This window comes from Agelaius phoeniceus, chromosome 2 (assembly GCF_051311805.1).
Source record: "Agelaius phoeniceus isolate bAgePho1 chromosome 2, bAgePho1.hap1, whole genome shotgun sequence".
NCBI classification, from domain to species: domain Eukaryota; kingdom Metazoa; phylum Chordata; class Aves; order Passeriformes; family Icteridae; genus Agelaius; species Agelaius phoeniceus.
In genome coordinates, this window is record NC_135266.1 from 4762133 (window position 1) to 4833746 (window position 71614).

The window sequence follows — 71614 nt, forward strand, 5'->3', positions numbered from 1 at the left end:
GGAGAAGGAGTTGTGTGGCCAGGTTCCTCCAACATGGGAGAGACAGCTCATCTCAGAAATAGGAGGCAGCTAATAATAGACTGGATATTTCAGTATCCTTCCTGGTTAACAGGAATGGATTGAACAATCCCAAGGGTGGGAGTGAGCTAAGTGATCATAAAAAAAGCTGGGTCACCACGATAAGAATCGTGGATTTCAGGAAAGGTACGGAGCTGTTTGGATGTTATCTGGGACAAAAGTCTAAAGGGTAAAGGATGGCTGGCATTAGGAGACTGTACCAAAACATGCTGGTAGACTCTCCTGATGCAGCAGCCAGCTGGAAAGCTTTGTCTGGAATGCCCTGGAGATGAGTTTGGTACAGACAGGCACAACCCCACTTCAGAGGTGGCACAAAGTCAAGTGTGGGGAGCAGTTCCTTGGCAGACCAGAAGGACCCAGCTCTGCACAGGGTACAGAGGATGTCCAGTGGCAAATTTGGCCTTCAGCAAGAATGGCCAAACTCTCAGGAGACTTGTGCTATGTTATGGGCTCTCTGGATTTGTTTGTATTTTGGGATTCCAGCACGTTGCACCTCGAGTGTTTTGTGTCCACAGGAATGCGAGCAGCATTGAAATCAAGATGAGAGTGATTGATACCGTGCTGTTTGTTTGCTAACTTGGTTCCAAAAGTTTATTCTGCTTTGTAGTGTGCTCTGGCTTATAAAGGGATGTATTCTGATGTCTGGGTCTGCTCTGAAATGTGCACAGTGGAGCCAAAGGTTCACAATACTGATGTGTTGGCCTTTATGCAGTCTGGGAAGACAAGGGATGTAGCTCTTGCTATAATAATATTAACAATAATACTGAAGAAGAACAAGAGATTTGCAAGAAATGTCATGTAATTACCAAAGCCCTGTGAATCAGCCAGCCCTGTTGTCTTGCAGCCCTCTTGCACATTAAATATGTTCTGTTAGCTGCTGCTAGAGGTTCCTTTTACTGTTACAAAGCTGGAGCATGAAGAGAAATATGTGCCATGTCCAGCTTTTCCTGTTCAGGGAGTAATTTTTTCCATGACGTCTAATCTTTTTCTTTTGCTGAACTGTCAGCAAAGCCAGACCACTTTGGCTTGGCATTTCGCCCACATCCACCTACATATTTTTCTTAACAGCAAACAAACTAATTAAATGCCTTTATCTTATGAGGCATTCCTTTCTCTGGTAGTTACTGATTAAAAAAAATAAATAAAACTTCTCACTATTTTGAGAAAACAACAGATGAGTCAATGTGTTCACAGCCTGGTTTATTATTAAATAAGAAGGCAGGATCAAAAAAAGAGAATGAGCAGGGTGGAAAAAAATGTTAGTGCTTGTCATATTGTGTTTGTGGCCAGTGAAAAAAGACTGTTCCCACTCCAGTGAGCATTTCCAATATCTATTAAAATTCATGAGCAATACATTTGCACATGAAGGTGGACAGGGGTACATAAAAGAGGAAGAGGTACCTCTCATGTGAAAGATTATTGTAATAAAATGTAAATTTTATAAACCCAAGTTCATATTACTTCGTGTTCAATAGCCCTTTCAGTAATGCCAGCTGAAAGTAGAAAGGCAATTACATTCAGAATCAACACAGGTTCTCCAACTCTAAAAGATAACAATGACCTTGAAAAGAAGATAAAACTTCAATTAGAAACTCTAAAAAAATTGTAAATTTTAAAGTGAATTAATTTGGAATGGAAAAATTCAGATGGGTTGTCTAAGCCAACATCTGCTATTGGGGGAGTGGGGCGTGGGGGGATAGCAGGATGTGTTCTCTGGAATTTTTAGCTCCCAAACAATTCCCCTGATGATTTGGATAAATTCCCTGGATACATCTTGTCTGGTGGGTGTCAGGACACACCTGTGCTGCAGAACAGCCCAGGATAACAAGGGAGCAGAAGCAAGGGCCACAAATCCTGGCTTTGGGTGGTGCCACGAGAGCAGTGGGGCTGGTTCTGAGATGGTTTCTCGTGCCAGGACTGAGGAGCAAAGGTGGTGCTGGTGAGGGCAGGTGGCTCTGGTGTTAACCTGAGCTGATCCCTGTGGACATCCTGGGCCTGGGCAAAAAGCTGCCACTGTGTGAGTGCTGACTGCAGCACCCTGACCAAGCCAAGGCACCAGGCAGGCAGCGAGTGCTGAGCGTGTTGATAATCTCCTGCCAGGACAGCAGCCACTGCAATGCTCTAAGCTAAAGTGAAAACAACAATAAAGAGGTCTTCAGTTGTCTCCTTCCCTAATATTAAGCCCGGTTCTAGGCTTGCCTGTGTTTGTCTGGAGAACATTTTGTGCCCCAAGACAAACCAGGAGACGCTTGCTGCTATTACCAGCAGCCCTCATTCTACTTTGGGAGGTGTTGCAAAATGTGTAAATCAGCTTAGCTTTTCATCCCTTGGTTTTCTTAATCAGGTCTTCAACTCCAGCCTTTGATGCAGGCTTTACTCACAACAGACCTATTAAGTTATTTGCTCCTGCTATTGTATACCCAGGAGATCCACACATGCCCCACAGTTACACAGAAGCCATCCAGACTGACACCAGTGTTTATGCAAATCTCCAGGATTTATCACTTGGCCTAGACTTTTGGGATAAAGTGCCAAACCTGTATTTAAAAACTACCATGCCATGGAGTAGCATCCCAGCCCCAGAAAAAAAAAAAAAAGAAAAAAAGAAAAAAAAGAAAAAAAAAGCAGGAGCTATTGGCTTCCAGTGGCACCATCTCTAATCCAGCCTCCCAGCCCTGAATGATTCAGAAGCAGGCTGAGATCTCCCATGCATTGTTCTGAGCCCTAATCCTGCCGGGTCGTCCTCCTTTGATATGCAACAGAGGGCTGCAGCTTGCCAGGGGGTGATGAGGAGGGACCAGATGCTGGAGGTTTGGCAGCACTGGGCAAAGTGAAGTCAGCGTGGCCTGAAAAGGGAGCTGGGAAGGCCCCCTGGGTGGAGTTGATGGTGAGTTTGGACAGACAGTGATGGTGAGGAGGGCTAAATAACCCTGACACCAGCACCCACTGGGCCAATCACAGCAGGAAAACAGGCTCTGCCAACCCAAGCACTGTGTGTGTGCCCGTAGACACAAATGTGGGAGTCCCTGCCTCATCCCAAAACACCCCAAAAGTCATTGGCTTGTTTTAATGCCTGCCCTCCTCCTGCTTGGGAGCTCTGTGGATCACTTGGGCTCCACCAACCCTGCTGTTCCTAATCTTGGCCCTCATCTTAGCACAGGACCTCTGGCAGCTCATCCCTATGGAAAGCACTAATCCCTCCAGGACGCTGAGCAGGCTCTCATCCCAGGCTCCTGGATTTACCTCGTGGTAAAACAGGAAACTCCTCAGATCCTGCTGAAGGAGGCCTTGGCCCTGCCCTGAGCTTTCTGGGGTGTTTCCACTGCCTTTGGGCTTGGATTAGCACTGGTGCCACGTGGGTGGGGGGTTGAGGCTCCTGTGTCTGAGGGAAGATGTGGAAAACTCAGGGGCTGAGAGTTGCATGGATCAATATGTATGTGTGCCTGCAAGGCCAAACAGGCAGAAGTGAGGGTGTCATCCTGAGTTTCTGTGATTTCTTCAGGTGTGAAAAAATTCTGAAGGGTTTTTTGTTGTTGTTGTTGTTGTTGTTGGTTTGGTTTGGTTTTTTTGGTGGTTTTTTGTTTGTTTGTTTTTTGGTTTTTTGGGGTTTTTTTTAATGGCAGAAAGCAGGACGGTCATGGGGTTGGTTTATCACAGGCTCAAGATCTCTTGGGTTTTATGTCCTATTCTGCTGTGTCCTGATGGACCTTTAAGAATAGGATGACTACCCTGTGGATGAAGAATCCTTATTCATTTTGTGCCAGCTCAGGGCCTGTAAGCAAGGATATCACCCCATCATTAGGGCTCAGGCTGCTCACAAAGCTGTAATTTCTGTTCGGTTCTTGTAGTCCCATAAAACTGAAGAGTCAGCATTACCTGGGGCAAAAGGGCCATAATTCACTTAGGTTCAGCTCAACATCACTGGATTAGAGTGCTGAGAGCAGAAGCTGAAGAGTTTGATATGACATGAGCATCTACAGGGCCTGTCTGGCTAAGATAAGGGCTGATTTATGTGGAGGCAAATAGTCTTTGATTGGCTCAGAAGGCAGATGAGATTTTATTGTATGGCAAAAACCAGCCAGTGCCTCCTGGTGTAATCCAGTGCTGATTATTCTGGGCCAGATCCAGCTAATTGTGTAGATATATGTATAGTCTATATACTGAACAGGTATTTTGATTTGCACCCATGAAAAGCAAACTACAGGGTAAATGTGACCGTGTTCACTGGGGTCCGGGGATGAGGGAAGAGATGAGGATCTGACTCTGTTTCAGAAGGCTTGATTTATTATTTTATGATATATATTATATTAAAACTATACTAAAAGAATAGAAGAAAGGATTTCATCAGAAAGCTAGCTAAGAATAGAAAAAGAAGGAATGATAACAAAGGCTTGTGTCTTGGACAGAGGGTCTGAGACAGCTGGACTGTGATTGGCCATTAATTAGAAACAACCATATGAGACCAATCACAGATCCTCCTGTTGCATTCCACAGCAGCAGATAATCATTGGTTACATTTTGTTTCTGAGGCCTCTCAGCTTCTCAGGAGAAAAAATCCTAAGGAAAGGATTTTTCATAAAAGGTGCCTGTGACAGGTAAAAGCAGATGGGGTTGTGGTCTAGGCTTAAGACAAGGGCAAGATGGGTGTTAGGTCTCAGAAAAGCAGTTTTCCTGATTGTGAAGAGAAGTGAGAACTGGCTCATCACAGGAATGCTGACTCAGGTAGCCTTGTTTAGGATAAATGGATGTTAAGTGTTACTGGAATAAATTACTTGTTCCTGTGATGATCATTGGCGAGCATTCATCTTCTAGGTAATATTGTTCATGTTATTTCTTTTGATCATAAAAAAAGCTTCTAGCAGCTTCTCACAGAAGCCACCCCAACCCCCAAAATGTTGCCATGCAAACCCAATGCACCCAAAAGATCACCTGACATGCCTCCAGCTCTGAGCCTTCCCTACACCCAGGAATCCTCAGCCAGTATCTCCAACCTTCCAGAAACTTCCACAATGACTCATTTTCACAGTCAGGGCAGAACCCTAACACAGGAGCCTAAAGAAGCTTTTTTAGCTCAGGGCGGATCACACAATTATCCCCAGAGACAGCAGCACTCACTGGAGGTCTTTAGTCCCTGCTAAAAGCAGAATGTTGGACTCAGCTCTTTGGTTCCTTCTGGACTCATGTCCACAAGCATAACCCAACCCCAGGGTTAGCCCAGGAGCCTGGGCAGCTCAACCCACCCTGTTGGACAATCAGCTTTGCCAGCAATCTCTCACAAGCTGCACTCTCCCCAGGAGGACCCATCAGAGGAGACACCTGGCTCTGCTTCTCCTGCACTCCTCTGCCTCCCTCTAAACTCAGGCATGAGCCCAGTGCTCCATCTCCATCTCCACCAAAACCCTCCGGTAGCTCCAGTGTTGCCCTGAGGTGTGTCCCAGGAGCTTCTCACTGCTGGGCTTTTCTGGGGCTGTTTAACAACACAGTGGAGGCAAATCCCTAGGTGGGATTTCCTCTCCTCTCCTTGAAATTTCCTTTCCTTTCCTTGAAATTACCTTTCCTTTCCTTGAAATTACCTTTCCTTGAAATTTCCTTCCTTGAAATTATCTTTCCTTGAAATTTCCTTTCCTTTCCTTGAAAATTCCTTGAAATTAACCTTTCCTTTCCCTGAAATTTCCTTTCCTTTCCTTTCCACACCTTTCCTTCCTCCCTGGCACTGAGCTCACCCAGAGGTACAACCCAGACTGAAAGGTGGGATGGATGAATAAATTCAGTTTTCCTCATTTTCTCTCCACTGGTTGCTGGGGGAGCTTTGGCACACTTGCAGGGATACCTGAAGCTGGCTGTGCTGCATTTGATCTGGCTAAGAAAATTTATATTTAATGAACAACCTAAACAACTGTGCTTGTGCTGCTGAGTAGCCCTATTCACCCTGGTTTAATAGTCTCTGGCTTGGTCAGGTATTTCTAGCCCCTGTAAATCTGCTTTTTAGGTCCTCAGTTGGTGCTCCCAATAATTAATGGGTAAGAACATTACCTGCTGTGAGCACAGCCCCTGACCTGGATGTGTAGGAGGAGACCCTGCACTGCTGCCTGGTGCTGCTGTGGGAGCACTCTGAGTCCTGGGGGATGCTTAGACCCTCGGTGGTGAGGATTTCAGCTCTGAGAAGCTGGCATGCTGTGCTGGGGCAGTGGGCTGAGCCCTTCCTTGGGATCCCTGACACTGGAACAGCCTCTGAGACCACACATCCATGTTCATCCAGCATGTTCCCAGCAGGAATGGATGGCAAGAGGAGGCCAGGGAGAGATGCAGCAGTCAGAGGAAAGCAAAACAAACCCACAGCCTCCTTTTTGTTAGGAGCTGTCAGAAAAACACCTGGTGGAGAGCTGATTTCAGCTGTTACCTGACACCAGGTGATGTCATGGTGCTGCCCTGGGTGGGGTCTGCAGAGAACAACTTTGGTACAGGAACATTAAAGATGTAATGGCTGGTTCAAACAATGGGAGTCAAGGGAAATAAAGGAGGAGGATAAGAAAGTAATTGTCATAATTAGGTAGGAGGAGAAAACTGAATAGGCTGTGTTGGAGGCAGAAAAGCACTGCTGGGTTACCTGCTGCAGGTGTTGAGCTGCAATGGTAAAGTCTCAAAAGGAAAAATTAAGAGCTGTGTAATTAATACCTTATGAATAATGCAAATAGGTGCCCTCACAAGTAGTTGTATAACTGATTTTGTTACAGGGATGCTGCATAATTCCACAATATGCTTTTCATTTCCAGCTCTCTTCTTGATGTTCTTCCTCCACAGTTCTGTTACAGAAGTTGGCTTTCTTTTCTGAATTCTTAAGTTTGTTATGTGTGTCCCCATTTTGCTGCTGGTAGAGAGAGAGATCCCTAATAACTCAGCTCAGCTAAGAGAGGATGAAGTGCAAGGTGGATCCCTGGGGACCTCCACTGTAGGTGGCAGAGAGAGAGAGAAAAACCCTGTAGTGACTGTGCGGGGTCACAGGCTGAGTTACAGAGGATGTTACAGGCAGCTGTAAAACACTGAAACAGCTTCTCCAGGGAAGCAGACACCTCCAGCCTCTGGAGATCACAGTGCAGCCCTGCAGGATACAGAGGGGAGAGAAAATCTCCGCTGAACAGGGCAGAAATAACACAGGCTGTCCTTTGTGTTCATCTCCCTCCCTCCCCCTGCCCTGTGAGTCACTGAGGATTCACCTCTCAGCTCTGGGTGCATGAATTCAGCATGACTCAAAGGGCAGGGCCCAGAAGAGGAGCAGGGGATGAAGAGAGGCTGAAGCAGCCTTGCAGGGGCAGCTGGCACACCTGAGGAAAGGAAGGGCAGGCTGGACCCCTGGCATGTGTGGTGACTGCAGGCACAGCCTCGTGTCACCCTACAGTGACAACACCCCTGCAAGTGCTGCTTCAAGGGACACCAAATGTGGGCATTTAGGAGCTGGCCTAAAGTCTGGTGGGTGAAGTTTGCAGCTAAGACTGAGCTGAAAGAAAGACAGGACAGATTTGCAGCTTAATTATCTTTTTCAGACAAGAGATCAGCATTTAATGCAGCCTAGGCACAAAGCAGGCACAAGATTGGAGCAGCCATTCCTCAGAGAGCCTTATAACTTCTTATTTGCATGGATGCTAGAAAATATCTCACCCAGATGTGATTTTTTCTGGTGAGGAAATCTTCTTGTCCCAGGTTCTCTTAATGGCTTGATTGAAGGATGTGATGTCAAATAGCACTACATTTAATGGTTAAAGGATTATTTCTTGGCTCCTCAACAACAACATATTCTGTGGAAACCTGGTGATCTTGCATGTGTCACAATATAATATTTATATCCTCATTTGGTATTAATTGTGTCACAACTCGGATCTGCAGCCAAACTCTGCTGGCATCAGATGTGTTTGTACTGACATCTTAACTTCCCTGCTGTCGGCCAAATGCCTTTTGGGCACAACTGGAGGGCTGGATTGGTTGTTCAGGAAGAGCTTTAAGGAGTTAAAAGCACTGGAGGGGGAGACAAACCCAAAAACTGAGGCTGGCTCTGGCCTTCTGGCAGGTTTCTCCAGCAGCAGCACCAATGACTTCCCTCTTCCATTTCACTTAAGTCTCCTGGTCTCTTGGGGAGCAGCAGAGCTGCCCCCAGAGCCCCAGTATTGTATTTGCAGGGATACCCCTGAAGGCAGGAATGATGAATCTGACTCCATGTTTTCAGAAGGCTTATTTATTACTTTATGATACTATTTTTTATTAAAAAATACTATACTATACAATACTATACTATAAAGAATACAGAAAAGGCTAATTTATTACTTTATAATACTATATTATATTATAACATTATTTAGAAGGCTAATTTATTACTTTATAATACTATATTATATATTATATTATATTATAACATTATTCAGAAGGCTAATTTATTACTTTATAATACTATATTATATTAAAGAATACTATACTGTACTAAAGAATACAGAAAAGATACTTACTGAATGCTAAAAAGATAATAATGAAAACTTGTGACTCTCACCAGCTTGGCCCTGATTGACCAAAGAGTGAAAACAACTCACAGCAGAATGCAATGAAACAATCAGCTGTGGGTAAACAATCTCCAAACACATTCCACATGAGCACAACACAGGAGAAGCAAATGAGATAAGAATTGTTTTCCTGTTCTCTGAAGCTTCTCAGGGAAAAACCCTGGGCAAAGGGATTTTTCCAGAGAATGTGAATGCCACACCTCAACATCTCTCAAGAGCTGGGCTGTGCCTCTCCCAGAACAGACATCTCAAGAAATGGAACTTTCTGTGGAGCTGAGCTGCTGGGGCTGGCTGTCCCTGCAGGACACCTGTGCCTTGCTCAGGAGCCAATATTCCTGTGGCTGGGTCTGCTCCTGGCACTCACTGCTGGCACAGGAGCTCTGATATCTGATCAAGGAAGATAATTGAAGCCTCTCAGGAGGCCTTCGAGGAAGCCATAATCCTCTGGCATGACAAGTGGCTGGTGAGGAGTGGCCAGGCTTGGCACAGAGTCCCTGGCACTCACCAGGGGCAAGGGGACAATTTTAGCTGAGATATATAAACCTAACTTTGCTGGAAGCCTTCATCCACTAGGCTGGAAGGTTTTGCCCCTTTTGCATCTTGGTCTCTGGTGAATTTTGTTAATCTGGCATACATTCAGGGCCTTTAGAGTAAAGGAAAACAGCAGAAGGGCAGGAAGAGGTTTGATAAAAAGCAATGTAGCTCTGCAACTGCCCACTCTGTGTGTGCACACATATGTCTGCAATGCAAGTTAGAAATACTTGGTAAATCCCTTCTTTTTGGGCCAAAGAATGTCCCTTAGAGGAAGAGCAGCTATTAAAATATGGTGAAGAAGGCAGCTGGGGGACAAGGGGAGGAGTCATAGAATGGTTTGGGTTGGAAGGAGCCTTAAAAATCATCCAGCTCCAACCCCACTGCCATGGGCAGGGACCCTTCCACTGGACCAGATGCTCAGAGCCCCATCCAGCCTGGCACAAACAAACCACAATAAACCCCTGCAAAGAGCTGAGGCCAGAAGTGAGTAAATTACTTGCAGCTCCTTTAGTTTTTGGTGATGCAGGAGCAGCAGCCTCACGTACCATTTTGGACCCAAATCCCTGCACCTGGGTTTGGATTTGGGTTGTTGGGATGCGATAGGGCTGGAGCTGTTGTCAACAAGTAGCATTGTAGGGGAATCAGTAGGAGTTTGTATCCTGTCTCATGTGACTGCTGAAAATAAGGTAAATATGACTTATTGAATATATTTAATAATATGACAAGAGGATATCTTGTCATATAATTAAATATCTTGAGATATTAAATATTATTAAATAAGACAAGAGGAGGTAGAATCAGAATCCAAAGTTAGGATGCCTTTAGACTTGTTAAATTAATGCTTTCAAGGGTTTTTTTAAATGTATGTGAATATATATGCACACACATATCTATTTATGTGTCTGAATATGTGTAACAATACATATGTACCTATTAATATTTTTTAAAATGGTAACTGAAGAGCAGTCTAGGATTCTGGAAATATTTCAATATTTGCTATAGATAAAATGGACACTATGATAAGTGACGGGATGCAGAAGGCATTTTCCCTATGAGCACTGTATTTCCTAACTTTTTAGAGAGGAATTATAAATTATGATTTGATTTTTCCTTGGGGGAAACTCTTGAGGCAAAACCAAATTTGAGGAATGCTGGTCTCACCCAGGTTGTGCTTTCTGAGCTGGGAACAACCAAACCAAGGTTCATGGCTGAGGAACTGGGTGTTTTTTCCTCTTTCTTTGCAGATGGGATTTGATTCCTCTCTGGCAGCAGCAGTGTCCTACAGGAGTGGATTATGAGGTTGTGATGTGTCACAACAAACTCCAACGTTTGTCAGCCTGCAGGGACACACCCTGAGGCAGCTTTTAGCCCCATGGATGCTCTGCTAGACCTCGGGGAGCTGGGAGGCAGTAGCCAAAGGGGAGAGATGCTGACTGCTGTGGGAGCAAGCAGCTGGGGGATCAGGTCAGCAAAGCATTGCACAAGCAGAGATGAGTTCCTGCCATCTCCATCCTTGTTGGGATCTTCAGCTTGTCAGAGTGACCCCAAGATGTCTCTCTAGAAAGTCTCTTTTCCCAGCCCAGCGCTTGAAGAAAGAGTCAGGTTTCTTCATTTCTTGGTCTTAAGGTTGTTTATTGTTTCTTAAATATAAAATATTTTCTCCTGTCCTGCCGAGGTCCACTCAGCAGCACAGTCAGAGGCACTCTGCCTGCCCCCAGGGTGGTGTTAGCTTTTTATACTAAAAACTACGTGTACAATATTTACAATTACTTTCCAATACCTATCACCTATGTTAGACAGTGAGCTTCTACTTTAAACAAATCTAAAAGTGCCAACATCACAGCAGAAGATGGAGGCCAAGAAGGAGGAGAAAGGCTGGACACACCCAGATCCCTCCATCTTGCCTCCTGAACTTCCATTCTAGAAATCCCAAAATCTACTTTTTCACCCCATGATAACGTCACTATTATTCTGTTTAAACTGCCATGGCTTGCTGATCTTCATCTAAGGTTGGTAACTTGCTCCAAGGGTCATAATCAAACCCACAGGTGTTTTGGGCTCTGTGCCAGGGTCTCTGAGCCCCCTGGCAGGGGTCTTGGCTGCTCAGGACAGCCAGAGGGATGTTCTGGGTCCTGACACATCCTTGTGATTTAGTACCCCTGAAAGCAGAGAGCCATGGCCCTGCTTGTGCTGGGGGCAGTTTGGTGGATGTAGTGCTCTGATGTGGGGGGATAGAATGTAAGAAAATAAAGAGGGTGCAGAAGGTAATCTCCCCCCTGAGGAGTTGCAGCTGTACCAATCACCAAAAATTAGGAACAGGCCTGCCCTTAACAGGCCACAGCTGTGTCCAGTGAGGATGAGTGCTATAAAAGACTGGGTTATCTAGGTGAGGAGAGAGTTGGAGTTTGTTGGCTGTGCTGTGAGGAAGAAGGAATCAGTGCTGCAAGGAGATGCCCATGAGAAATCACCGAGAAGGTATGGGAGCTTTGCATTAAGATGACAACACTGTGAGAGCTCCCTGCCGTGAGAAGTGGAGAATTTTCAGCGTAAAAACAAGAAGTGAGTGTTGTGTGAGTGAGCACAGGTGTGTGCCTGTGCAGGGAGGGGCACAGGCACCCAGCTGTCCCTGTGAGGGCAGTGAGGAAAGAGCAACTCTAAAAAGCTGGAATGGCTGGAGATCCCATCCCTATGGCTTCCCGCCTCACCCTGTCCCATTGATTCCCCACAAAGAGCCCAGATGGGCTTGATCAGTGGGTTGGGTCCTTCCCTGGGATGTCCCACTGCCTTGCTGTGAGCCTTGTGACACTGGGAGAGCCCTGCCTGCCAGCTAAAGAGGGGACAAAGTGGTGGCACGCACTGGGGGCCTTTGTGGCACACCTCAGAGCAGTTCTGGGAATTTTACATGGAAACAACCTGACTTTACATGTTTTTCTGGATGCTGTAGAGCCTTGGCTAGAGCAGTGTGGGCTAGGAGGGAGCAGAGGAGGTGGCATTTGAAGGAGCAGTTGCAGATGTCTGCAGGCATCAAGCACAATGCTGGCCAAGTCCCATAGGTGAGCGTCCCTGCGGTTTTAATGGGACTCAGATGCATAAAATCTTTCCAGCCTTGGGAACAGGCTGCTGTTGTTAAAGGAATGACAGCCTCCCCTAGAGCACTTTTTCTTGTCTTGCTTCGGGCCAGAGAGTCTGTCAGCACAGTGCTGAAATGCCATGGAGCAGAACAGTCCCTTTCCAAGGGTGGGCTTGGCCAGCTGTGCCAGGGCACTGCACCCTCTGCCCTTCAGCTGCTAGCACCCACCCACTGGGGGGAAAAAGGGAACCCCTCTAGGCACAAGCCTCTGCCAGCAGGGCGAGGCTCATGTATTCCTCCACATTTGTTGGCCTTTTAGTTTATTTTTTCTTTTAACTCCTCCAGGGAGGAGGAGCTGAGTTACCTCTCAGCTAATTGAGAGGGAAGGCAAGCTCAGAGGGAGGAGGGAGAGGATCAGGTATGGCTCAGCTTCCCCAGTGGCACAGGCTGGTCCTGAGCCTCGGTGACTCCTCCCCAGCCCTTTCTCTTTGCTGGGTGTGCTTGCCAGCACAGCTCATTAACAGCAGCCTCCACCATCAGGCTTCACCCTGGCTGGAGTGGTTGTTTTGGTTACTAATGAGGCGAAATGAATGGATAAAGTCCAGTGGCATCTTCAACACCACCTGCCTGCCAAAAACTGGCTGGCAAAGCCCAGCCAGCCCTGTGAGCCAGAGCCAGCTGTAGCATGGAGCTTGCTGGCACACGCTGAGCTGGCTGCCACCCGGGCCATGGGCTGCTGCAGGGCTGCCTCATCCTGGCAGGCCTCTGGGAAGGAAACACAGGGTGCTGTGCTGACAGCACGTCTGGGGCTGTGTCCTTGGCACAGCCACGGGGATGTGTCCTGGTTCAGGGCAAAACTGGGAGAGAATCCCCAAAGGGGCTCCTCTAGGAAAGCAGATTCAATCAGTCCCTCCCCCCCAACTGGTCCAGGAGAAACTACCTCCTTGGAGAAAAGTGGAAAAAAACTGTTTATTAAACAATAAAACCTAAACAATATTAAACAATAAAACCCCTTGCTGCTCCAAAAGAGATGACAAACAAAGAAAACTCCCTCCCTGGGCTGTAGCTCAGCTCACTCAGTCTCTTGGTGCTGGAAATGTTGCAGGCCAGGCCCAGCCCAGTGGCCACAGGTGGAGCTGCCGGTGCTTCCCCTGGGTGTTCAGGCCAGAGCAGGTTTAAACAGCTCCAAGGAAAAGGGAAAAAAACACAGTCCAGGGAACTTCTTTGCCTCAGCTAGCTAAACTAACTAAAAGCAAAAGAGAGCTCTGTCCTGCTGTCTGTCCATCCGCAGACAGCACAGTCAGGAGCAGGACTGAGGAGGAGTGAGTGCAGTGTCTGAAAACAAACTGCAGCTTCTTCTCTCCCCCCTTCACTCTCTGGAACAAGTCTTAAAGGTACAAAACTTATTATTCAGCATAAACAGAACAAGACAATTGGGGAGAAAAGCATCATATAGTCAACCCAGGACAGGATGCCAGGAGCAGTTCTGCAAGCTCTGTCTTTCCCCAAAGCTGGCAGAGACAAGGATGGGAAATGAGCCCCTCAGTTTCCAATTCTGCAAAGATTTTTGCTTTGGAAATTACCTACAGCTGGGAGCTTTTTGGCATAGAAAACACTGGTGAAAGGGAGGGAGGTGCAGACTGTGGGTTGTACCTGTGGCCCAAGAGCTTGTCTGCATCTGCACTGGCTGTCCTGGTTTGCTGCACTAAAGCAAACTTCTTCCCTGGGAATTGGTGCAGTGAGAAATGTGTCAAGAGAACAGAGATGATCCTGAGAGCAGCTTGGCTTGGTAAACAATGGAGCAGTATCACCTTTCTTTAATAAATCACCATCAGAATCTGGATTTATGTTGAGACCTGGGGAATAAAGGCTTTTCTGCTTTGGAAAGTGAGTGGTGGGGCTGAGTTAATCTCAGGGCATCCAGCATTTTCTTCAAGATCTGCTGAATAGATTTTAAATCTTACCTTTTTTTAAAGGAAGATGTAGTCTTTTGTGAGCTGTGGAGACTGGCAGGGGTTAGGCTGAAGTCAGCTTTTATATTCACCACAAATGTCTAGACTTTGATTTTGCAAATGCCTAAACCTCACTGCACGTGTGCTTTTGGATGTGATAGAAGTTTCCAATGTCAGTTATAATTGTGCCCTGCTAAACCTCCTACAATGCCCCTAGCTAAGCATCTTTGCAAAAGCAAGGCAATGCTGGGGCAAAGCCAGCTTCACTGGGGGTTTTAAAACACAGCAGACATCAGTAATTCAGCACAGGACTTGGCATGTTCTGCCTCTTAGTGGACTAAGACAAGCAATCCTATTTAAATAGATAAAAAGGGAAAAAAATTGGACCCGCTCCCTGTTGAGGCAGGGTCAGGGCATGAACTCCTGTGAAAACTGGCTCTGCCAGGGTTTATTTCCTCTGATCTGATCATGCAGTGGAGACTGGGGTGGGGGAGACTCGTCAGGCAGATTTCTCTCCTTGTGCATGCTCTGAGTTGGCCCATGGCCCTTATTCCTGTCAAGGGTTACTCTGTGCCTCTGGGGCAGAGCAAACGGGCTCCTGCCTGCTCTTCCAGGGGAGAGGGCAGAACATCCTTCCCCTTCTCCCTGCCACAGCTGGAGTGTTTGCCTTACACTCCTGCATGGTTCTACTCAAGGCTCTCAGGTAAGGTGTTTCTGTGTGGATCACAAGTTGCTCTTTATTAGCTTTTAAATGGTCTTAGCTCCACATTACTGCAGAGCAAAGCCTGAAAGCCTCTCCCACAGTATTTCAAAAACACCAGGTAAATAAGGTAGTGGCAGCACTGATTTTAAATCCCATTCTTCCTCAAGTGCCTGCTGAGTGTTTCTCTATAAGCTCAGGACTTCTCTGGTGCAGCAGTGAGAGTTTTCCAGCCCAGCTGGGTGCTGTGCCAGCCTCTGCAGGGTGTCCCCAGGGCACAGCCTCCCCACCCTGCTCTCTCCATCCCAGCTCATGCCCTCCCAGCCCTGTGTCTCACTGTGACAGCCCCTGACGCCCAGTTGGACGTGTTGGGATCTGCCTGTGCCACCTCCCCTGGAAAGGGCTTCCTGTGCTCTCACCCTGCCCTGCTTCAGCACCGCTCCCTTTGGGCTCTGAGCCTCTCCCTGGCTTGGCTGGCAGTAGTGGTGGTCATGGCAGTGCTGGGTAAATGGTTGGACTTGATGATTTTGGAGGTTTTTTTCTGACCTGAACGATTCTGTGGTTCCTGGGTTTGGCATTTCATCACAGCCCTGGATGAAGGAGCGTCCCAGAAGGGAGAGAGGAGGCAGTGGAGCAGTGCTGTGAATGATCCATCCCTCTCCAATACCAAAGTGGTGTGGCCAAAGCTGTTACAGGTTTCATGCAGAGACCTGGGTGTGCTTTCAGGTTGTTTTGGCCAAAGAACAGGACAGGCAAAGTGCAGCTGGGCATCTTCCCTCAACCTCCTCACCCCAGGACTGGTGTCTGGAGAACCTTGCTTTGTGGGTCTCCTCCAAAGAAACACATCAGAAGTCAAGGAAAGGGAAAGGCTGGATGCTCCCTCCCCAAAAACACAGGGACAACGGGATCTGATCCAACAGCTGAGCCCAGAGACAGCCAGGGAGGTAACACAGCTTTGCACCCCATGAGCACTTCAGCACCTGAAGGCTTTGCCTGGGATTTTTGGAGACACCCATGAGCTGGTCTGCACCCCGTGCCACCCAGCTGGGGTTAAAGGAGCATGGGGGAGAAGAGATATCCCCTCCTCCAGAGCCCTCTGCCAAGGGAGGCCTGGCAGAGCAGCTCCCACGTGCCTTGTTTTTCTTGCAAGCCTGATGTTGAGTGGAGCCGAGGTGGTGCAAGAGAGGAGAGGAGGCAGGAATGAAAGGGCTGAGGTTTGCCTCGGGGCCTCTTTGCAATCACCCAGCAATTCTCTCCCCTCTGCACCACCTCCAGCAGCAGCAGCAGCAGCGTGTTTGAACCGCAGGCTTGTCGAGTCCTCTCGAGGCCTGTACAAACACAGCAGGCAGGTAAATAAAGCTGCCTGGTGCTAGGAACAAACTGCTGCAAAGACAGGTAATGCAGCAGGGGCTGTGCCTCCCCCGGGGGCAGAGGCTGGGATGGAGGAGTCAGGAATAGGGATGGTGTGAGGCACCTTCCCCGCTGCTGGGGCTCCTGTCTGGGGAGACGGCACCAGCGGGTGCTGGCAGGAGCCCAGACTGTGCCACCAGAGCTGTAGAGGCAGAAAAACCACATCCAGAGATGGAAAGGTGAAGGTTACGGTCATGAACAGCATTTCACTGTATCAGGTTTTTTTCTTATATTTCTCCCTGGGCTGAAATAGCCACCTGGGGCCATGGTCAGAAGAAGCCCATGGATGAGACGGAAGGAGGGAAGGAAGGAAGTGAATGAGATGTCTGCAGAAACCCTGCAAGCAACCTCTGCCTGATCTTGGAGGTGAGCAGGAAGAGTTGATGTTCATCTTTCAGCCCTCTCATCTGCAAGGGAGCAGCTGGGGGACCTGGAGCAGGCTCAGCTCCATGGAGCCCTCTGCGTCACACACCACCTCAAACCCACCTCCCAAGCCTACAGGGTTTTGTTGTTTTTTTTTTTAAGAATACACCTGAGAGTGGAAGGAGACAAAGAAATGCCTGTAAGCTTTAGGTCAACAGCCAGAGACTTCAGCTAAGTCAGAGGAGTGCACACAGGACTAGAAAAGTCACCCGTAGGAGACCTTTACAAAACAGTAATTCCTAATTGCTGCATTAGTGCCAATTTAGCACCCCCCCCTCACCCCTCCTGTCCCCAAGGAAGGCTGGTTCACAGGGAAAAATACCCACTCCAATACTGCAATACTGGCAGCATGTCATTGCAATCCTTTGTTTTTTTTTGTCTAGTGCCAGCCAGCTGTGTTGCCTTCCCTGTAATGCATAGCTGGTGCCTGTTATTGTGAAAGACAGCATGGAAATAAAGACTCATGAGTGTGGCCTCATGTTTAATTAGAAGCTAATGTACTATTATTATTAGGCACTGAAGGAATGCACTGGCGAAGCAGTGTTTGAGCTGTTTTAAAAGCATTTTATAAGTGTACTTTCCCTTTGCCTTGCTGGTGTTAACCACCTTTATTAGGAGGTGCAAGACTGCTGTTACCTGATCTCACAGCTCTTTTGCACTTCAGGCAAGCACTGGGATTTAAGTATCTTTAATCTCACTGTTCAGGAGACTGTGAAATAGAAGGGAATGGTGTGTGCTAGGCTAAGCCAAGCGTTTAAGCTTGAGAGACCAGGTGGTCTGTGGTTGAATTTGCTATATTGAGGCAGTGATTAAGCACAGCTTAATGAAACATGGCCACCTTACTGGTCTCCAAAGAAGTGGAAGGAAGCAGGAAGATGACAGTTTTGTTTGTTGAGTGAGAAGTTCCACTGTCAGCACCTTTAGGAGCTTGCTGGGACTGCCATGCTCTGCTAAGAGTGGCATTGCTTTGTAACCTCCATGTAGTGGCATGAGCATGGCTTCACCATCTACTTTTTAATACCATTTCATTCTCCACTAACTGCTACAGCATGAGAGGAAACCATCCCATTTGTACATCAATGTATAAAGATTAGGTTATATGAGGCTTTATTCTACTACTTTGTTCTGTAAATAACAAACACTTCCCATTCCTTCAAGCTCCTGACTTTCTGTAAAGCTGTGGGGAATGTAAAACTGAGGGCAGCCTTACAATGTCAACAGTTTGGGCTTCAACATCATTCAAGACAAGTCTGGAGGGAACTCTGAGCAGCCTGATCTAGTGGAAGGTGTCCCTGCTCAGATCAGGGGGTCTTTAAGGTCCCTTCTAACCCATTCTATGATCACTAAACACATGATAGTTGTGTTCTGCTGTTGTTGGTCAATGTGTTTTCATTTGCTTTATCAACTCCAAAATACAGACAAGTTATGGAACACAATTTTTTATTAATAACAGGCCACATTTGTACTTTGAAAAGAGTGAAATTAAAAGGTGTATTAAAACATACCCACTCTAAGCAATCTATTTTCTTCAGTAGAAAAAAGCATACAACAGGTAGAAATCCTATATACACAGTATATCAGTTCTAGTCATCAGCCCCTCCAAACAGTGTTTTACAAATTGGTACAATGGTGTCAGAACAGACCATCCAGTTCCAGTCCAGTACAAATTTCAGCTCTTGACTTGCTCATTTAAGACAAACCACTATGCACCTAATCCAGTTTACTGATCTCAGGATACTTACAAGGGAGTACTGTACATGAAGACAGCAGTGTTAAGCTTTTACTTCTGCTTAATTTTTTTTGGAATCCTGCCTTGTTATTAAGTCTGCCTCATAAACTTTGAGTATGTGGAAATCTGTAATCAATGTCTCCATTAAAAAACGTAGCAGAAATGTGATTAACTGTACCTTAAACAGCCCTTTCCTCAACTCCTGCATTATTTTCCAGCAGACTACTGTTGTGCTTATTCTACACTGGAGGCTTTCAGCCCAAAATATCAATGAACCACGAATCTATGCCATCTTTTTTTTTTTTTCTTTTTGCTTTGATGAAAATAATGAACCACAAGTCTATGCCATCCTTTTTTTTTTTTCTTTTTGCTTTGATGAAAATTAAAAAAAAGCATAATGTTAGTTCTTAAATTAGTTTGGCACATAAGAAAAAAAAAAAAAAAAGCAGGGAGAGCGCACAAGTTGCATCCTTCTCTCAAAATGTCCTTGGGGAGGGGAATGTCCGGATCCAGGCAGGGTGGGCAGGCATGGAATGAGTGACACAGACCATGGCAGACTCCAGCACCTGGTCTCAGTCCCACTCACCTCAGTCCATCATCTGCCACCGCTGGTGAGCGCATCCCTGTGCGGCTGGAGAAGGCCCTGAGCTCCAGCAGCCTCCTCACACCAGGTAAAAAAGCACCACTGGGCACCTTTGGCTTAAGTGTCACTTAACAACACTGGAAGCGAGCTATTCCTGCTGTGCTGAGCAGGAGGGAGCGGGGTCTGGCCCTTGGGTCTCGGCATGTCAGTGTGGGCCCCGTGCTTGAGCAGAACCTCCACCGCTTTGGCGTGCCCCCCTCGCGCGGCCAGGTGAAGAGCCGTGAACCCCTCGCTGTCAGAAATATCGATATTTTCCGCACTGACAAGTTCTTCCACCACTTCAGAGTGCCCGTTTTCCGCGGCAAGGTGCAGCGCTGTCCTGTTTAAAGGCCCTCTGGCTAGAACGCTGGCCCTCTCATCCATCAGCAGCTTCGTTGTGGCCAAGTGGCCGCTGCGCGACGCCAAGTGCAGGGCCGTGTATCCTTCAGCCGTGGCGGCCTCCATGTCTGCCCCGTGCTTGAGGAGCAGCCTGGAGGTGCTGGTGTGGCCGGTCTCGGCGGCGATGTGCAGAGCAGTCTGCAGGAGCCCGTTGCGCACGTTGACGTCCGACTCCAGGTCGATGAGGAGCCGGGCCACGCGGTAGTGACCCCGCTGGGCGGCCAGGTGCAGCGAGGTCCTCCCGTCCACGGTCTGCACGTTGACGTCGGCGCCGCGCTGCTTGGCCAGCAGCTTCACGATGGGCAGGTGGCCCTGCCAGGCGGCGTAGTGAAGGGGCACCCAGTCATCCTTGCCCTTGATGTTGACGTTGACGCCTCTCCTGAGCAGGATGCGCACGATGTTCTCCTGGCCGTACTGGCAGGCTATGTGGATGGGGGCTCTGCCCTCAAAATCCACCTCGTTTAAGGACGCGTTCTTGTCCAGCAGCATTTTGGTGCTGAAGTCATCCCCGTTCTGGGCAGCAAAGTGGAGAGCGGTCCACTGGTCCTCGTCTTTGGCGTTGACATTGATTTTCCTGGCCATAATCAGTTCCACGATGCTTTTGAATTTCTTCTCGATGGCTATGTGAAGAGGAGTGGACCCTTTCTTGTTGGTGAGGTTAGGGTTAGCGTTGTACAGCAGGAGCCATTTGACACATTCTTCTTGACCTGCTTCAACAGCCAAGTGCAGAAGGCTGGAGTTGCCATCTAAAACAATATCAACATCTTGAGGCTGAAGGATCTTCATCAGCTTGCTGGTATCTCCGGATAAAATCGCCTCCGTTAGCTTCCTCTTCTGTATGTCTGTGGTACCAATATCTAAATGGATACAAGGAAGAAAATTTTTTTACCATGGGAGACATTTTACCATGATTACCATTTTTACCATGGTGGTGAAACACTGGAACAGGTTGCCCAGAGCCCAGAGAGGTGGTGGATGCCACATCCCTGAGCTTAATCTATTTGAAGATGTCCCTTCTCACTAAAGGTCCATTCCAACCCAAACTGTTCTACGATTCTATGGAAAAGACAGCATCACAATTCTGATACCCATCAAACCTTGCCTGCCCATGGTTTCAGCAGTGAGCTGCCTGCACAGCAATTCACCCCCCCTTGCCCCACAGGAGTCCCAAAACATCTTCAGGTCAGATTTGGGCCCCCACTAATTCTCTTTGTTGTGGTATGAAGACGAAAGGATGTGGCTGATCTCCCTGCACTAACCATTGTTTACCTCACTGGAAAACAGATGTCTGGGGTTTGCAGCCCTGGAATAAAAAGTAAAAGTGAGGGGGTCTTTATCACAATGACCCCAGGGGCTGCTGAGAAGGTGGAGAAGTCCTCTCAAAAACTAAAGTCCTGAGGTTTAGGCTTAGTATAACTGAAAAAGCCACAAACTCAGCTGACCTGACTGGGCAGTGGCTTTAATCCCATGTCAAGCGGGATGCTGGACTAGTAGTGACCTCCCTTCCAACCAACCTCTACATGACTGATTCTGTAATTGCTTTAATGGGAGTTTACTCCTTTACAAAACTAAATGAGATTTATTATTTCTCGTTAGATCATGTTTGGGAACCACATAATTTTTTTTTGTTTTTATTTTTTTCCTTTTAAATAACTACCTCCAGTAAACAAATTTGTAGTGCTGACAGCAAGAGAAAGCAAGGCTAACAGTAATTTCCAGAATGTTATTCTATTCTCCAACTCATTGACTCCCATGCCCCAATCCAAACAACTACAAAGGAAAACTTGACCATTACCTGAACTCTCCCGTTCAAAGGAAAGGGAAAGGGATCCTCTGGATGAAAAAGCTGAATCTACAGATGAAACTCCTGAAAGCCTCTTGTCACTGGAGGCAAGTTTGGACTCAGAAGAGCTGCGGCTGAGATCCTCAGGGCCTTCCATAGTCTGTGAAATCCCTGAATCCAACTGGGACAACAACTCTGAGAGACTGTAATCCTTAACTGATGGTAGAGCAGGCTCCTGTTTCTTCTGGGATAGTGCACAAATCCCCTTCAAGAGAAGCACACAAGCATTTTAGAAAGGTCAGCAAACAAAACTGAGCACGAGGCCCTACAGGAGAAACATAAATTTGTTAGTTTGCAGGTAGCCTTTAAGCACTGTTTGTATTAAATGAAATCTATGAATAAAGTCACTGAATTTTTTCAGAAGCAGGAGGGCAGTTTCCATCAGTATTCACACAGCCACTAAAGCCTCGTGGCTCTTCTGTCTATGATGGTTTTTAAGATCAGTCACACCCACACAGTTCCAGCCTTTATTTCCTAACTGTCCTGCTCTCCCTCCACAGAATAAGATGCACTTGGATTTGGTTCTGCCCTGAGGTTTTCCTGAGCTGGTCCATGCCCCTGCTGTCATTTGTGCATCCCAGTCCTTCAGCAAGACCCACTTCTATCAGGCAAGGTGGTGCTCAAAAGCACCAAAAAGAAGGTTTCTCAGAACCTTCCAGGTCGTAAAGGAGCCTGTTCCTCCCAAAACCCTGCGAGTTTGAGCAAGAAGTGAAAGAGAAAATACCTCAGGCTGCTGCTGCTCTGGGGCATTCTTGGTGTCCAGGTCCTGAGTTATCATCTCTTTTGTGTCATCTTCTGGTTTTTCACAAAGGGCCTCTGTTTCTGAAGTGATTTCTTTAAAGAAAACAAGAGAAGCTGTTAGTGCTTGGTTTTTTCAGAAGGAGTTTCTGAGATACCCTGCTGCCTTCCTCTACCAATTGAGCTTTAAATCTCTGAGATTCTGAGGGAGAAGAACTCCAGTGCTGACCATTCCAGTGGGCACAAGTGTGCAGCCAAGCTAAGGGCACACAAGGTGCCCAAACAATTCGTTTTCAGTCACACCAGGCTGCTGTTACACAGGGGCCACACTGCAGGACTGGGAAATGGGAACCACTGTACTGCTGGCAGATTTAGATATGGGTTTTTTCTAAAAGATGGAATCCCACATCCCTTCAGTCCTCATTCCTTGTTTGAGCAGGAGGAGAGGGAAGAGGCAAATCTCTCCCATTCTTCTGAAGCTACATCCCTCTGCACACTTGAATTCCTAACAGGTGCTTTGGACAAGTTCAAACCTTTTACTGGCAGGGAAGTGACTGTACAAACTGTTTCAAGACAAGAAAACAATTCAGTTTCTCAACATACAACAGTACAAATTTCAAGAGCCAGGTCCTTCAACGCTTTGGTACACAGCAAACCACACCAGCTCCAGCTTGGCTTATGTCCTGACACTCACTATCAGAAATAAACATCATTTCTGGCTAAATGGACCAACTGGCTCAGTACAAGTCTTATTCCTGGCGTGTTTACATAACACCATCATGGTCAGACATGTCCTCAGATAATCCCTTCCTCCACAAATGACTAAGTGGCCTGTATCATTGTCTCCACCACACAAGGTGCTCTATTTACTCTGTCACAGAGCTTCTCAGCCTTTACCCCAAGGATTAGCAGAGTCCTGAGCAATAATGTGACTCACAGCAGAATAAATGGGCAGCCAAGTGAAGAGGAAATCTTACCTTGAAATGTTGGCCGTTCACCAGGATCATCTTGCCAACATTTTTGCATCAGTTTGATCAAGTTATTACATGAATGAGGTCTGGATTTGGAAACAGCAGGTAGCTCTGGGCGGTGCCCTTTAACTACTTTTACCATAATATGTAAAATGTTGTTTTCCTCTGCAAAGCAAAAGCACACAGATTTAGATGTCCCAGCAAAAGAAATCACTTCTCTTATTTCCAAGAGCATTAAGCTGAAAATTTGTTTTCACACTTTTCTTTCTAGATTTCTAATCAATAGGGTAAAAATTTTTGGTTGTCTTCTCCAACAAGATGTTTTTTAATGCAGTAACACCTGATTCTCATTTAACATTTAAAGAAACAATTTTCAGCAAGTGAACTGCTCTTTTTCCACCCATTAAAGATAAAGAACAAAAGAAAAAAAAAAAAAAAAAACCTCAAACAGTTCTTTGCTACTTTCTTTGGATTTCCACATCTGCTGTAAGAAAACAGAACCTCAGGTTTTATTTTCACCAGGTACCTGAACTATTCATAAAGGTGAAGGAAGAACACAAGCCAAGAGGTGCAGCAATGCAGCTCCTGACTGTAAATCAATCACTGGGCTAAAAGGAATCCCTCACTGGGAGAAAAACTAATAGTAGACTGGAACTTGCTGGGACATGTTTGCTATACATAGGCCAGTCACAGACACAGGAAAGTCATAAAGAATAAATAGCTGCCTCTTGGGGTGCATTTACTGTGGGGTGGAACAGGGCTTATTCTCACAGACAGCTTTTCTTTTTTTTTCTTTTTTTTTTTTAAAGGAACAAATCTGTACCCACAATCTACAAATAATCTACAGAACCTCTCCACAGAGGAGCTGCCTCTGAACAACAGCAGAGCTGCCTGCCAAGTTGGCTTTGCCACACACTGATCTGAAGCTGTGCAGCAAACCCCAGCAGAAGCAGAAATGTGCAGACAAGGGCCCCTGCAGCAATACAGGTTCTGTTTTCATGACGTAGGACAAAGGAGAATTTAAGCTGGTGATCAGAATTCGATAGCTTCAAAGTCTCTGCTGCACAAAGACTGTCAGAATTTGGAGGTCATGCACAAAAATCTGAGGCTGGTGGGGCAACTGGGCTTATCAATGGGAAAAAGGAAAAAAAAATCCAAGATAACACATAACTTACCTGCAAAAGGCTTCTTCTGTGTAAGAACTCCCCAAACCACGATGGAAAAGCTACAAAAAAAATTTTAAAAGGTAAAAAAAAAAATTCTAGAAAATTTTTTAACCAAAAAACCTTCACAGAAGTGTAATTTATTTTCCTTATCCCTCCACTTTTGCACCTAATTCAGCTGATGAACACACACACAGAGGGATGAAGCTAAGAACCATGATTTCAAAGTCTAGCTTTGGCAGGGAGGAACCTGAGGCAGCAAACACAGGGACTTGCTGGAGGCTGCCAAGTCCTTGGTAGCATTTACTAACCACTCCACATCCACCCTGACAAAATCAGAGAAAGCATTACAGTGGGTTTAATTTAATGCTTCTGCCCTGCAAGATGACTTCAAATAAATCAGTTTAATTTAGAATAAGAGATATCTTTTTAATCTAAAGCTGTGATTTCCTTTTCCTAATAATCTTGCCATGAAAGAAGAGCCAAAGACCTAGTGATGAAATCCACTGAAGATAACTCAGAATTTTATCACAGACTTTAAAAGTAGGTCAGGATGTACCTTTAGAAGGGAAATTAAAGGTGGGCAGAGTGCCTCCCACTGCCAACAAATGATTTCAGGACCCAGGATCACCTGCAGTTTTTAAAAGGCCTCTACCCTACAAAGACTTTGCAAAACCCAAAGCAAATGTGACACATTTCAAGACAAGGTTCAAACTGGATTTAGGGGTTTCATGCTTTAAAAAAGGGCTCATTTTACAGGGTTACTAAAATAACATTCAGGTGTTTTCATAGTTCACTGACCTGTACACATCATGTTTGGTGTCAAAACACCTGTTTTTCTCCTTGATGCGCTCTGGAGGAAGATAGGCAATGGTGCCACACAAGCCATCCATGCTGATGTCATGGGAATGGGACAAGCCATTGCACTTTGCAAGCCCAAAGTCAGAAATCTGAGGGGGAAAAAAAGAAAAAGAAGGAGGAAGAAGGTGAGAAAAGTGCATGGTACCATCAGACTTTCAAGGTGTTCACAAAATATTTTCTGCAAAGAACAACAGATGCAACAGGATCACCCAACAAATACAGTGGAGTGCTGTTCAGAAATATTAAGCCAATAAAACATCTCTGGAAGCATAATGCTATGGTAGGTTTTTCTTTATGGTTAAGCTAAAAGAAGAAGAAGGAAAAAAAAATAAAGGCAAGCAGTTTTTGCAAGCAGCAGCATGCCAGCCCATTACATAGCAAACACAACAAACAGTCAAGACAATTTATTGTAATTTAAACCAGTCAAATTTAGCTACTGCAAACTACTTTAATGTAATTATTGGCCCTGCCACCCCCTTTCCCTACATAACCTCACACTGTATGAGGTGTTTAAATGCCCTGGCTCTGCAATGAACTCAGGAGAATCACCCTCTCAGGTATCCCTGTCACACTGACCATGCCAGTGAGGACCAAGCCAAACAGCAGAGCCACCAAATGCTACAAAAACCCACATGGAAACACACACACCAAAAAGCCACACTGGCAGCTCTTTTTGGCAGCCAGGAGATACAGCAAGTTGGTGCAGTGACGAAGGGAGCACAGCTGAAATGAGCACAACAAGTGACAGCAAGTTTATAAAAAGGACACACCTCCACTTTAATTTGAAGTGTCAGGCAAATATGCATTCATTTGCTCTCAAAGGCATACCAATCATCGAGCAAACAGATAGGGCAGCAATTTCCTTTGTCTTACTTATTTCCCACTGAACAAAAATGTCCATTATGCCAAGTGGTAATTTCAAGAAAAGTCAAGTCTTTTTGGAGCACTGAGCCCACTGATTTTTGTCCACATGTCAGATAAGATTCCCCTTCCCCTAACTTATACATTCCTTTTATCTAATAAATACTCAGGTTTTTCAATGACTCATTCCCCTTTTGATCTTCACAGCTTCTCCTTTGAGAAAGTTTTCCCTCAAAACAACAAGCATAATTAAAAAAAAAGCTTCTCTTTTTTTTTTTTTTTTTTTTTAATAGGCTCTGACTGTACACTTTGAGAAGTTTCTCTCTAAAGATACCACAAAACTAGTTGTAACATGTGTCCATTACTGGAAAGGGAGAAAACTGCTGCCAGCTTCAGCCTCCTGGAGAACAGGCCCATTACACAGCCATGCAAGGAATCTCCCTTTGCCATAAAACAAACAAAGCAACCCACACAGCTTCAGCAAGAACTTCTCCCATGGACAAAGAGCTCAGCAGAGGAATTCTGAGGAGCTGGAGAAGTCCTGCACCCTAAAACACACCTATGTCCAACCTGTTGTCCCTCTTTATTCTGTAGGGTAATGTGGGAATGACTTGAGAACAAAAAAGCTCACACACAGGGAAAAAAAAAACAAAACAAAAGATGAGGGAAAAAGAAGCAAAGTTATCTGCAGGAATAGATTCTCATCCTTGTGCAGCTACACTTTCAAGGGAGGGATTGCTGGACTCTTCAGCAAGCCAAGCACTGGAGCACAGGAAAGCAGCAAGAAACCTTGTCCACACACCAGGTCACCCTGGGAAGAGTCAAAATGACCACCACAGGAAATGCTGCATAAGTCTGGGGCACTTGGTGCTCCACAGGAGAACAAAAGCCCAAGCCCAGCATCACAGCAGGCTGTGGTGTCAGGTTCACAAATGAACTGAACCCTGCAAGTCTGAACGGATCCGAAGCGCTGCTCTCCTTTGATTAACATGAGGCAGAGGCTTGTGCACACCTCAAGAAATCCAGGCATAATTAAAGCCACACACCTCCCTCTTTGTCTAAACAATGGAGTGTTTCCTACTGCCTGAGTTAAGAAATGAAGATGAAATGCAGACAGCAGGGTGACACTCCTGTGTTTGGAGCCACCAGCTACGGTGTGTGAATCTAAGGCTGGGGGCTAAGGCAGAGCTGAGCACTTCAGACAGAAAAAAGTCACCCTACAAACTAAGAAACAGCTAAAGTACATAGCATACACCCTCCCTGGGCTAGCAAAATCTTCACCTTGTGGATCTGTCCCTACCTAGTGTGAAGGACAGGGTGTTGTGTCAATTAATAAAAAAATCACCTGTACGGCAGGGCTTCGATCATACCAAAATCTGCAGGAGAAAGCAGTGGAAATTGAGGAATTGTTATCTTGCAGGCTGCAACAAAACAGCAACATTCTGCAGACAGCTTTTTGTGGCTTTTATTAGTTCCTCTAGGGCAAATTTTCCACACTACATGGTGTATTTAGTCATGCAGGCTCTTTAAACACCAGTGGGAACTGTGCAGTGGGTGGAAGATGCAGCCATTTAACTCGCCTGGTTTGCCTTTAAATTGCTTGCCAGGCACCTCGTTCTGCAACTCCCTTGCTGGGGGAGGCAGTGAAAGTGGAGCACCCTTCCTCACCCCTTCCTCCACATCCTTGCTGGTCCCTGCAGCCCACCCCAGGCTCTGCCCTTCCCCTAAATTCCAAGGGAATCCACAATGTTGCTCCCCACGCTGATGCCTTGTGCAGGCTGACCTAGAACAGAGACTGGACAGAGGTAAAGAATAAAGCAGGGATTTATTCAAAGGCCTCCATGGATGCACCTTGGGCAGCACCAGAGCCCAGCCAGGGCTGCACCCAAGATGACCCAAAATGGCCCCAAAATGCACGGCCGGGCACGGGGTCTGTCCCTGGGATCAGTTCTGCTCCATTTGCATCTTGCAGTTCATTGTCCCATTCCAGCTTTAGCCCCTGCAGTCCCACCCTGCTTGTTTTTCTCTCTCCAGCCCACGGGGTTTGTGCTCTGGGGCTGAGATTTGGATCATTTGTCCTTGGTGCCCAGCTGGAGCAGGAATTGTTTTGTCTCCCTGCTCTGTGCACAGAGCTCACCATCCCATAATACGAAGCCCAAACCCACACACTAAAGCAGCACAGAATCTGAAACATAGAAAACCTAAAACCTGAGGCATCAACATCAGTGATTTCAGGTGGGTCCCTTCAAAAGCACACGTGGCAGCAGCAGGGGAGACACGGAGGCGACGGAGCTCTGCACACAAAACCCACGGCAGGAGCTGCGAGAAGGGCAAGGAGCCTTGGCCAGAGCCCACGCAGGCTCTGGGGTGTTCATGTTCAGGCAGCTCTGCTCCTCCAAGGGCTGCATGAGAGCCAACACGTGAGCACCAAGCAGGGACAAGAGCTGCACGTGTTCTCCTGCCCACTTCCAGCAACGCTCACTCTGCTGAAGGGTTCCGAGATCTGAAGATTTCTATTTATTTGTTTTTGTTTTTAGTTCAGTTTGTTTTTCAACTCAATGCACGCAAGACTTTCTCTGCCTCTGCTATTCATGGATCTTTCCATTCTAGTTTGTACAAAAAGGCTCACTTGCAAAATTTTAGATGCTTTTTGTAATTTTTTTCTATTTTGTAATTTTTTTTTTTTTTTGAAAACTAGAAGATACACTCACATAACCACAACAGCTACTCCAGTCAGCTATTCCCAAGCACTGCAGGGATCTAGCTCTCAGGAACAAAATGAGTGCTTGGAAAGTCCTTTTTTTTCCTGACAGGCTGCCCTGAACTCTGCTCTCACCTCCTGATGTCCTGAACTGTGCACTTAGCTCCTGATGCTTTCTATCATTTTTCTGCAAGCAAAACTCAAGAACCCACTGCAATGGACTCAGGGACAGAGTTCACCAAAAGGTTTTCTGCATCAAATCCACTGGATTAATTTTTAATCTGCGCTCCAACATCCAATATTTGTCTCTGAACAAAGTCTCTGCACTTGGATATTGAGAATGCCCCCACATTTGTCTGTCGAGTATTCGGGTGGCAGGGATGTTTCCTTTGTTTGTTTTTTCTGGGGGTAGAGGGAAAGGCTGTTACATTTTTTGTTCTTTAAAACTGCCTGAAATTTTTAAGCAATTTGCACGGGTCACAGATTTGGACTACTAAAAATTATGACTAAAAATGAATTCCAAATACCAACACAATGTGCACTTCACACCTATGTCTTTATGAACAGGTTTTTCTTAATGAATGCACTTCAGTTAGCTTCTAAAGTAAACTTTTCTGAAACAGGCTGTATTTCCGTCCTTTTCCAACCTCCCTGAAACTTTCAACTCCTCCAAACCAATTTCAAGTGGGACATTTGCAATGCTCTTTTCAGAAGCACCACAAAAGAACCCAAAGCCAAACACCCATTTTAATCCATCGTGAATCTGCATTACCGTAACAGGGATGGTTTTGTTCCCTCCCCTACCACCACAATCAGATCAATCAGAGAATTGATCAAGGTGCAAACCAGCTTTGTTGGTTGGGATTAAAGAGCCATGCAACAACAGCCCTGCATGGAAACCTTGATCAGGAAGGGTAGGAAACAAGCAGAAGGGACACACAAAACAAAGGCTCTCCTCATCTGTAATAACAGGAGAGCAACTGCAGCTGATAAAAAAGTGGCTGTGCTACCTACATCAGGCAGTCTAATAAAGAGACAACTGCTCTTTACCAGCCTGGCCTCTGGGTATTACTTGGACCTACACTTATCAACCTACATGAAGAAGCTTTCCCATCATGAAATTTGCCATCTGACTAAGTTGCTTCTAACTCCATTCTTAGAAATTTTGCAGCTGAAGCAAATAAAAGTGAAGACCCCAGAGGCAAGACCATCAGCACAGTACAACACAGCAGCAAATTTCACACTGGTTTAAACTGGAGAACTGGGGAGGGGAGAAAAGTGACTACAGAGAGCTTAAAGCAGTGCACAGTTGAGAGCAGCTCATTCTCCTTCAAGTTCCTGAAAACCAAAATGTAGGAGATTTAACAGCTGGCCAGGCTTGTCTCTGTGTGTACATGAACCCACACATATATACATGTATGTCTCTCTAAATATATATATGACAAGGTGAGGAGCTGCTGCAAAACCCAGGCTGGATAGTGAGAGAAACAAGAGCTTAAAAAATAATGTTTCCCCCCAAAAGTATTAAGCTGCAGGTTGCCGTAATTTTAAATGAAAAAGTAACACTCTTGACCACGAGATTTTGTAAGACACGAGAGCTGTGAAGCAGCAACAGAGATCACGAGGGCATGGTAGCTGGCAACAAGTTGGGCATGAGATTTCTGCACGTGGTGGGGTGTTTATTCTCCTACCAAGGGCCCTGCAGAGAGATCACATTGCAGCAGGGAAGGAGCAAACTCCCAGCCCACGAGGGCAGTGCTGGAATGTGGCATTGCTTCCCCCGTGCCAGCGATTGCCACATCACAGCAGCTCAGGGGACACGTCCAGAATGTGTGTGGAGGGCAGCAGAGATGAAGAATGAGCTCAAAAGATGTGGTTGAGTAAAGAAATAGATGCCAGACAGTGTGTAAATATTGGAAGATTGGATATGAGGAAGACTGGAGAAAGGGGGGAGGGAGGCTCTTGGTACAAATAGGAGAAAAGGGTTGACATGAAGGAAGATGGAATAATCCTGCCAAGGAAAGCACAGTGTTTAAGGCAAACAAGATGGAGCAGGGCATGGCAGGGAAGGGAGCTCCCAGCACCGACTCACAAGGGAGGATGGATGCATCCACCTTCCAAAACACAGCAAACCTTTACCTTGCGCCGTACGCGTTACACACAAACGTTTAAAATCACCAGGGAATCCCCCAATGTGCCTTTGGTAAAGTTAATATCTGTCTATCTATATCCCTGCCCATCCTCCTAATTATCCTCCCAGTTCAGCACAGGCTTATGTAATGGCCAGGCTTTATGATATGGAGGCACCCACTTGATGATAAGTTCTGCTCAGCAGCACTGCCTGAGTCACCAGCCTCACTCAGGGATTTACAGTGAGCACAGCACTCGTAAAAGGAGCAGGGTGTGTTTGCATTTAACTGCAGGATGGCACAGCAGCATTTCCAGCGCTCTCCACTGGAAGACTGACTGCTTCCTGGCTCAAGGGCAAACAGTTTGTAAAGTCCTCCCTACCTCCAAACTCTTCTTTTGCAGTCTGCAACGTCTCTTCGCTCACCTTAGGACTCTATTAGGGACAGGTCACATACTAAATTATTGCTGACATTTAAAAACACTTCAATCAGCAGCTCCCATTAGCCTTCCAGCAAGAAAATGCACATTAAATCAAGCTGCAGGGTCTGAAATTTAATTGTAAATTTCAGGTCACACAAAGAGAAGGTTCGGGGCCACATTTTTGAAGGGAAGGTGCCTCACAGAATATGTTCATCCCTCACAGAATATGTTCATCTCTCATTTTGCATATGGGTTCCTGTGCCTGCTCTGCTTCTTGGAGGGCTCTCCAAGATGCCTGTGGATGTAAAAGACTGCTGGCTGGAAAAGGCTTGGATTGCACCATTCCTTTCTGGACTCCATGGAAAGGATCTGAAGACCTTGATGTGTTTCCTACAGAAGCACATCAGGGATGTCAGCAATGACCTCACCAGAGACTTTTCTATTTTTGTACATTTTGCACTTTGCCCCCTTGTGTTACATCACCACCCAGATATGGGCTGTGCATCAGGCACTTCAACCTCCTGAAACAGTGAGAAAAACACAGCCTTGCTATCTGGGCTCATGGATGAGTCAAGATTCAGGAATTTAAGAAGTTATGCAAGCAAGCATGAACTTTTAAGTAAATAAATACTTAGCAAAGGTCTCCCAGCACTATTGTGTGAGAACAGGCTTTCAACAGTTGAAATCCTGATGTTCTGGTCATAATAGCATGACCACCTGCAGATGCCTCCTACCTCAGAAAGAAAATCCTTCTAAGAAATAAATGACTAAGAGGCCTAGTAAAAAAGCTGAGACCGTCACAAGTGTGATTGCATTAGTGGCACATACCTCCTTATGGCTCCAACCCTATCATGACATCAGGAAATCTGTCTTTATTTAATGAAAACTTCATTTTTAGAATGATACAGGCAAGATCAAAGCACTTGATCATGAGGGGGCCAGATGAATTATGGCATTGCTAAAAAAAAAAATTGAATACTAAACAAAAAATAACAGGGAAAAAACTCTATTTCAGTCTCTGTGCTCTCTAAAAAGAAAGTTGGGAAAGCAAGCACAACCTCCTTGGTCCAGCTGACCACAGAACCTCCAGCAGAGAAGGCTAACAAGTTTGCCTGTTTACTCTGGAAATGGATAACGAAAATAATTTCATGCTGTTACAGCCACAAAAGAAATTCCTTTCAGTGACCTCTGGCATGCATGAACAGTCAGGACAGAGATCCTTCCTCACTGTACATGCCCTGAGCAAATGGAAATGAACTGCCTCTGGGAAGGCTTCCCCAGGCTCCAGCTGTAAATGAGATCTGTGCATTTAGTGGTGCAGACAAAGACCCAGAACAAGGCAATCGTGGCAGCTGTGGAAGTGGCAGAGATGATTTAGAGGTTTACACCACTTTTCTCCCCCCTGTTCTCAAAGAAATTTGTAGCAGGACCCATTAGGTCTCAGAACCAGAGTTCCTGAGTTCCTGAATGCAGTTAAGAGATGCAATTCCTGAACTGAGGTGCAGCTCCTGAACTGCATCCTTCTAAAATTTCAGGGTGGTTCTCACAACTTCCCTAACCACACCTCTATTGATGTACTAAAATAAAATGTATAAAATGGTGCAAAAACCAGGTGCATTTCTTTAAGGGCTCCATCTGGGTGGATTTTAACATGGGAATCAGAGGGGTTGGCTGAGTGAGCATTTCTCTAATTCCAAAGGAACGCTGCTGGTTTCTCTCAGCCTTTTTGCATCTGGGGGACCATCCAAAGCTTGGATACCCTGGCACAGAGCATCCAGTGCCTACCTTGACGTGGTAGTGGGCATCCAGCAGGATGTTTGCAGGCTTGAGGTCCAGGTGGAGCAGGGGTGGGGACATGCAGTGCAGGAAGTTCATGCCCACCGCAGTCTCGTGGATGATGCGGAAGCGCAGCTCCCAGGGCAGGGGCTCGGAGGCCAGGAGCTTCTCCAGGGACCCTGTCTCCATGTATTCCATGACCAGGCCCACTGGCTCTCTGCAGATGCCATAAACAGGGAGGATGTAGCGAAACTTTGCCATTTCCATCTTCCTGGCTTCTTCCAGTAGCTCCATGCGCTCCCTGGGTGGAAGAGAGTGGGAGGTGAAGGATGGAGCAGCTGCTTCTGCTCAGGTCAAACAGCACAAAACATTTCTTATAAAACCCAATGCCACATTTCACATCATCCCCTGGCTGACCCATGCTGCACCCCAGGTGTATTTCCATATTTACTGATTTGGGGTTTTAGGCTTTCAATGGTTGGCTGGGGAAGAGGTTTTACAGCAACTTCTGTGAGCCAGAGAGAAGTTTGATAAGAGGATCCATGTTTACTCCCAAAAGAATTTTCTATCAAAATCATTGACATAGAAACCAAGAAAGAAGGATAAATAAGAGAAACCTGCAACTGCCTATTCCAATAAGCACTTTGTCTCTCATGAGCAATGAGTAAAGTGTAAACTTATGAGTTTTGTAAGAATGTGTAAAAAGTATGCATGCCATAAAAAAAATGAATTATCAATGGGGCATATTCTAAAAAACCAGAATTTTCTGTTTCATTAAAATAATGTTTTTTTTTAAAAAGCTTCATTTCTGCTTGGACCAGATCCAGTTCATTGAGTGAATTAAGAGAATAAAAATAAAAAAACAGTTTGAAGCCTTCTGGAAATGGAGTGTGTGCTTTGTATTGTCTCCATCTCAACTATGAGAGCAGGCAGCTCCCAGCTGCAGGAGCGCAGGTGAGCCCTACACTTCCATGGTGTGAATATCCTGAGTGCAAAGCCCATCTCCCTGCTTTGATGGTTGTGCTGTGCTGCTCAGAAGGAGGATGATACACTTAGAGCCCAGCTTTACACTGCTGGAACTCCTTGGGCTGAAGTAATTACCTGTTGGTGAGTCACAAGGCTGTGTTAATCAGAAGAGAAGCCAGGCAGCATCTCTTCAACAGCCCTGCTGGTGCTTCCTGAGTGTTCACAAACCCAAACCTTGGGAGAGGAATCCTTGGACCCACCATTGAGGGGAGCAAACTGCTGGCTGTAACCAGGGAGACACAACAAAACCCTCCCCAAAATACAGCTCTGACACTGCACTCACTCAGCTCCAGGAGGTGCCCAAAAACTCCCAGCTCACCATTTTCAGTGATGTAACAGGCCTGGGCCTGGCAGCTGTAATGAGCACCCCGGGTTGTTTACAGGTCACTGCAGCCTGACCCTGCACAGGGGTAAGTGTTACTCAGTCCAAGCTGCAGCCTCCCAGGTCAGGACCCTTAATTGCTGTGATTTTCTTCTGCACCTCACTCACAGCCTTCTGCAGCAGCCCACAGGACCTCAAGTTGGAAAGAAGAAACAAGGGTCCTGTCCCCAGGCTGGCTGTGCCCACAAAGAGGGGCCACACTTGATGGTTTGGACCCTTCAATCTGTAAAAACTGCATTATCAGTGATTATGAACCCTGCCCAGAGCAGCTTTGGGCACTGACACATCACTGCTGCTGCCAGACACTCACAGAAGGGGGCACAGGGAGGTCAGACAGGTAATATTTCCTGAGCAGACCCTCTCTTATTACACAGCAGCTCCTGCAATGCACCCAAAGATGTGCAAACTATCTAAAGGACAACAGTACCTTTACCCAGAAGTAAAAGGACAAAGTTTGTGCTCTGTGCCACCAACAAGTGATGCCAGTTACCTCTGGGGGAGCCTCATGGCAGATCCTCAGCTCAACCAAAACTGTTTTGGTTTTAAAATTTCAAATGCAAGGGCAGCTAGTAGCATTGTGCACTTTTAAAAAGAGAAAACACCAAATCCAGCCTGCACATAGACGCTGAGACTTCTCTTCTCATGAGTCCCCCAATGCCTGGATGACCTGGCAGAAGCTGAAGCACAGCCTGTGAGGGACCCTCAGATTTTGGGAGCTGTCATTTACCCCCCAAACTCAGCAGCAGGACACTCCCCAAGGCTGGCAATGTGATCTGCTGCCTGCTGCAGGTAACATTTCCCACCAGGACCCAGCCAGGAGCAGCAAACCCATTTCAGAGGCAAGATCAGGCTGAAAAATGCCTTAAAGAGGGACGTACACGCAGAGAGAGAAACAGAAAAGAGAAATCTTTCCCATTAACCATGTTACGCAGAGAGAGAGAAACAAAAAAGATAAGAGAAATCTTTTCCATTAACCATGTTGGCTCCTGCTGCTCCCTACAGCAACTTTCTTGTGAAATAATTGCCTTTGCAGACAAGTACCCAGTTTGCTCTTTGGCACGCTGGAAGGGAGCGCCCATGAATAACACAACCAACTCCTTGCCCCCAAGCCACACGCACAGCCAGCATAATTCACCTGAGCTGGAGTCAGGGATGTAAAATACCTGTCTGAGCCCTCCTAGGCAAAGCAAGAGCCCAGCAACAGCCAAGGGCTGACAAGAGCCACTAGACTCAGGCTCTCAGGCTAGCAACAGCCTCAGAGAGCATCGCCAAAAGCACAGATTGGCTGCTGGAAATGGGGCGTTTTCTAAAAAACCTGAATTTTCTGTTTCATTAAAATAATGGGGGTTTTTTCAAAAAAGCTCCATTTCTGCTTGGGCCAGATCCAGTTCATTGAGTGAATTAACAGAATAACAGGCAAGTGCCCTCTATGTAATAATATATATAAAAGCCCCCATGCAACAATTACCACCCTTAGCACTTTCCCATCCCCAGAGCATTCAAAACCCAACCAGCCAGAGGCCTGGCACAGCTTTCCAAAGGACCCTGTCACCTTCTGAAAGCAGAAAAGGAAAGGAGAAAAAACCCAGAATTTTCTGTTTCATTAAAATATTATGTTTTTTTTAAAAAAAGCTCTATTTCTGCTTGGACCAGAGTGAATTAACAGAATAACAGGCAAATGCCCTCTATGTAATTTGCCTTTTTAAAGCCCCCATGCAACAATTACCACCCAAAATAATGTTTTTAAAAAACAAACTCCATTTCTGCTTGTACCAGATCCAGTTCATTGAGTGAATTAAGAGAATAACAGGCAAGTGCCCTCTGTGCAATTTGCCTGTTTAAATAAAGCCCCCATGCAACAATTACCACCCTTAGCACTTTCCCATCCCCAGAGCATTCAAAACCCAACCAGCCAGAGGCCTGGCACAGCTTTCCAAAGGACCCTGTCACCTTCTGAAAGCAGAAAAGGAAAGAAGAAAAAAACCAGAATTTTCTGTTTCATTAAAATAATGTGTTTTTTTAAAAAAAGCTCCATTTCTGCCTGGGCCAGAGTGAATTAACAGAATAACAGGTGAGTGCCCTCTGTGTAATTTGCCTTTTTAAAGCCCCCATGCAACAATTACCACCCAAAATAATGTTTTTTAAAAAAACTCCATTTCTGCTTGTACCAGATCCAGTTCATTGAGTGAATTAACAGAATAACAGGCGAGTGCCCTCTGTGTAATTTACTTGTTTAAAGCCCCCATGCAACAATTACCACCCTTAGCACTTTCCCATCCCCAGAGCATTCAAAACCCAGCCAGCCAGAGGCCTGGCACAGCTTTCAGGCATCTTTCCAAAGGACCCTGTCACCTTCTGAAAGCAGAAAGGGAAAGACAAAAGCAGCGAAGGGAGGGAGCCATTGGGAGCGCGCTTGCATTAACGCTCCTAGCACAAACAGCTGGTTAAAGCAAGATCTCCTCCAGCAGGCAGAGATCAAAGGTCTCTCCCTTCCCTTCCCTTCCCTTCCCCTCCCCCTGAGGATGCCACCGGCGCTGGGCACGGAGCGAGGCCGTCCCGGGGCCCCAACACCGAGCGCTGCCCCGGGAGCGCATCCCGAGGATCAAAGGATGCGGCGGGGCTGGGGATGGGAGTGCTCGGGTATTCTGCGCTCAGGAGTTACCCTGAGCTGTCCGAAGGGGAGGAAAAGCAAAGCTCCCGATGGGGTTTCTCAGCCCAGAGCTGTGGGTTTAAGCCCGTTTTTTGTTTCGTACCCACGCGGTTGAAGAGTTGGGATTATCGTCTCTAGGAGCCGCGGCTCCGCTCCCCTCTCCCTCCAGCGGGGTATCCGAACTTAATCGTAATAAAGGAAAGAGCAAAAAGGGAAAAGAGGGGGGAGAAGGGGAGGAAAGAGGGGGGAAGGGGGAAAAGGGGGAGAAGAAGGGGTGGGAAAAGAAAATGGAGAAAGAAAAGTGGGAAAAGGGAGAAAGAAAAATGGGAAAAGGGAGAAAGAAAAAAAGGGAGAAAAGGAAAAAGGGGGGAAAGGAAAAAGGGGGAAAAGGAAAAGGGGGAAAAGGAAAAGGGGGAAAAGGAAAAGGGGGAAAAGGAAAAGGGGGAAAAGGAAAAGGGGGAAAAGGAAAAGGGGGAAAAGGAAAAGGGGGAAAAGGAAAAGGGGGAAAAGGGGGAAAAGGAAAAGGGGGAAAAGAAAAAGAAAAAGAAAAAGAAAAAGAAAAAGAAAAAGAAAAAGAAAAAGAAAAAGAAAAAGAAAAAGAAAAAGAAAAAGAAAAAGAAAAAGAAAAAGAAGGGGAAAAGGGACAAAATGGACAAAGGGGGAAAAGGGAAAAAAAGGGGGGAAAGGGGAAAAAAAGGGGGGAAAGGGGAAAAAAAGGGGGGAAAGGGGAAAAAAAGGGGGGAAAGGGGAAAAAAAGGGGGGAAAGGGGAAAAAAAGGGGGGAAAGGGGAAAAAAAGGGGGGAAAGGGGAAAAAAAGGGGGGAAAGGGGAAAAAAAGGGGGGAAAGGGGAAAAAAAGGGAGGAAAGGGGAAAAAAAGGGGGGAAAGGGGAAAAAAGGGGGGAAAGGGGAAAAAAGGGGGGGAAAGGGGAAAAAAAGGGGGGAAAGGGAAAAAAAAGGGGGGAAAGGGGAAAAAAAGGGGGGAAAGGGGAAAAAAAGGGGGGAAAGGGGAAAAAAAGGGGGGGAAAGGGGAAAAAAAGGGGGGAAAGGGGAAAAAACAAAAGGGAAAAAGAAAGGGGAAAAAAACAAAAGGGAAAAAGAAAGGGGAAAAGGAAAAAAGGGGGAAAAGGGAAAAAAAGAAAAGGGAAAAAGAAAAAGGGGAAAAAGAAAAAGGGGAAAAAGAAGGGGGGGAAAGAAAGGGGAAAAAGGAAAAAGAAAAAGAGAAAAAAGAAAAAGAGAAAAAAGAAAAGAGAGAAAAAAGAAAAAGAGAAAAAAAAAGAGAGAGAAAAAAAGAAAAAGAGAAAAAAAAGAGAGAGAAAAAAGAGAAAAGGAAAAAAGAAAAGAGAAAAAAGAAAAAGAAAAAAGAAAAAAAGAAAAAAAAAAAAAAAAAAAGAAAAAAAGAAAAAAAGACACCCAGGACAGCTGAGGTCATGTAAATGATGGGCTGCACACACTTTCTCCTGTAAATATTACCAGAGACAGGGGCCCACACATCAAGAGCTCCAGCGCCAAAAGAGCATCTCTGTCAGGAAAGCCAGTACAGATCAGTCACTTTCAAAGCAATTAGCAATACTACATGAATGGGAGACCTCCAAAGAGCTGTCTGCTCCCACTCCACATCAGACAGACAGGGCTGCATTCCTTGGATTCTCCTGCAGACACAAGGGCCTCACTCTTGCCCACTGCCCCAGTGCCCAGCCCTGTCCCACAAACCCTGCCACAAGAACAGCAGGAATTGCAGCTGTGCCTGCATTTGCATGGATCCAATCTTTGTGCCCTAGAGATAACACTGCTGTAAAACTACAACCTTAGACTCACCAGGCAGTCCTTGCAGTTTTATATTCCCCCACCGCATTTCCCTAATGGAGTCTGAGACAGAGCAGTTAAAAGTTGCTCCAGAGAAACTCAAAAATTGCTCCAGTGAAGCTAAAAACATTGCAGCTGGGGCCATTTGTGTGAGCCACCTCCAGACACAGAGCAGCCAGGCTTCCCCCAGCCCAGGGGAGATCCAGCCCTGCTCTGCAGCCAGGAATTTCAGCTCCCTCTTCACAAACTGCTGCTGGTGCAGCTGGGGGTGCACCACATTATACCACCCCTGAATATCCTCAGAGTTCCTCTCACCTGCATCATGGCAGAGCTTTGGAGAGCACAGAGTGGCCTCTGCTCTGCAGGGTACGTATTTAACAATCCCCACCCTGCTGACTCGAAGAGAAGAATGTGAATATGAGAAGACAAAAAGCACTGCGTGGTCAGTCAGGGCAGAGGATGTTGGGGGGCAGGAGGGTGGGAAAAAGGAAGAAAATCCCTTTTTTTCAGGTTGACAGATCTGTGCAGTTCTGGTAGCAGAGGATTACAGGCCAGCCAGCTCTCCCCAGCTCTTTAAGGAGCACAAGGTGACTCTCAGGTTCTCCCTGCACAGAAGATACATTCATTCACCTAAATAAATGCAGCTTCCACTACCAGCAAGGCATTTCTAAAACCTCCTCACCTTCAAAGTCCTGCTCCATTCCCAAATCCAGGATGTGCAGAAGGAGAAATATGTAGGGCTTTGCTTGTTTTTTGGGGTTTTTTTCTGCCTAATCAAGAATTTTTTTCCACCTCCACACCCTGTAGACACCCCCGTGGCCAACACCTCCAGTCAAGATCCCTCTCCAGGAATGTTACACCTTACAGCCAGCACGTTGATGTTCAGCAGAAGAAATCAACAAAGGATTCTCTCTCCGAGTTTGCCACTGTTTTTCTCCAGACCACAGGGATAAAGAGAAGGAGACTTCCACTGCAAGTCCTGGGGGCGAGGCCCCTCCACCCTTCAGGGTCACAGAATTCTTTTGTTCAGATTTACCTTGAAGCCCCCTGTTATAAGTTGCGGTGAGGAACCAACCACCGAGGCTTTTCCCCTTCTTATAGTCTTTTTAGCAACTTGATGAACGAACTAAGACATTAACTCATTACACCCCGCATACTGAGGGCATCCTGAGTCCCAAGAGAGAAAGGAGATCTCAGGAAAGTGGGAGCAAATAAGGATGTTAGGAATGGAATTTGGCTGGATTGTCTGAGAGGGCTTGGGTTTAAAGGTAAAAAACACTTCTGGCTCTACATTCAGTTTTTCTTCTGCTTGAGGCCACTTGGCTCTGTGATGTGATAATTGCCGAGGGAATTACTCCAAATCTCTCGCTGTCTGCAGAAACACCTAAGAGAGACTCCACAGGGTATTACCACCACCAAGCCATTACAAACAGGGTTTTAATGTGGTACCAAATAAATACATCAGAAAAAGCCTCTGTGCTTTTCAGTTAATGTTTCTGATACCACTGGCAATTCTTCTAACTCCTCACAGGGTTCCAAGAAACAGCTAGTCAGGTTAATCTCCCGGATTAACAATCTAATTACACGGGCTTGTTGCAACCTGCCAGCTAAAGAGGCTGTGTTTGATTCTGTCTGTGCCCCCCACCCCACCATTTGAATAGCACAGGTTTATTAGAAAAGTTTTGGGTAAAAAGTCTCGGCATAACCATCTCCTGAAAGGGGTTTGATAGAACAGCCTGAGAATCAAACGAGCAATTAAAAAAAAAACCTTAAAAATCAGTTTACATTTATTTAGCAGAGGCAGCTCTTTCAAAGGCCAGGGACACTCCAATTTCTTATCAATGCTCTCCTCAAGCATCTGAAGCACAGATTCTGCAGTAAAATAAATTAGTGCTTCAAGGAGTGGTTTATTAAAAATCAATCAGAAGCTGCAGGACCCCTATGGCCTCAAAGTTCCCAAATTCTCAGAGCATTTTTTGCTTCCTGAGCTGCATGTTTGTATGGTCTTCCAGTATTTGCACACCTCACAGCCATGGAGGGACAGGTGGCTCTCTGCACGTGGTACATATTAATATAGAGATCTGATAGCAAATCTCAAAATTAATTATTAAATATTAAGCTAATAAATAACTATTAAAATTAATTACTAAAGATATTAAAAAAGGTGACAGCATCCTTTGTCTCAGAGTGCAAATTAACTTTCAGAGTAAATTTCTAGATGTACACCACAAATGAAAAGTTCTAGCTTATTTTTCAGACATCGTTTAATCTTAACTTCAAAATTAATCAGCCACGGCACTATTTTGATCAATAAGCATCAAACCTGAAATCTCCTTTGAGGTTTTAATAGTAGGGGACTTGCAGATTAGCACAACACAAAATACACCCTGCAACTTTTAAAGGTTTTTTCCATTTTATTCACAGACAGCACAGTTACCCTATGCATATAGTAAATTCTCCCTCTCCAAAGGACATTTAATTTCATTTACTGCACTCTACAAGCCATGCCTAGTGCAAAGTCAGCAATTCACATACTGGAAAAGATGCTCAAGGACCCCAGAAATCCTGCAGAAGATGGGTTTACAAACGTTTTTAGTCTTGGGCCAGCTGATCTGCCTCCTTCTGCAGGAAAGGCACCAACAGGAAACCTTTTGGGACTGAGCCAACCCACGCCTCAAAAACTGAACTGCAGAATCAGCTTGTGAGCTGGTGGAGATCCCAAAGATCAGATGGAGCTGGGAGAGCTCCAGGAACACGACTTGTGCATATTCACCACCCTGTGCATAGAGGCTGAAGCCACCACTGTCCCTACAACACAGGGATGTTGCTAAAGATGCGCCTGACAGCCTTCCCCTCCTGGAAAGGAGACCTGCACTCCATAGCTCCCGTCCCTGGAGGTGCCAAGGCCACCTTGGATGGGGTTTGAGCAACCTGGGATAGTGGAAGGTGTCCCTGGCCATGGCAGGGGATGAGCTGTAAGGTTTTTCCCGACCCAGACCCATGTGTGACTCTGCAGTCACGCACGGTGCGAGAGCAGCGCAGCCCATCGAGGACCACACCGAGTGGCAGAGGGCAGGGGAGTCCCGCCGTGGGGCACTTTACCTGCAGTACAACACCCCTGCAGGGCCTCCTCCCGAGCAGACAGACACACGGACCAGCGCTGCCCCTGCCCTGGAGCCGGACACGTTCCCCAGCCCGGCTCCTTTCAGCGCCCGCTCCCCAAAGACACCAAACCCGCGGCTCCAGCGCCCGCACCGCAACATCCCCGAGCACATCAGCCACAACTCCTGCACCTGTGAACCGAGCCTGCCTCGTACCAAGCCCCTGCATCCCAGACACATTCCCAATCCTCCTGCCCTTCCCTTCCCATCCCTTCCCGGCGCGGTCGGTGCCTGCTGGGGCCGCAGCGGGTCCGTGCAAGCCGGCACACGCAGAGCCTGGGCAGGGCAGGAATGCTTTCCGCATGGCTCCGAGGGACAGGCGGGACAGCTGGGGCATTTCATGGTTCCCGGGGAACACGCAGGACATTTGGGGTATTTCTTAGTTCCCGGGGAACACGCAGAACATTTGGGATATTTCGTGCATCCCAGAGAACACGCAGGACATTTGGGATATCTCATTGTTCCTAAGGAACACGCAGGACATTTAGGGTATTTCATGGTTCCCAGGGAACACGCAGGATATTTGGGGCATTTCATGCATCCCAGAGAACACGCAGGACATTTGGGGTATTTCATGATTCCCAAGGAACACGCAGGACATTTGGGGCATTTCATGCATCCCAGAGAACACGCAGGACATTCGGGATATCTCATTGTTCCTAAGGAACACGCAGGACATTTGGGGTATTTCATGGTTCCCAGGGAACCGACAGGACATTTGGGCCCCTAAATTCAGGATATTTGGGATGTTTCATGGTTCCTGCTGCTGCTGGTTGTGAGACGGGCAGGGCTGCACACCGGGAGCGCTCGCTCGCCCCGCGCTCCCCGGCCGCGCATCCGCGGGGTGACCGAGGGCTCGGAACGCCTCTATGGGAAGAATCCCTTGTCCCCCCGCAATGTCCCCGTTCCCTTTTTCCCCCCTTACTTCTCATCCACATGCAGGCTGGGCGAACACTTGATGGCGAGCCACGTCTTCCAGTGGAGATGCCGCACCTTGTACACCTGCCCGAACCCCCCCGAGCCGATCTTCTCCCAGCTGCTGAACTCGCTCTCCTCGAAGGTTTTCAGCAGCCCCATGGCCCAGGGGGAGCCGCCGTCCCTCGCCATGGCCGCTCTGTGCGCCCGGACCCGCCCGGCCCCGCGGAGCGCAGCGCCGCCGCTGCCGCCCAGGTGACTCAGGTGTGCACCGGCTGCCGTCACTTCCTGGGACGGGCCCGTGGGTGGGTTTTGCACGGCTCCTTTGGCTGGCCCGGGATGGAGCAGCGGGGCAGGTCCCCGGTTGTAGCTGCCCCGGGGCGATGCTCGCTCCCGGGAGGGGAGCGCCGCGCACGCTGCTGAGCTGGGACAAATAAACTGTGACAAATAAACTGGGACAAATAAGCTGGGACAAATAAGATGTTAAATAAAGGACAGGGAAGCGCCAGCCACCTCATTCCTGCCTTTTCTCCTTCATTCCTGCCTTTTCTCCTTCATTCCTGCCTTTTCTCCTCCCCCTGCCCAGGGAACCGCAGCGGCTCTCTGTCCCTCCATCCCCTGATCCCAGCCCGGAGTGCGGGACTCCGGCCAGCCTGCCCCAGGCTGCTGCTGTCTGTGTGTCCTGGCATGCTCTGAAGCAACAGTTTTTAGTCTCCGAGAACTCAGACATCTCTGGGTTTTAGTTGCCCGTGGGGTTAGAAGCTTTGATGATGCCAGTGCTAGGATCCCTCTGTGGATCTAATTGCAGGGACCACAGGACTCCCAGAATTGTTTTGTTTGGAAAAAACCTCTGAGATCATCAAGTCCAGCCTCTGGACAATCTCCACCTTGTCAACTAAACACCAGCACCAAGTGCCATATCCAGTTTCTTGAACACCTTCAGGGATGGGGGCTCCCTGGGTAGTCCTCCCAATGCCTGGCCACACTTTGAGTGGAGAAATTCTTCCTGATTCCAACATAAACCTCTCCTGGTGCAGCTTGGCTGTGGCTTCTCGTCCTGTGCCTTATTCCCTAGGAGCAGAGCCTGACCTTGCCTGGCTGCCCCCTCCTGTCAGGGAGTTGTAGAAAGTGAGAAAGTCCTCCCTGATCTTCATTTTCTCCAGGCTAAACACCCTCAGCTCTCTCAGCCACCCTTCGTTGGACTGACTCTCTAGATCCTTCACCATCTCCTTTGCTCTTCCCTGGACACACCTCAATACTTTTCCTGAATTTAGGGGCCCAAAACTGGAGCCAGGATTCGAGGTGTAGCCTCAGCAGTGCCCAGCATAGAGGGACAATCTCTGCCCTGGTCCTGCTGGCCATGCTACTGCTGACACAGGCCAGGTGCCATTGGCCACCTGGGCACACCTGGGCACACCTGGGCACACCTGGGCTCATGTCCAGCTGTGACTCAGACCAATGGATATGGGGTCTCACCCTGAGATGCTGCATTTGGAAGGAAGGAGCCTGCACCCTTTGGTGGGTAACAGGATTGGTGAAGAGGCTGTTCTGACCTGCATCACAACCTTCACACCACCTATCACAGGTCTGAAGGTTAATAAAGCTGGTCTTTGTTTGTTACTCCGAGTATCAGACTCGAGGGGATTGTTCCAGGCAGCCAGTGTGTGTCATTTAATCTGGCAGGTTGGGCAATAGATAGAGGACAATGTGTTTTAAAGCCAGGATAATAGCAGTTCTTTGCAAAGCTCTATTTAAAAAAGAGTCTACAGAGACATTTAATTACTTTCAAAAGACACAGGACATGAAGCCTGTTCTCAAGGCTTTATTCCACATGGATTTCTTCCTGCTTAATTTACTCTGGATTAAACTAAACAATGGCTTACTCTGAATGAGAACATCTTTGTATAAATAAATCAGGAATAAGAAACAGCTGTGTGCAGAGACAAGCCCCATGGGTCACCTCTATGACCCAACAGTACACCTCTATCTGGTCTCCTGCCCCTGGATACCATCCTGACCTGCTCCTTGCTGTCATTTGGGATTCAGCTCTCAGTGGGTCAGCCTGGACAGTGTGCCATGCTCTCAAGGAGCTCTGCTTAAACTGAAGGGATTTGGAGCACCAGGGCCCTGGACATTTCTGGAAGAGTGCACAACTTTGTCCACAGCAGATATTTTTAATTCCTCTAATGATACATTGTCATTCAAGCCCCTGTTTCACTGGGCAGATGGTGAAAGTTAAGCAAGACAAAGCCCACCCTGCACTTAGTTGGCAGTTAAATTTAACCAAAATTTGAATCGTGCACCTTCTGCCTCCACTGTGATTTGAGAATTAATCCAACAAAACACCAAGCAAGAACAGAGTCAGAGCTCATGACAGAGCATGGAAAGAGCTCATCTGAGAGAATTTCAGTTACTTAAATGCTTTCAAAAGGGGTAATCCTAAATAAAATTCACATTTAAGTTGCTTGGAGGACAGGCTTCCCAGGTTATGAGCTTTTTCTTGATGCAGTGTAGGAAGGCTGGAAAAGGACACCAGAAGACCTTGGTTCCAGAGGCAGGAAAAGAAGCCAGCAAGGGAATTCCAGAGCAGGCAGGTCACTGAATAAAAATGAATACATAAATAAATAGATTCATTAACTAATTAAAAATGTAAAATATCCTAACAGTTGGCCAGGCTGACAAACAACAGCGAGTACCAGGTTTATTGAGAACAAATCTCATGCAAGCAACCTAATTTATCTTTTTTGTGGCAAGATAACCAGTCTCATATCATTCCCTTTCTCCTGTGGGTGTATATTAGCAGGGGCACCACGGAGAGCTCTGTTCTTACTCTGCTTTGTTGTCTTGCAGTGTCTCCCAGTCCTTTCTGAGAACAGGATCCAATCCAGTTGGATCCAATCAGCTTGGTCCTTTTAGAACAAAATGCTTCTAAAGGGTTGCTTGGCATGAGTGAACCCAAGCAGCCTGGTGCTTCAGCAGGTCACAGGGCACCTTTGTCCTGCATGTTTGAGCTAAAACATTTTCCTTTTCCGTTCTGTGCACAGAGAGCAGCTGGCAACTAGGTAATAGCTTTAAAGTCGATATAAAACAGCACTAATTTGCAAAACTATTAAACAAAAATCCATCTATTTGTCCACTCTGCAAATATTTAGCTGTGTTGGTTTTGGTTTTTTTTTTTTCCCTACACAGATGGTGCAATAGTGCAGCTGGGTTGAGCCAACCCCAAGCTCTGGAGGAGGCTGCCATCCCCTTCTTGTGCTCCCATCCCCACGGCTGCGTTTGCACTCACGTGGCTGAACAGTAACTGGATCAGCTCAGTGATCTCACTGAAAAAAAACTCCCTTGGTTAGTTTGCAGCCAGATCAGAAAGCTGGCCTGACTTACCAGGTGCTCCTTAATGTCAACAGCAAGGCAGAGGAGTGGGCTGGGAGGAAACTGCCTCCACAGGGAGGTGATGAAAGGGGCACGGCTGGGCTGGAGGAGATGCTGGAGCTCCTTGCTGGTCTCACTTAAAGCACCCTCACCAACCATGGAGAAGTGTGGAGATGGAAATGAACAGTGGGAAGATGTGGGGGTGCCAGTTGTGGGTTTCTCTGGGTCTGCACTGAAGGCACTTGAGATGGTGTTTCATGTTCAGACTCAGGTGTTTATTATTTCTTATCAGTAAAACAGTCTCACTGCTGTGAGTTCTGCAGCTTTTCATTAGAAGGCACAAAATGGCAACAATCTCTTGGTACAAGGTCTTTTAAGACTAAACTATCCAATGAAGAATTGACACCTGGATTATTTTCCCTTTTAACCCAATAACTGATCCCAAAGAGCTGCAATGGGGACTTTTCTGCCCAATTACAAAATGCCACCCAAACCCATGGAGAAGGAGGAAGAAGAAGCATGAAGAAGAAACCCAGGACAACACCCTGTGCCCTCCATCTTGCTTCCATCCACAACACACTAAAAACCCCAAAACCTCAATTTCTCACCAAGTGATGCACCTACACTGCTCTCTATAATCTATTTCACACTTTAGTGGATTCCAGTCTATCTTGAAGTCTGGGAAACTTTCTCCATGAATGAGGGTCAGAGTCAGTGCTGCCCTGGGGGTCAGGGCACCCCTGAGCAGACAGAGAAATATTCCCTGTGCCCTGGGTTTCCACAGGAAGACAGGGGGGATTCTGAAACAAGCTTTTCAGAATGCTGAGGAGCATTTTTGAAAAAGCAAAGTGTAGATAATCCTGCTGAAGTCAATGGCACACTGGAGCTGGGCTGCTCTGGGCACATGTGTGAGTTTTTGGGAGTTCAGAGCTGAAGGTATTGGAGCTCTGCCTGCTCAGTAGCCCAAGAGTCAGTTCCTTTATAAATTGGTTTGAATGCACTAAAGGAAGCCAGGAATTAAAAGGCAGGTTGAGGACCACACTTGGGCCTTCAGCAGAGTGGTTTTAGTACTCATAATATCTGAACAAATGAACACAGGTTAATAAAAACCTTGTGACTTCCTTTTAAAGATGAGAGCTCTTCTTGAAGAGGCAGAGAACTGAGGCACATCATCATTTGCTGGAGATCACACAAACTCCTTGCTGTAGACAGCAACAGAACAAACTCTGTATTTGATGTGATCTACTAAGAAAATTACTGGTTTGGGGCAATAGGCAGGCTTTGCACTTTGCTTTTAACAGGTCTTATTTCATGGAATTATATGCTAAAAACCATATCAGGGCAACCACTCCTCTCCCAGACACCAAAGTCAAAGCCTGTGCAAAATGATAGCACTGCTTAGTGAACCAGCTTTGAGATTCTTTTTTCCCAGAGACAAATAAAGTGTTTTTTTCTCTACTGCTTTCTTAGAAACTACTGAACTATCTTTGCCAACATTCTTCCTCTGCAAGGATAATAAAAAAGCCCTACATTCAGGAACCTAATTGAGAAGTATTAAACAACCCAGATTTTTACATGCACCTTGTTATCAGTTCTGTTAATGATGGAGAGCCTGTACAATGTGAAAAAATAGTAATTAAAAAAATATATTAATCATGTTTACATTAGCAGCAAATGACTAACATGGTTGTTGGTGTGGTATTTGGGACAAGAATGCCCAGTTTTAAATTTTAATTCTTCAACCTCTGTGAACAGAAAATGCTTTCTGCATGATTTCCTCCAGCTTGGTCTTGCTCTGCTCCTTGGCAGCCACACTCATTATTGGGGTACATTTTTCAGGTACATTTTTTTGGGGTACATTTCTCAGCTACATTTTTTGGGTAAATTTTTCCAGGCACATTTCTCAGTACATTATTTGGGTACCTTTTTTTGGGTACATTTTTTGGGATATATTTTTCAGGTACATTTCTTGGGTACATTTTTTGCATGCATTTTTTCGTCTACCTTTTCTGGGCACATTTTTTTTTCTACATTTCTTGGGTACATTTTTCAGGGTATATTTTTCAGTTACATTTTTCGGTTACATTTTTTCGGGCACATTTTTCCAAGTACATTTCTCAGGTACCTTTTTTGGGTATATTATTTTGGGTACATTTGTTCATCTACATTTTTTGGGTACATTTTCCAGCTACATTTCTCAGGTACATTTTTCAGGTACATTTTTCAGGTACATCTTTCCAGGTACAATTTTCAGGTACATTTCTCAGGTAAATTTTTTTGTTACATTTTTCAGGTACATTTTTTTGGATACATTTTTTCTGGCTACATTTCTGAGGTACATTATTTGGGTACATTTTTCAGGTCCATTTTTTAGGTAAATTTTTTCAGGTATGTTTTTCCAGGTACATTTTTTTGTCTACATTTTTGGGTACATTTTTCAGCTACATTTCTCAGGTACATTTTTCAGGGTATGTTTTTTGGCTACATTTTTCAGGTGCTTTTTTTTTGGGTACATTTTTTTGGGGTACATTTCTTGGGTACATTTTTTGGGTATATTTTTTCAGGATATATTTTTTGGGTACATTTTTGGGGTACATTTTTTGGATATATTTTTCAGGTACATCTTTCAGGTACATTTTTCCAGGTACATTTTTTCGTCTACATTTTTTGGGTACATTTTTCAGGTACATTTTCTGGGTACATTTTTCTGGGTATATTTTTTTGGGTACATTTTTCAGGGTATATTTTTTGGCTACATTTTTCAGGTACATTTTTTGGGTACCTTTTTCTGAGTATATTTTTTTGGGTACATTTTTCAGGGTATATTTCTTTGGGTACATTTTTCAGGTCCATTATTTGGGTACATTTTTTCAGGTACATTTTTTGGGTACATTTTTTTATCTACAATTTTCTGAGTGCATTTCTCGGGTACATTTTTCAGGGTATATTTTTTGGGTACATTTTGCAGGTACATTTTTTGGGTACCTTTTTCTGGGTATATTTTTTTGGGTACATTTTTCAGGGTATATTTTTTTGGGTACATTTTTCAGGTCCATTATTTGGGTACATTTTTTCAGGTACATTTTTTGGGTACATTTTTTCATCTACAATTTTCTGAGTACATTTCTCAGGTACATTTTTCAGGTCCATTATTTGGGTACATTTTTCAGGTACATTTTTTGGGTACATTTTTCTGGGTATATTTTTTTGGGTACATTTTTCAGGGTATATTTTTTTGGGTACATTTTTCAGGTACATTATTTGGGTACATTTTTCAGGTATATTTTTTGGGTACATTTTTTCAGGTACATTTTTTGGGTACATTTTTTCATCTACAATTTTCTGAGTACATTTCTCAGGTACATTTTTCAGGGTATATTTTTTGGGTACATTTTTTCAGGTACATTTTTTGGGTACATTTTTTCATCTACAATTTTCTCAGTACATTTCTCGGGTACATTTTTCAGGTCCATTATTTGGGTACATTTTGCAGGTACATTTTTTTCAGGTACATTTTTCCGATACATTTTTCAGCTTCATTTTTTCAGGTACATTTTCTGGTAGATTTCTCAGTTACATTTTTCAGCTACATCCATCTCTCAGCTACATCTTTTTTCCAGCTGCCGGCTGCACTGCAGGGCACCACCTCCTCAGGCATGGTCAGAAGAGCTCTTTGGCAGCACCTGCTGCCTCCCCAGAGCCCAGGGCTGGAATCCAGGACCGAAATCCAGCAGGATGCTGTGCCAGAGCCCAGGCAGACACCGCGCTGCTTTTCCACCCTTGCACAGCGGAGCCGGCTCCTTCCTTATCTGATGCTCCGGCTCCTCCAGAACCAGCCCCGGTGACTCACGGCCGCCTCCTCCCCCGGCGCACCAGGAGCTGTTTTTCAGGCTGGATCCCACAAATCCCGGCAAATGATGCCCTGTTCCTGGCAGAGCCTCCTCCCTCCTGGATGCAGGGGGTGTGGGACAAAGAGATTTGCGTGGCACAAGCCCCGAGTGAGTTCAGATTTCCGTGCGCCCCCTGCACTGCGGGACACGGGTGTGTCACCGTGGTGTTTCCTGAAAAATCCCTTTGCTTCCCAAGAGAAGAAATCCCAGGATTTCTTCTCCTGGGAAGTTTCAGCTTCTTCCCTTTTTTGCTGCTTTGGAATGTGATTTGGAGATTGTTTACCCAGCATGTGAATTGTTTTAATTTGTTGATCAATCACCGTCCAGCTGTGTCGGGGCTCTGAGCAGTCACATTTTTATTATTCATTCTTGTTAAGCCTTCTGATGTTCCTTACTCGGTTTCTTTAGTACAGTTTTATAACATAAATTTTATGTTATAAATGCATTTTATAACATAATACTATCTAATAAAATAATAAATCAGCTTTCTGAAGAACATGGAGTCAGATTCTCATCTCTCATCCTGGGGACCCCACAAACACCACACCAGTGGGAGCATCCACTCCTCTATGGGACATCAACCTCAGAGTCATTTCCAAAATTAGGGCACAGCCAAAATTCCACTTTTTAAACCCAAATGGGTTCACTCACAGTCGTTTCAGTACAAAAAAGTTAAAATTTGTTATCAAAATCAGGGGGGGAAAAGGTGTGTCTTTTCACCAAAATGCTTTTGAATGGGTATTTTATTTTGTACATTTGCACCAGCATCTTGGGATGCTAAAAATCTTAACAAAAGATTATTAAGATTTTAGCATAAGATTATTAAAAATATTAACATAAAATTTGAAGAAACGCTGAAATAATCTTAACAAAATATTATTAAAATTTTAGCGTCTTATTAAAATAGTAACATAAAGTTTGAAAAAAACACTGAAATAAAATTAACAACGTATTAGTAAAAGCTTAACAAAAGATTATTAAAATTGTAACAAGATTATTAAAAGCATTATCATAAAATTTGAAGAAATGCTGAAATAATCTTAACAAAATATTATTAAAATTTTAACATCTTATTAAAATATTAACATAAAGTTTGAAAAAAACACTGAAATAAAATTAACAACGTATTAGTAAAAGCTTAACAAAAGATTATTAAAATTGTAACAAGATTATTAAAAGCATTATCATAAAATTTGAAGAAATTCTGAAATAATCTTAACAAAATATTATTAAAATTTTAACATCTTATTAAAATATTAACATAAAGTTTGAAAAAACACTGAAATAATATTAACAACATATTATTAAAAGCTTAACAAAAGATTATTAAAATTGTAACATGATTGTTAAAAATATTATCATAAAATTTGAAAAAACGCTGAAGTAATCTTAACAAAATATTATTAAAATTTTAGCATCTTATTAAAATAGTAACATAAAGTTTGAAAAAACACTGAAATAACATTAACAACATATTATTAAAAGCTTAACAAAAGATTATTAAAATTGTAACATAAGATTGTTAAAAATATTATCATAAAATTTGAAGAAACGTTGAAATAATCTTAACAAAAGATTAAAATCTTAACAAAAGATTAAAATTGCAGCATAAAATTATTTAAAATATTAACATAAAAATTGGGAAAAAACGTGGAAATAATCTTAACAAAATACTATTAAAATCTTAACAAAAGATTATTAAGATTGTAACATAAGATTGTTAAAAATATTAACGTAAAATTTGATAAAACCCTGAAATTCATCATTGCTAACAAATGTTGTCTACTAGAAACACAGGTGTTAGCAAAACCTCTATATACAAGCAAATAGAAAAACTTTGTAACGTAAATTCTAAAATAGATTACTGACCAAAAAAAAAAAAAAAGGGATGTAACTTTTATCTTTGCTAACCCCTTGTGTGAATGCAAGCTCTGTAAATAATAATGAAATAAGCCAGGTGCATAAGCAATAACAGAATATAACTCTAGAGTGCCATTAAGCAGCAATTATTTTAAACATTATTTTCAAAAATAGCTCTCTATTAATAAGTTATCAGCCCATTTGGTCTGACCCCACAGCTGATCTTGCCTTCCAAAATGCATTCAACAGGCTCACAGGAAGAGGTGGGAATTTTGGACTTGCAGGTGGTATTCTTGCTCGTGTTCAGCTCCACAGCACAAGCACAAATCAAATAACATTGTGCTTTAATTTGCCACGTGAAACCCTGAATAGCCTGGGTGGAAATTAACCTTGGTACCTGCAGAGCAGCCACCTCCCCATCAGGCATGGGGCGTAAAACGTGGGATATTGCACAGGTGAGCTGTTGTAAAATCCTGGAAAAGGCTCCTGCGTGCTCTGACTAACACTTTCCATTCTGAAGGACTCTCTCTCTCTGGGAAGGGTTAACACCTCTGCTGTTTGTTGCCCTCCTTTGATATTTAGCAGGGGAAATCCCAGGGGCTACAGAGGGACCCATCCGTTGCCCAGGGAAAGGTGAGTCAGTCCTGCCTGGCTGTAAATATTAAAAATGCTGCCTCCCTGATTCATGCAGATTAAAATCAGGCTGACACCCACATGTGTCTGGCCTCCCCCCTCTGCACAGATGGCTCAAGTGCTCTTGAAACTTCATTTTACAGCCCAGCATATTTAATGAGAGTAAAACCTGAGCACAGAGACCTCAGCTGCCTGCAAAGCAGGAGTTTTTGAGCATGGGAGGAGATTTTTTTCACCTGCCCCCTTTATTGTGACTATATTTGTGACAGGGCTTATAAATTCCTTTGCCATATTTCCATTGTAACAAGAAAGTCTCTCTAATAACTCCTGAAATATTTTTGAAGTCACCAAATAAAGCTAAGAAACCCACCAAAATTTTTGTATTCTTTTATACATCTCACAAGCTTGTTGCTGTCATATTTTTTTGAAGAAATCCTTTTTGCTCAGGATTTTCTCTTGGCAAGCTGAGAAGCCTCAGAGAGAAAGGAAAACAATATGATCTCATTTGCTTCTCCTGTGTTTTGCTGCTTTGGAATGGGGTTTGGAGATTGTTTATCTAACATGTGAATTGCTTTAACTTAATGACCAATCACAGTCAGGCTGTGTCAGACTCTGGAGGAGAGAGTCAGGAGTTTTTCATTAGTATCCTTTAACCTTCTGGCTGTATCCTTTCTGTATTCTTTAGTATGGTTTAGTATAGCATTCTTTAATATATTCTAGTATCATAACATTATAAATTAACCTTCTAAGAACATGGAGTCAGATTCATCATTCCTCCCCACGATGGGAGTCTCAAAAAATACCACACAAGCTCTTAGCTAATTTCTAATAAATAACATAGTGGGCTAATAAAAATGGGATGTTTTACCTACCAACTCAAATTCTTTGTCTCATGCATTGGCTCATCATTTTCCCCGCTGCCTGTGTGTTGTTAATAAGTAAATGAACACATATATATGAATATACAGAACTTAAAAGCTTCTTCTCAAAAAGTCTATACATGAACTTCTTGTATGTGCATGGCATTGTGTTGATCTTGCATGTATTCTCTAAGCACATCAGAATAATTTAACAAGAAAGCTGAGAAAACAAAGTGTTATATATGACATTTGACAAGGATAAAAGTGAAGACTTTAAAACCTCCTTTGTTTAAGAAAGCAGACCTGTCCCAAAGAGTAAAAAAAAGTCATATTTTTTCATATAGTAAAAATAATTTTTTACTCTCATTTTTTCATATAGTAAAAATCCAATAAAAGACTGTTTTGCTAGAAGTTTATCTGAATTCCCAAGCCCAGTTCCATTCCATCTCTGCCAAAACTGTTTTGACATGGTCAAGACTCATCACCATCTAGAAATCCTGCCCCAAGCCTTGGCTGCATCCAAACTCCAGTGACTTTCATTGTCATCTTTCTATCTAAGGGAAAAAAAAATTGAAAAGAATGAAAACATAAACTACAAACATAGCATTTGCAGCAGAAAATAAGAATAACATCGAATTTGATTGCCAAAACTGATAATGTCAGCAATTAAAAGATGAATTAGGTTGTTGTTTACTATGTGGCACTCAAACAAAAGACACCCTCTGTGATGGAACACCTGCAAGAGGGCTCCAGTAGGTGGTTTTTATCAAATATGCAGCATGTGAGAGAAAATAGGAGATACATGTTCACAACAATATTTTATTTGTTGCATTTTCTTGTCCCCAAATGGAGGGAGCACCTTGTTTATAGTGCAGAAGGTGCTGATGTATTTCTATACTCTCTTCCATGGGTACAACTTGCAGGGCTAAAAAATTTCTTCTAACGACATCAGTGACAAGATTTTCACAGTTGTAAAAGCTATAAAAGCAAAAAAATCCTTTTTATTTCCTTGGTTTAACCATCTTAAGTTTCACTATCATGATGGAAAACCTAATGCAAAGTAGTAAAAGCAGACATTCTGTTTCAAACTCTAAAATGAAAGCAAACTTTAAATTAATTATCTGAATCTCAGAATGTTCTGGAAAAAATACTTTAGGGTCTGAGCAAGAATCAGCTGGTAACATACCTGAAATGAGAATGGCTGCTGAGTTTTTGAGCTTTCTGAAAATGTTGGGTCAGTGAATAACTCCAGGAGAAATGACAGGTATGCAATTCATATTTCAGAAAAAACTCTTAGAGTCAGGGAAGGCTTGCACATATATATGACAAAAAATTAATCCCCTGTTGAAAAGGGGAAAACCACACTGAATAGCTGAAGAAGTTTTGAAGTTCCTAAATATTTCCAGTTTGTGGTTGTTAGAACTGGTCTGATTAAGGAACCCCAGTGAATGTGGAAATTCTCTTCCCTGGCCATTTCTGCTGCAGATCTCCAGCAGCAGGGTGGGAACAGATCCCACTAAAATAAATTCATTTTACAGCACAGGAGTGATCACAGCTCAGGAAGCTGAAGAAACAGGCAGCAAGCATGCATAAATTACAGCAGCCCAAACTGAATTTTAATGGGTGGCCACACTCACATGATTAAAAGTTTCCCTATTTTCAGGTAGCATATTAGTTCTAAGCATGGAGTACCAATCCAGAAAGGTGATGTTGGATTTTAATCCCTGAAATACTTTGCTGTTGAGATTGGAATTGGCATGGAGGGGTTTTTTTCTTTAAAAAAAGGGAGGTGGGAGGAGGTTGGCCAGAGTTCAAGACTCTGAGAATGCAACTGCCTGTACCTACAGCAAGCACTCAAAGGAGGAATCAGGAACTTGCATAACACTTGCAAGAGTCCTAGAAATGTGCGCAAATAACTGCTGGATTTGATGCAAAAATAAAATATTTCATTAATTCGCACTAAACCAAATGCACATAAGTGTGAAACTTTAGTCTCATTTAGAGAAATGTATTTTATCCTGCTCTTTATTACACTCACCACATGCAGCCTCTTGCAGTGCTGTCTCAAAGCTGGTGAAATCCATGAAATAAAACCACATCCTCCAACATCACAGCTGTAGGCACCTGAATCACTGTGTGTTTCAACACGTTTATGTAGATCAGAGGCACTCTTAAAACTGAAAACAAGGTAAAACAAAGAGCAGATATAATAGTACAGAGGAGTAGCCTTGTGGTTAATGTTTAGGACTGGGAGGTAGAAATTTTTGGCTCTGACAAGGACAAGTGAAAGTGGAATATGTGTAAATTGCTCCTCTGCCTCAGTTTTTCCACCTGTGGAAAGGGGATAGTACAGACTTCTCTTTGATGTGCTCTTAATTTCTTTTTCCATTCCTTCTTTCTTCCCACACATCCACACCATGCCCAAATCCAGGTTATTTTTCCACAACTGTCACCCTTTCTTTATGTTCACATAGAGAAACTTCTTGTCCATTACAAACCATCCTCTTTGGTTTAGAAATTGCAGTCCTTTCCTTCTATCCACACACAGTGGGAACTGAAAAATACTTAAATATTGATGCATTTTACCCCATTTCCAGCATCCAAAACCTAGGCCTCTCATCTTCTGAGGAAAAGTTAAAATAATTTGCCAATGCAGCTTGGTTTGTCACATCCCCAGGCCATGAGCCTCAGATTTTCTTACCTGCTGTCACAGAGGTGACAATGGAATTATGGTGCCAAAATTGGATGCGTGCTTTCAGTGAGGAGGCACCTGTGCTCACCATCCCACAAAGGCTGTAGGTAATACAATTAACTAGAAAAGATAATAGAGAGAAAAATGTATTTTCTCTTTGCTATCACAGCTTCACCAGGATTTTGTATTCTATGTGACCAAAAGAAGAGATAATCACAGTTTAAAATTAGCATATTATAATACACTTGGGAATAAAATATACAGAGAAAGGAGGAGATCAAAATAAAATGCAGGTACAATAAAGAGGGCAGTGAAATAATGTTTTATTTACAGAGTTTCAGGTTACTTCCAAAAAATAGATGGTAAGACCACGTTTCACCCTCTAGGCCCTCACAAAAAGGATGATTATTGTTTTCCCCTTGGCACTTTTGGAGGGTTTTTAAAAGGTGGATGTTGTCTGGAGGCCTTCTGAGGGACAAGCACTGTCAAATCTGCTTTTGGTGTTTGAGGCATCACCACTCTCACCAGGGCAACAGGAGGGTGTCCAAACTCTGCCTCCCCATTCCACAGAGGGATTCATGTCCACAGCTGTGCCCAGGGCTTGTTCAGCTGCAGGCTGAGATATGGGATTGCTCTGGATTTGGGACAACCTCTGGCAGATGGGCAGGCAGGGCTGGAAGGATTTACCCTGAACAAACTCTGCTTTGTGCTATGAATCAGCAACGTGGTGAACGCCGCAGGGAGAGCCTCTAAAAGAATGCTTGAATTTGGACAAAAGCTGGCTTTTATAGGAACTTGAAACCTTTCATTGTTTTATAATCAGCCCACTGATTTACAGATGTCCAGAGAAAAATACTCATGTTGTCTCAAAAAAAAAAAAAAAAGTAAATATAATGTATTGTATTTGCAGGGAATGTCCCAACTAAGGCAGGAATGATGGATCTGACTCCATGTTCTCAGAAGGCTATTATATTATATTATATTATATTATATTATATTATATTATATTATATTATATTATATTATATTATATTATACTAAAGAATACAGAAAATACACTTACAGAATGCTAAAAAGATAATAATGAAAACTTGTGACTCTTTCCAGAGTCCCAACACAGCTTGGCCCCAATTGGCCAATGAGTGAAAACAACTCACAGCAGAATGCAATGAAACAATTCACATGTTGGATAAACAATCCCCAAACACATTCCAAAGCAGCAAAATGCAGGAGAAGCAAATGAGATGAGAATTGTTTTCCTTTTCTCTGAGGCTTCTCAGCTTCCCAGGAGAAAACTCCTGGGCGAAGGGATTTTTTCAGAGAACGTGGATGCCACAATAATGCATTGTAATATTCCAGAATCACTCCCTGCACAGGTATTTTTCCTCATAGTTTGTCTCAGACCAGGAATTTTGTTTTGCTTTTCTCCCTCACATAAATAGCTTCGTGTGGAGAACCTGTCTGGAATAACTTAATCTGCAAAACTGTGTCAGTGAATTTAGCAGGCTCTTGGAATGGGAGCATCCAGGTTTACTTAGTTGTCTGCCACGTAAATATGTCCATGGAGGGAAAGATTTCAGAATGTCTACAACATTTGCATTCCCATCACAGCTTATTTCAGAATAATTTCCTACAGGTAAGCAAGCTCTTTAACAGGGAATCTCAATATTTATCAGCAAGCTGTTATGCAATACACCAGGGCAGGAATATGGGAATGTCATGTCTGCACTGGCACTCCGCACCAACATGCAGACGTGTGTGCTGCCAGAATTGCTAAAGAAAGCTGAATCATGACCCAGGGATGCAGCTGCCTTCAGAATCTGAATGGATTTAGGTTGTGCCTGAGCAGCTGGGACCCTGGGATGCCTCCCAGCTCCCTCAGCCAAGTTCACTCACTGGGATGTGACACAGGTTCACATCAGCCTTGCTCCTGCTCCAGCCACCTTGGGATTTTCCCTGCCTGTGCAAGCAGAACACAGCCAGAGCTATCAGGGGACAAGGACAGCCAGGCACGTTGTACAATTCACCAAGTTTTAATCACTGCCAGAGTACCCAGATACAAACAGTTCAGTTAGTCATGTGCTTTATTTAATATATTAGATCTATCTTGATGTGTTATGCTTTAATTGTTAGGGCATAGGTTGGACTCAATGATCTCAGAGGTCTCTTCCAACCTCATTATTCTGTGATTCTGTAATAAAAAAAAAACAAAACAGCATATTTAAACAGCTTCATTAGTTAATAAAACAGAACAAAAAAACTCTCAATTTGGATTTATTTCCAATCTCTTTCCAAAAGCACCTTGAGTCTAATCTAATGAAATGCAGAGTGTCTAGGCATCAACGTGTGGAGTTGTAGTCAGTGAAAAAAATCACGTTTCCTTAAGAATGCAACTGGAAAGCAGAATGTGCCCCGACTGAGCAAGCCTGCACAGAGCTCCGTGTGTGTTTATAGAGCCTGAACTTTGCCAGGTCTGGCTGCATGGCTGGAATATTCCCGTTCCCAAGGCAGAGACCCACCCTGCTCCCTGCGCTTCCTGTGCGTCCCACAGCCAGAGCTCAGCTTTCCTCCTGCTCAGATGCACCAGGATTCTTTCCCAGCAAGTCATCGCTGACTTGTGGGGATCTCTGGGACCCGAGGGAGGTTGTGGTTAGGTCAGGGAAGGACTGGGCTGTGTGTGAGTGAGGCTGAGAATGTGCTGGAGCGCACCTTGGGCTCTCACCCAGCCCTGCCTCCTGAAAGCAAATGAACGGAGCTGCAAGAGGAGAATAAACATCTGCACCCCCTGCAAAAGAGAAAAGCCCCTCGAACTCTTGGGTTTGAAGGCACAAAGAATGGAATTTCCATGCCTCAGAGGCACAGGCAATACTTTTCCAGCATTTGTAACACAGCCTGACCCAGGTTCATATATCAATTTTCGTAGCTGATATAACAATGCTTATAACTCTGTAGTTTATCTGACCTGCAGTTTATCTAACCTTGAGAAAAGTGTGTTTTATTTTAGGAAGCTCTAACTTAGCCATGTTTTCTCATGTTATCTCTAGTAGCCTTTCATTGGCAGTATGTTTCCGACCGTTCTGGCAAGCAAATATTTTTTCTGAATTTAAACCGGAACTATTTAGTGGCAATACAAATAACTTTTTAAAGATATATTAATTAATAACTTGTTATTAATTAAGCTGCCAGTTTTGTTAATACAGTCATATAGCATTGAGACAGTTCCAATATTCTTTTTTCACTACAATTTTAGTGTAGGCTAAATGAAGAGGATTGTTTATCAGTGAGTAAAATCCTAAACAGAATAATAACCTGTTCAAAAAACCAACACATTTAAAATCTGTGATCTTCTGTGAATGCAATCACTTTCCATCACCAAAACATCCACAAATCCTAAATATATTCCAAGCACCTAAAACCAGAGCAAAGCCACCACCTGTCCCTCCCTTTCCAGCTTGCAGGAAAGCACACAGTGTAATACACAGTTGAGGCAGGGAGTGTTCTGGTGAAGAAAATACCAAACACACAGAGGCAAGAGAATTTCTGTACTTCATGAACACAGCAACCTTCCTGGAGCAAACCCTGCTCTCATGCAATCGATTTCTATGCAAGCAGAAATATTTATTAAATTACACACGCGCATTAAATGAAAATCTTAAAAATATAAACAGAAATGAGAGCATAACCCCGTGCTGTTTTCTGAAACTTAATTCTGTACATGATAAAAATACTACAGCTAACCCTATACCTTCCTTTAAATACACCTAAACAGCCTGAACCAACCAACCAAAAAATAAAAAGCTGCACATGAGGACTGTGCTTTCTTATGCAGAAGCAGAAGAAGAGATTGCATACTTATGTCTGGCTGTTATATTTTTAGAAATACACAAACTCTTTCTTTAAAAAATAAAAATCATGTTAGCAGTGTTGCAAACACCACAGGACATTTAACCCTGCAAATGCCCATGGCACAGGGTTGTGTCCAGACTGTTCTGGAATATCTCCAGTCTCCATAGTCCCTGGAGCATCAGGATGATGGGACAGGGAGTAAATGTCAGCTGTACATCTCCAGAACTCCACTTACTGACTATTTTTTAAAAAATCTTTGCAGTTTCTGTCTTTATTTAAATTCACATAGTGGTTAACCACAAGCAATCAGCAAGCCACCAAACAATCTTTGCATTTCAAAAGCTCTGTCCTCTGATCTCCTGAGCTCAGGAACTCTCTGATACTGAGGACACAATGCAATTTTAACAGCAGAAGTAGAAAGCTCTGACTGTTGACGTGTGACAAGGGAAAATCCCAAGTGGTTTTGTGTTTGGGTGTAAATAGAGCTAAAAAACTACATGCAGGAGAAAACTTTAGACATGTAAAGGAATGTCCTGTCTCTCATGCAAGGAACAGCCACAAGTGTCTCTCATCTGCCTAACAAAGGTGACAGCTATGCAGAAATCTCCCTTTTTAGAAAGGTGAAATCACAGCCTGCCCCCAATCATAGACTTAAGAATCAAGAGGACTAAATGCAAATTCAAGAACAGGAGGCAGGGAAAGAAAATATTCCTGATAAGAACTGAAATGACTCTTTGGATATCTTTAGGTCTCAGAAATGAATACAGAAAATTAATTTACCACAAAGGACTGGCCTAGCTCATGTAACCAAGTGGGTGCACAGTGAGCCCATTTCTGCTCTTCATCAGGAAGATCTCTCAAGAAGAACAAGAATGTAAAACCTTGATCACAGCCCACATCCACTCCAGTGCATGGAATACAGGCAATTTCCTGGCACAGAGTTCTGAGCTACAGATTCATGTACTTAGGAAAGGGTCAGAACCCTCAAATCTTTATTAAAAGACAGGAAATCCTGAAACCTTGCCTGCAACAGATCTTTCACCTCTCTTGTAACTGATGCTCATTACTTCTCATCTGTTCTAGCACAGACATGGAGATTAAATGGTTTCACTGTTCCTAAACATCTTTGATGGCAAACCCTATTCCTTTTCTTCCCCATTCCCATTTTTAGGCTATACAACCAGAGGATTGTAATATATCCTAATGGGCTTTCTCTTCTAAAGTTATGTGTGATGTGTGACTTTTGCTCCTCTTAAGGACTAGAAATTTTACACTCTTGGGTTGCTGGAGTGAGTTGAGTTCTCCAGACAAAAACCCATGCACCTGTCAGCTGATCTCCAGAGGGAGAGTGAACACATTTGTGTTGCCTTGCATCCACTGATGGGATTCTGTCATTAATACCTACCCCAAAAAGCAACTTCAGCCCATGAATTGAAGAGACACCCAGCTTGTGGCTTCACCAAGAGGATTCCAATGGAATGTGAGCTCTGCCGACACATTTTACAAAACAAAGCCAAACGGATTCGTTCAGAGCAAGCAGAGAACAATCTGTTCCAGGGACAGAGTCCCACAGGTTGCCTCATTATCCTCCAGCTTTTCATCTGGAGAGGCTCTGCTCCTGCCCTGGCCAGCTCTGGAGCTGAATGGCATGCACAGCAGATGCAGCCCATAGTTTAGCCCTTACTCAAACAATGCAGGCATCTGCTATGAAAGGCTGTCACTGGAATGTGGCTCCAATACAGCCACAGGCAGGACATCACCTTTGAAGCCACGACAATAATTTTAACACAAGAGGTAGCTTGCAATATAGAGAATGCATTAAAAATGCTCTTTCTTACCACAGAGCTGAGAAAAACTGGGGCAGCAGGAGGTGGGTGTGTTTCCCTTGGTTTGAAAGGGTCAGGTGGACAGAAGGAAGCTCACTATGAAATATTAACTTGAGGGAGACAGCCCTGATCCTGGCTGGTAGAAATAAGTCAAAAATCTGCTGGAATAACCATTCCAGTTTATGCACTGCCAACCACAAGCAGAATCACGAGGAAACCCAACCCTGTTTAACTCCTGAGTTGAGAACTGCCAAAGGATAACAGGAAATACCCTACTTAAATCGTGGTGCCCATAAAATAGAAATGTTTCTGCAACTATTTCAGATAGGGAAAAAATATCCAAAGATCTCTCACAAGTTCCTATGCACATAGAACACTAAGTGAATTTTATAAGAAACATTTGTAGGTGAAATACTTTTTGAGATAGTGTGTTTTAATTTCTTAATGAAGTACCTTTCCAGTCAATAAACAACTTTTTTCTTTCTTTTAATTTGTAACAGTTTCTTCCTCCTTATCAGAGGCATGAAGAGCAACATGTTCATAAAACCACACTGGGCTACTGAAGGTAACATAAACCAAAATAGAAGCATGGAGAAGACAAGATGGTTTTGGCAGAAAATCAACTGACAGGAACATAGAATTAAGTGTTTTTAAAAACCAAACAGACACCAGTAAATATTGCAGTAACATTTAATTAACTCACTCCAACACAGAGACAATTACATCAACTACAAAAATGCAGAAAATTTTGCAGTATCCACAACACAAACCAGGTCCTGCATTCTCACCCACCATCTCTGAGTGGAAAAATCTGTCCAGACCAATTGAGTGAATGCTCCTCATTCTTTTGAGCAGGGCTGTGCCTGCTCATGCATTTCTGTTGGTTTATTTCTCTGTATATTTTTACCTTGTCCCCTCCCTTCACTTCTCCCTGCTCCTACTCAGGATTTATGAGGGCGGTGCAGGTAATTCCAACAGAAATGGGAGGGCTGCACAGTGATTAAACTGAATTTGGTTTATGTGGGTTTATGTTTGGTCAGGATGCAGCATCCCACAAGTCAAGATTTGTGTGACAAGGGGGGACTAAACCTTAATTATGCAGTCCACAAAGACCCCACACCTGAGAGTGGCAGTATATTGCATTTCTGCAGTGTGAAACAGGGTGCCTTTCAGCAGCACACCAAACTCAAATTGCACCCCTCAGTTCCCAACAATTGGAGCCCCAGCCTCTCTGCTGTGCTGGCACAGCTTTGTAAGGCTGCACACTGAATTTGGGGCAAGGAACTGCTTTCAACCAAAATCAAACACCAGGGACAGGAAATGGGAAATGGGTGAAGCTCCTTAGGATGCTAACAGCTGATTAAAATGTAAATATCATCCAGGTTGTTTAAAGAAAAACTACATCAATTTAAACATATTTTATATGTTATAGATGCTATTTTATATAGGATTACCTGGTTTTAGTCATTCTAATCACAGCAGAGCGGATTAAAGGAAGCTGCTGAGCATTCTGTGTGCAGAACAGAGCATTCCCACAAGGAGTTAATGCAGGCAAAGTGCTGCATTTTAAATTCACACTCCAGAGTATTTCACAACAGCTCCCTGAGGCAGACAAGCCCTTATTTCCTCGGAAGGGCTTGAAACAGGATCTGAGAAATCCAAGGTCCTGTGTATATGGAAACATAGAGGCACATAAAGGTGAGTCAACTGAAATATTGAGCCAGACAGATGGAAAACCACTTCACCCTTCATCAGAGCAACCATGTGGGGCTCAAACTCATTTTAATTCTGGTTGGCACCAGGAACTTGGAGCGTTTTAGTGGAGCTTTCTTAAATATTCTTTATGCGCAAACAGGAGAGGGGAGAAGTGTTTGGGTCAGGAGATTCAGGTGTGGAGAAACCAAACCTGACCCAGTGAGAGGGGCCACAAGTGCCAGGGGAAGCTGCCTGGGTGATTTCAGCAGGGGAATTGGAGCTGTGGGAACAAATCTGCAGGTGGATGGGAGAGGGAGGCAGTTTTCCCTGCCCTCAAAGTTCTCCTCTTTCCCAGTGTGCCCTACCCCACCTCCTGGGGCTGGTGCCTACTGAGTTGGGAAACGTTCTTCTAATTAATGAAATTCACTGCATAGCTGGAACTTGAAAAAACACGTAGGAAAAAAGAGTTTGCAGAATGCTGTGGGCTCAAGGGCTCCACCAGCCCGAACTGCCCACTAACAAATAGAAAAAATTGGAAAATGAATCAATTAGCTGGGGGTTTAAGCCTGTTTTTCAAGCAAAGACTGCTCTTAGTGACAGAGGCAGCAAAGCAAAGTTCTGAGGGTTTTGAACTTTTTCTGAACCTTCCTCATTTTTAAAATAAACACACCAATCATGGCAGTGTGTGAGTAAAGGCTGATTGGTGTGCATTAAAGGCCATCAGTATCAAAAACAACTCCTGCAAGAAATATGATTCCTGTAAGATATCAGACATAACAGCAACAAGGTTTGCTTGTAACAATAGTTTGTGATCAAACTATGCAGGCAATCCAAAAGTTATCATAAATTATCTGTACTATATGCTTAGGCTTATAGCTTTAAAAATATGACAGTGGGGTGCTACATGTGTGATCCTCTTGTAAATTAAATTTTTTATTTAGAGGTTCTCACAGATTGATTTAACAACAGAACTATCTCTCTCTATAAACAGAATTTGTATGTCATTCCTTATTTCCTTTAAGGAAAAATTAATAAAAGAGAGGTATCAGAGCATTATGTGAATATAGATATTCTAAATTTAGGGTCAAAAGGATATTTTTAGATATCCTATCTGAACTGTTAAGAGGAAACTGGAAATGATCATAGACCCAGTAAGGCAAAGTTTAATAAAGCAAAGCAGGGACTGTAGGCACCATCAGAAAACAGAATTGACTTTGCTCCATCACTGCAGTGTATTCATTCCAATAAATTCTGATAACAAATACTCCAATATCACACTGATTGTAATTCTAGTATGACACACATGAGAAATAAAATATCTTTGTAAAGCACCACCCTTTGGTCTGACATTGCCTTGCATGGAAATATTTTCATCCTCATTAGTGTTTGTTCTTAACCTCAAAAAGATAGTTTATGTCATTAATATTATCACAAACTTTGATATGAAAAATCATAGATAATAGAAAATGGGATTTAAGGAAGATAAGCTAGGAATCTTTGAAAGACATAGAGAGACATAAGGAAAAAATGATCAAAGGCTTCTGAAAAATGAATTTTTTGTATTGATTATTCTTGATTGATTATTTTTGTATTGATTATTTATTACTAATTAGTTCACTATTTCAAAACCAACATCAGATTTGTCCATGTGAGGTTTGCAAAACTGTTTATCTTCCCAGTTTTTCAGTAACTCAATTCAGGGGTTTTTTGCCATTATTTTTCTCAGTTATATCGCTTAAATGAAAAAGCAAAACTCATGAAAAAAAATTGTTGTGCACCAGATAAAAAACTTTCATGCAATATTTTTTTCTTTAAGAATTATCTTGCTCAAGAGTTACACCAAAGGAGATGGAAAGGAAATTATATAACATTCCCCATTGATGTCATATCAATAGGAAGCTACTTCTGATCAGGAGTGAACACCCTCAAGATGCAAAAAAAAAATATATAGGCATCAGTATTTATGTTATTTATTTATTAACATTGTTAATGAAAATATAGCAGCTGCTCTTGTCTTGGTTTGCTTGGTACAGAAACAGCACAGAATGGATAAATGATTTTATTTAACACATGACATTAAAAGTGGTCAAGGTACAAACCATTTTTAGTTGAAACTAAACTTGGCAATGTTTGAACATCAAACTTACATGAAGAGCTTGGTGTAAATGTCTTGAGCAAAGAAAAATTCCCAAACATTTCCAACTAACCAAGGAAACAGATTTTGTTGCCTTTTTTTCTGATCAACAATAAACACTCCAGATCTGGCTACAAATTACAAGTTTATCACTCAACTGAGTGTATTAAAGTTTTTCAGATATGCTTTTAAAACAGAGGAAAAGTTGTGTTTTTGTCAAAAAGATCATTTTAGAGCTGAGAAAGAGAAAGAAAGCTTGGATTCAAGGTCAGAAATGTTATGCAATTATCACGGAGTGGGTCAGGCTGGGAGGGACCTGAGTGGCTCACCTGGTCCCAGCTCCCAGAGCAGAGGATTTTGTGCAGACAGGTCTGGAATAGCCCCACGAGGGAGCTCCGTGCCCTCTCTGGGCCATTGCTCCAGGGCTTTGCATCTTTGTCTGTGCTGCCCTGGTAATCTCCTGTTAAAGGACAGAGGGACGCCTTGTTCAGGGGTAAAACTGAGCAAAAACTCCCCATTGGGAGCCAAGGCCAAAGAATGCTGCAGCCTGGAAAGGAAAATAAAATGCCCCAATCAAGTATTTCACATCACAGTTGTGCCAACAATGTAGTGACTTCATATTCCATGAGTAGCCTTAGCAGAGAAGCTGCTAATTGCTATCTACTGATAATGCACCAAATAAAACTTGCAGATCTCAGTGGCAAACAGATTTCCCACTGCCCCACAAATGCAGCAGCACCTGACTGCTTTGTACTTGGAAGCACAACTTTCTGTACAAAGGCATTTCATAGATTAAACAGGAGAGTTTTGTCAAAATCAGTTTTTCTTAGGTATATACTATGACATTCTTCAGCTTAGGTCACAGAGACATTGTTAATGTTGGTCCAATTCTACTTTTTTCACCTTTAATTAAAACTCATTCACCTTTAATTAAAATGTCTACACCTGTAATTACACTTGATTACAGTGTTAAGAATAAAGAGCAGGATACACAAGAGCCAAACCAGCTATATTAAAAAGTCTGGTATATTATTGCTATTATATCCACAGACTCTGCCTGTAATTTTCTGCAGAATGGGATTTTTTTTGGTTTTTTTAAAATACATTTAATACTATTTAAAAACTGTAAAATACAATAACCATCATGATAACACCAGTGTATTAAGGAAAACACCCTAGAAACAATAAAAGTTCCCCTTTTTCTGTGAAGATTCTTACAAATCCTAATTTAAACTTAAAATCCTTATCCCTGAAAGGGAAGAAAACCCTGCCATTAAAAACAATTTGTTAAAATCTGCACCTGCTGAGGCCCTGATCTTAGGAAAAAAAAAAAAAAACCTCAGCAGAAGTTCTCATGACATCACCTCTTCACTGTCTTTCCATATTAGTAATAGTTATCAATTAAAAAAAAAAAATCCAGAATAACCGGGAATGAAGGGGAAAAAAAACAGGTATAAGGACTTGTTGAAGGGCTTCATGCAGCTGGGGCTTAGCAAAGCTCAGGGGCAGGGAAGCTGAAGTCAGTGTTATTTTCCAGGTAAACTGAAGTCAGAATTGCCTCCTAGTCTCAGAATATTCTCCCCCAAAATCTGTGTGGAAGGTGAGGTGGGAATGATCTGCTGTTCCCAGCTCCTTCCCCAGCGTGATTGCAAAATTCCTCCATGCATCTCCCTACAGAGCAGCATTCTTCCCATTCACATGTGGCAGCATCAATCCAGTGTCCTCAAATTTGCTTCCTGGGGCCATGGCCTAAAAGTTTCAGTTATTTTACATTTCTGTGAGTTTCTCTTGTAAAAATAGCAGTCAAGAGTACAGTCTCCTAAATCACATGAACTTTTTTTCTTTATTTTTTTTTTAATCACTGGATACCTTATTTTAAGCACTTAAAGCCATATTTTGTAAACCTTGCCAGAAGCCACGAGCTGTAACATTTTCATTACAGCCACATGGTAAGAGTCCTGTGATCACCATCCCAAATATTTGCTGAGGGTGCACAACCACATCTGCCTCACCTTTCTTATAATTCAGCTCCATGGCAGGGCTGTAAAACCTCTTTCCACACAGAAGGGCAAAGCCACCATCACCAGGAGTGCAATTGCAGTCACTGACACCCGAGTGGGATCCCACTGAACAGGGCTGGTCCCATTTTCTTGTTCCTCTCAGGATGCAGCTCTGGAATTGGCACAGCTGCTAAATTGATGAGAAAATTGATAGGAAAAGAAAAAAAAAAGGGATTTGCAGCTGAAAGAGCTGGTTCTTGGGGGGAATGTTATGGAGAGAAATCAGTTTTCTGCTCAACTGGATGCATGTTAATATAAGGAAGCCACGGGAGTGTAAGCCAAGGAGAATTGGTTCCACTGGTTTTTTGGTATTCTGAACAGATACAACAGCAGACTTGATTAAACAATTCTTCTGGCCCATTCTCCAGGTTTTCCACCTCCCTCCTGTTCCCTGTGTTAGCAAAGATCTGCAGATCAGCTGCTCCCAGAGCCACTCCCTGCCCTGCTTTCTGCCAGCACCCTGGGTGAGATTTTAGGGCTCCAGGAGCAGATCAGCTGAGGGATCTCAGGCAGACTTTGGGAGGAGGATGGCAACAGCAGCTGGGAGGAGCTGCTGCACTTTCTCATCCAGATCTGGAAGACAAACTCTGCCCAGTAGCCTCAAGCATCAGTGGAAAAGCCTGACTGTGTCTTCCCTGGTGCTCGTGCTGATCCCACTGATTAAAACCCGTGGGTGCTGACATCATTCCAGGCTGAAAAAAGCCAGTGGGAAAGTGGGGAAACGTGCAGGAATCTCTGTGCCAGCTCCATGGTGTCAGACAGGCACCATCCACACGACTGGCTGTGTGCTCTTTGTATTTCCAGCTGCTAAAATTACCCCTCTGGAAGTGTTCCCCTAGCAGAAGGGGAAATACTGGAGAGCTTCCCAGAGAAATGATGGTCTGATCTGCTCACAGGCTCCTGGAACCCTAAAATCTAATCCAAGTGGGACTCTCCTCAATCCAAGCTTCTACAACCAACCTTTTCCCTGAAACAGGAACTCCTGGCATCCCTAAAGACAGAGGGAAAGGCAGGAAGAGCAGAGTTTATGCAGGACATTAAATAATCCGTGGTCAAGGAGCTTTATTAAAGTTATTCCAGCCATGGATTTAATACCACTGGAAGAAAATATCTCAAGTTATAATTATTCTAATTGACCAACGCCAGTATCCACAATATCCCAAGGAGCAGAGGCAAAAACCACCAGAGGGAAAACTGTGGGAGAAACTTTGAAATCCTCCTGTCCATAATGGCACAGCCTCCCCTTGTCTGTACACCCCACCTGAACCTCTCACATCGCCTTCCTATTTTTTATATTTTATTTGAACCTCCCACATTGCCTTTTCCTTGCCTTGACATCTCACCTGAATGTCCATATTCCCTTTCCTTGTCTCCCATCCCACCTGAACCTCCCACATGCCCTTCCTGGTCTCTACATCTCACCTGAACATCCACATCCCCTTTGCTGGTTTTTATATTTTATTTGAACCTCCCACATTGCCCTTTCCTTGTCTCCCCATCCCCCCTGAACACCCACAACTCTCCCCCCTTCCCTCTGCACCCCACCCGCCCTCTAATCCTTCTGTTTGTACTTCTGTTAGTTTAGGCTCACCCCCACTTTTTTTCAATATCTTTCACCCCAAACACAGGCACTTTTAAAGGCAATGGAGAGCTGGAAGGATCCTGGAAGGATTTGCAACCAAGCACAGACCACACACATTGATTTGCTGCTCCCAGACTGGTAAGTGTCCTGTGCAACCAGAAATTGTGATTTCTTTCAAGCATTAATTGATAACAGCAAGTTCTTGCTCTGCTTGAATTACTCCTTAAACCACTCTTCATTTTGATAATGCTAGATGTCTAGAAATTAAGTGCTAATGTCTAGAAATTAGGTTGTAACTTCATTTCTTGACACCTTTCCAGGTAGGCAGACTCAGAACCGGTGGCTGTGCTGTGAGAAGACAAAGTAAATTAAGCAGGAAATGTGTGTTTTGTATAATTAGAATGACAGCTATCCCCTTTACTACCTACAAATGCTCTCAGGGGTGAGTGCATGGCTTTAAAACAGCAGCAATAAACTGAGCACTCTTTTCCAGGCTCTTTCTGCTGGGAACACCTCATATCTCTATTCAACCCACTTCTTACTTAAATAACCACACAAGTATATCATGCCTGGAGGAAAACTTAGTGCATGTTGGGATTTGCATGTATTTCATGGGAAAAAAAGGAGTGAAAAAGGGAGGAGAGTGAATGAGAAATAGGTGCATTTGCCTTCAGGACAGAGTTTCCAATTTTTCTCTTTGGTTATGCAATATAAGATCTTCTTTTTTTCCTTCTTTTTCTTGGTCTTTAAAAATGGTGCTTTGTCACTGATTCCAGTCTCTTCAGTAAAAATCTGTTTGCATCAGCATGGACTTCACAGGAGGGCAATAAAGCAGCTACTTTTCACTTTGAAAGACACACACAGCCCCAAAAGGAACCCACTCCTCCCAAACACCCCCACCCCGTGCACCCATGTTTGCAGTTCAGCAATCCTGAATTTTACTGCCTAACAAGGGCACAAGTGCCATCTCTATGTTGGTCAGACAAAGGTATTTATTCCTTTGAAAGCTCTGATGAGGGTCAGGGCATTGGTGTGGAGAGAAGGGAAAAGGAGTGTGAACATGCAATTTATTTAATTTTCTTTATCTACCAGCCAGTGTAACAGACTGAGAGCCTTTCTTTTGTATCTCCCTTGGCAGAGCAAGGAGCTAGGGTTAGTACTTCCCCACCCTATCCTGTAATGGGCTGATTTGATTTTTTAGAGGTTTTTTTTTTAATTGTAAGCCCCCCTTTCCTTCAGTGTCACCCCCTTGACAGCTCTCCTGTGCCTGACTCACATACAGGCAGCACAGAGGTTTATTCTGAGCAGAGAAAGGAGAATCACCCTTGAGAAAACTCTGCTCACAGCCTCACTTCCACAATTCCCAAAAGCCATGAAACGTGGCCCTTCTGCATTCTCTTATCACTGAGCATCTCCCTGCTTGCTTTCTGCATGTTGCTGCACATAACAACACACAGAGTGTGTGAGTCCAAAACTTTGGGTTTCATTTATGGCAAATTCACACACTGAGCATCAACACTTTTCCCTGTTCAGGTAACAGAACACAGATTCTGTGCAATAATCACTAATTAGTGATCAGGTCTGGTAACAGAACACAGATTCTGTGCAATAATCACTAATTAGTGAGCAGCCCTGTAACAGAACACAGATTCTGTGCAATAATCACTAATTAGTGATCAGCCCTGGTAACAGAAGACAGATTCTGTGCAATAATCACTAATTAGTGATCAGCCCTGGTAACAGAACACAGATTCTGTGCAATAATCACTAATTAGTGAGCAGCCCTGCAGCCAGCCACAGCCTGCCATCAGTTCAGCACAGCAGGCTCAGCTTTCTTCTCTCTCATATTTTTTAGCTGTATTTCCAATGTGCCTCGTGCCCCCCAGGCCCCTCTTTCCCCCCAGTTTTGAATCCCTTTCTTGATGCTGGGAATGTCGGGGCTGTTCAGCCTGGGGAGGAGAAATTGTGTGGAGACCTCAGAGCAGCTTCCAGGGCCTGAAGGGGCTGCAGGGAAACCAGAGGGACAATTCAGCAGGAACTGGAGTGACAGGAGAAGGGGGAATGGGTACAAACTGAAAGAGAGTAGGTTTAGTTTAGCTATTAGGAAGGAATTCTTCCCTGTGAGGGTGGGGAAGCCCTGGCACAGAGAAGCTGTGGCTGCCCCTGGATCCCTGGAAGTGTCCAAGGCCAGGTTGGATGAAGCTTTCAGCAACCTGGGATGGTGGAAGGTGCCCCTGCCCATAGCAGGGGGTAGGACTGGATGATTTTGAAGGTCCATTTCAGCCAAAACCATTCCATGA

At 44.2% G+C, this 71614-nt stretch overlaps 1 protein-coding gene and 1 long non-coding RNA gene across 2 annotated transcripts in view; one reads left to right on the plus strand and one right to left on the minus strand.

The window, feature by feature from the left end:
- Positions 1–18136: 18136 nt before the first annotated feature.
- On the minus strand, positions 18137–43146 carry RIPK4 (receptor interacting serine/threonine kinase 4). Its single transcript, XM_077171058.1, has 8 exons — positions 42875–43146; positions 32937–33228; positions 24980–25128; positions 24191–24240; positions 23022–23180; positions 22031–22140; positions 21259–21511; positions 18137–20320 (listed from the first exon to the last, which is right to left on the minus strand). Exons 1-8 carry the CDS (start codon positions 43054–43056, stop codon positions 19143–19145), a joined length of 2373 nt encoding a protein of 790 aa, XP_077027173.1. The 5' UTR covers positions 43057–43146; the 3' UTR covers positions 18137–19142.
- Positions 43147–63437: 20291 nt separating this feature from the next.
- LOC143691950 (uncharacterized) overlaps positions 63438–71614 on the plus strand; it is a 12436-nt gene continuing 4259 nt past the window's right edge. Inside the window, exons 1-2 of the long non-coding RNA XR_013179752.1 lie at positions 63438–63541; positions 69361–69452. This is a non-coding gene — a long non-coding RNA (uncharacterized LOC143691950). The remainder of the gene's footprint in view (positions 63542–69360; positions 69453–71614) is intronic.

Bases quoted from the DNA above. Each gene is read 5' to 3' on its own strand.
- RIPK4 (XM_077171058.1), bottom strand. From the start codon at position 43,056: ATGGCGAGGGACGGCGGCTCCCCCTGGGCCATGGGGCTGCTGAAAACC. The intron at 33,229-42,874 runs GTAAGGGGGGAA...TCTTCCACCCAG, and splicing joins AGCCTGCATGTGGATGAGAA to GGAGCGCATGGAGCTACTGG. The intron at 20,321-21,258 runs GTAATGGTCAAG...GTATCCATTTAG, and splicing joins CTTTGAACGGGAGAGTTCAG to ATATTGGTACCACAGACATA.